The following is a 67,673-nucleotide window of genomic DNA, read 5'->3' on the forward strand; positions in this document are numbered from 1 at the left end:
GGCAAAGCATGTAACAAATTTAGTATTTTTATTTAAAAGTTTAGTACTGTCTTATTTTGCTTCTTCAAGAAAAAGTACAACAGAAAGTACAGTAAAGGTCTGAGAAAAATAGAAGTTTGAGGCAAAGTACAATAATGTGTCCAGATTGTTCAAAAGTTGCCTTGAGACTCTCTCCAGTGAAACTGTGTTCTTCTCTGAATGCCTGTGTCCCTTTCCCTTATTTTTTGTTATTTTGGGAAAACCCTTACCTCGTGAGGTTTATTTCCTAATTTTTTGAGATGTCTCTGGCAAGACATTCTTATTTCACTGACAGGAGTTACAGGCAGAGGAATCCTCAGAAATCTCAGCAGCTCTCTCCCGATTCAGCAGACAGAAGAAGATGAGGAGGCGGTCGCCCGGTTCGCAAGAGGCAGAGATCAGCAGGCAGGGTCCCTGGGACGGGAGGGAAACCCTTTCAGGCTCACAGGAAGGAATTTGCCTTCCCTGAAATGGGGACCTACATTTGCAAATCATCTTCCCATGTACCAGCTAGCGCCTTGGGGAGAAAGAGCAGGGCCTCAGGTGCTTTGGTTTCGACACTCTTTCCCTCTCCTTCTCTCTGTCAGTGAAGTGCTGCCTGTGGTGACATGTACCTGGATTGTCCCTCCCATGAGATGGCAATATATAGTTCTACCTGAAGTTATCCCTTACAATTTCACTTCTACTCTGATGAGTCAGGATTTTACTAACAGGTTCGGTGCCAGGCTGGATATCTTCGGAATTAACATTACTCAGTCTCTGTCTCTATTATCTGCCGCCTCCTTTCAAAGCACCTCTGTAGCATTCCTTGCTATCTATTTTATCTTTTTGTTATCATTCTACATCATCTTCTACATTTTTTTTAAATTTCTTTTTTGTTTTTACTAATGCAAAATTGCTTTGTCATTCCTTTAATATTAGCAGTCTTCTTCCATCCAGCGCTTTAATTTTAGCTAGTCTTGGCCTTCTCAGAAATGCTTCGACATCCTCAGTCAAAGGCAGCTGGGATGTGCAGTCCCTTGCAGGATCAGACCCAGACATGAGAGGAACTTGTATGCTCTCCAGATGTATTAAACTAATTACTTTGACTTCCACATACTCATTGTGGGTTCAAAGGCCAACAACGGGGCATCCTATTCGAGAATTTCAAGGGAGATGGCTGAGCACAGGAGAGCCCAGGAGCAGGTTTCAATTATTTTATTAGACAAAGGGTTAAGAGTCATGCCTAGGAGGAGAGATGAGTGTTTCTTGACGTGGGATTTACAGTGCAGCAAGGAGGACTTGAGGGCTTTTGATCTGGCATCTTTCTCAAGCATTATTTCACTTCTTTTAAAAGGAAAAAGCGCAAAGAAGAATGGATGGAAACATCTAGGCAGGAGATTTTTTTTTAATGAATTCTGACACCAAAAGGAGCTTATGAAACACTTGTGTGGTTACAGTTAGCAAATCCTGGGGCAAACAAAAATTCATGCTAAAATGATAAGGAGTTTTGTTCACTGGGAACAGGTGCCCTGTCCTGATACTTCCAGCAATGGATCAGGAAACAAGTTTCCATGTTTTGGACAGGCTTATGTATTAAGAGTTATGGGCTGGAAAGGCCATTAAGAAAATGACCGTAGTAAAACTGCGAATGAATTACGGAAGAATATCTGAAATATGATTTTAGTTTATAGATGCTTTCAAGCAATAAAATGTGATGAGTTAATTCTCTTATGCTTATTTCTAGGGCTGCAGAGATGAGATTAGAACTTGCAGATTCCTGGCACCTCATCCATGCGGAGTCCACAGACAATTTAACTTTTACAGCAGTTACCGTGCTAAAGCATGGAACATGGTAAGTGTTTTAATATTACTGTTCCAGACTTCTCTTTCCCCACTTTCTACTTTTTGTTTCCCCATATGAACCCCAAATAACTGCTGTGCAGGAAAAAATTACTGCGAAAGAAAAAGCCTATAATGTATGCAGATTCCAAAGTACTGAGCGTGACTGGCTATCTGTTCTGTGACACCCCGTAGGGTGAGCTGAGGACAAAAGCCTATTCCTATTACATCTTTTTATGCAGCTTGGGATGTCAGTAGTCAGTTGAACGAAGTTGTCTGGTTAGCCTTAAAAACAGGCAGTGGAACTGTTTCATGTGAAAACTGGGAGAGAATTGTAAATGCGTGAAAAATAGTATAGCAGCTACTATAACTTCCAGTAGTTTTTATTCAAAGTTGCTTTCAGAACAAAAACTACAAAAGAGTCATTTCAAGAAATACACCTCAACAGAGAAGAGGTACATGAACAAAACATAGAAAAGTGGGCTAGAGTCAAACACCACTTTCATACCTGTAACGAAACATGGCAAATACAATCCAGTGTATTCTCCAAATGCTCCCGATATGAATCAGTATGTCCATGAGTAGGTGTAAATAGAGTACAGTTGAGCTCTATTCCTGCCGCCTACACCGCTGCAGTATTTGAATACTACAGTGTTGTTAGTGGATTTTGTCTCTCTGACGTTATTTCCCCTCCTCCTCATAAAGCAGGGAAATATCCCTTCTCACAGGTACGTGGGCGTTAAGCCTGACGCAGAAAAGGAGGTTGTTTGGTGCACCGGATTGTGTGCACGCCAGGTGCAACCACACTGGTGTGGTCTGCCCATCACCGCAGGACCTACGGGGCTGATTACACGACATGCAGAAGGCCAAACAAAAAGTTAGTCCGAAAACTGAATTTTCTGAATCAGAGCTGTAGAATTCTTGCAGAACTGATGTTCTAAATAATCTAATTGTGTCTAACAGAATTAAGTCCTTTGCTTAGTTCTGTCAAGAGAAATTGCAATAAATATACAGTCCTAAAAGGCAATCCCTTATGGACAATAGGAAAATTAGAGTCTTGAAAAGTCTAGCGAAGTTTATTTTGAGACCTTCCCCTGCAAAGACTTATGTTGACTGTCCCCATGTTCTTTACAGCATTGAACACTAAATTTTCCTCGGGGACTTCCCCTGGTGAGACCTTCATATGATGAACACAGTGAGGACATGATGACTGTTCCTGTACCACAAAACATTAAGCATTACCTTCTTTATACCATTGCTATGCCGTGTAAATTTAGATATATTCATTATTTGGCTGTTCAGTGCAATTTCATGTTCCATAAGCGTCAAAGAGACTCAGAATCCACATAAAAGTTTGATTTTCCTTCTTTTATTTTATATGTTATGCTTGAAAACAAGATGTTCTCGATGGTCAGTCAAAACAAGAAAAATAGAAATGTTTCATTCAAAAAATACTGGATGTCTGGACAATAGCAAGAGTAGCCTCCCTTCCCCCTTTTGTTTGGTTGCCAAAATAAACTTTAGCCAAACTGGTGTAGTTTGGTGAAAGGCATTTAGCTTGTGGGAATTGCATGTTCTGACAGCAAATGGCTCCACCAACACTTGATGCTGCATTTTCCAGCAGGTTGTCTGCGTGCAACACCCACCCCAGGGCCCCTGCAGGGTGATGGCTTTGAGAGCCTTGTAAATACTCTCAGGTCCTTTTTCAAACCAGCTTTTCAAGGCGCACCAGTTGGTGCTGTTCCCTCTTTCTAGGCAGCGTCTAGATGATGAGTGACCCTATCATTGAAAGTCGTGATTGTTATAGCTCTGCCTAAATGAGAAGAGCGGAAGGGGCTGATATGGAAGTGCAGTCCTGAGCCAGACCATGAGGCTGTGGTTCCAGGTCCTCTCTGCAGGGCTGGCACTAAAAGCAGGTGTTGAGGGAAGCCATGCAAGCCTGGCCAGAGTCTGCAGCATCAACATCGTTGGGTTAGGGTGTTAGAGAATATATCTCTGCCCAGAGTTTTCATGTTTCATCTGTACCTGTTATCCTTGAATTTGTCTGAAACCCTTTTTCACCTGTGCTGTACTTGCCTCTGCAACCTGCTGTGGCAGCAAGTACCAGAAATTCACTACGCATTTTGTAAAGAAGCACTTTCTTTAATCTGTTTTAACCCAGTCTCTTACTGGTTTCATCAAACGCTCCTGATTCTCAAGTTGTAGGACTTGGTGACAGCAGTTCTGTCTTTACCCGGGAAAATGCCATACACAGACAGTGGAGCTGGAAGAAGAGGGAGGAGGAAAGAGCATTACGTGCATTTCTTACAGTTCCCTGATCACAGAGCTGTGTAAAAATATGTCTGTTAGTAGATTATATAAACTAGAGCTCTAGCAGAAGCCAGAGTAACACACTCTTGTTAGCTGAGTCCTGCCCCTGAAGCCCTTCCCAGCATTTACAACTCCAGAATAAGGAAACAAAATTAATGGCTTAAATTTGGTCAATCACTGCTTGCAAGAGAGCGTGTGGGCTCTCTGCCTTGTACAGGAAGCTTGTCTGGTACTTAGCCCACATTTCCTTGCTTTAGAATTATTTTGGTGTTTGTAAGCACAAACCCATAGACCGCAGTAATCCCCTTCCTTTCTTGATTTTAATTTTCTCTGCATATTTATCTTGTCTCACCCGTAGCTGTCACTGTGTCAGGTTATGCAGTACAAGGGCTTTTTTTAACTTGTTCTCTATTCACTAGATTATCCCTGTCCTGTGGCAATTTTAGTTGTGTTTTTACTTCACTCTGATTTCCCTGAATAAGATTTGTCTGTTGGCTGTCTGGTGTATGTTTTATTTCAAGAGACATTTGGTGTCTGGTATTTCTCAGCTCTCTGGTTTCACTTAAGGTCCATGAAGGCTTCTAATTCCAGAGACGCTCTTTTTTGTAGTCTCACTTCTTGAAGCGGGGGCCAAGAGACAAAATGGAGAAATAAAATCAAATATGTGCCGGCGAACCACCATCTCCTATTAGTGGCTTTATGAAACTATCTCCTATTAGAGGCTTCATGCAGCTGTCACCAAAGATGTTTCTGAATCAAAACCTTGGAATTAGAATTGTGGTGCCCCAGGAGGGAAGGGAGTTGGTCCAGATCTGAAACCTGCTGCTTGGGTCCCTCTGGCTTCTCTCCCCCCACTTTCCTTTGAGGCACATGTTTCCTTGCAAAATAAAATGTCTCAAAGGATGCAGTGTTGGTGCCCTCTTGTGGGGGGAAAAAAAAAGAGATAGGAGGTGAGGAGAAGAAATGACACATCAGCGGAACAGTGTTTAAAACAGATTAGGATGGATTATTTTGGCAAGGGGTGGAGATGGGGAGTTCACTCGGCGATGCAACAAGATTTAGATCAAGGATTTCTTGGTGGGCACCAGAGGGGTAAGGGCCACATGGGTAACCTCCGAAAGGGGTCTGTATGCCTCTTCTTTTATCTATAGAATCCTTGTTCATGGCATCTTATGCCTGCATCTCTGCGTTCTGGCTTTTCAGGATCCCTTTTGATTATGAAGAACAGAGTCCATAAAATGTAACAAGAAATATGATTCTCTCCACATTTCAGCTCAGTGTATTTCCCATTATTTTTTTTCCAAGCTAAGAGCCCATGTTTTTTTTTGTTGTCAGAGGGTTTGTATGCTGCTATCTTTTTATGAAAGCAGGAACATGGACTGTTGTAGTACATGAAAGCAGCCAGGTTCTTCACCTGAGATGCTGAGCTTTCATGAGCTGACCTGCAGTCAGTCATCTCCTAGCAAGTTGTCTGAGAAGTCTTCAGTTTCTTTCAGCAGTTAATAGTTCTGGTTTTAGCTGTTTGAAGAAAATGTCCGTGGATGGTGGACAATTTCTTGATGCAAGAGTTTGTCTGTGGTAATATAAGGAAAAAGATAGTTGCATCTTTCTAAGGTAACGGGCTATTAGATTCCACTTTCTTTAAGCACAGGAAAGAAGTCTGCGAGCCAGCAGAACCCAGCATTAAAAGATTTAATGGGATAAAGAACAGTCTTATTGCGTCCTTAAGCAGCAAACAAGTCATAAAGCTAAATCAGCCTTGTCCCAGGCTTTATGATTTTAAGATTTCCCTCCAAGTTTTTTTCTGGCTTGAAGGTTTCTTGAAGACTTCCAGACCCTGGCTTAGTTCACTTGCAGGTGATAACTACAGTTCTTTAGGCAGGTCCCAGGCTCCCCATTTCAATTTCACTAAACTGAGGGGCTATCTTTCTAAGCAGAGGCTTGAAATGTACTACAGGCTTTGCTGGATTTCAAGGTTACTTGCCATTATTCACAAGCAATAGCCGTATGGTATGACCAATCACCAGGGTAGTGGCAAGTAACTCAGCATTGTAGTTCTAAAACAGCTGCGAGTGATAGCCAAAACTGTTTAAGGTGCAAGCTAGTGGAAAGGTATGTCTCTCATTCAGGTAAATAGATAATGGTGATTCTTTAACAGAGAGACAGAGAGAAAGCATTCTTCATGCAGGTGGCATCGGAAATGATGTACAATATTTCAGGAACCACTTGTGATTTTTTTTAACCCTGTGGTAAAGGCATAGAGTGTTTAAGAAGGGAACCTCCACCAGGCACTCAAGGACTCCCATTGTGAAATGGAAGGAGAAAGGAAGGAGGAAGCAAACAAACCGTCAAGACTTCCAACCCCATCTTTTGATCTTGGAGGGATTGTTTTCTCCCTCGTCCTCCTTCGTCACTTTCAGTAGCACTAATTCTGCAGTAAGGAGGGACAAAACTGGCCCGCCCTTTGTATCTCTGCTTTTTTTCCATGGGATGAGTTCTGCCACGAACTTTCTTCCAAGGCTGGTCACCTTCCTGGCATCCAGTTTGTTCAAGCCATCTGCATTTCATTATCAATTACATACAGTCCTTCCTTGAAGCATTTCGCTGCAAATGTCAAAGTCTTGTAGCATCCTTATCTACAGAGTGATGCATGTCAAATCTGCCTTATCACAATCTGCCACCAGGGCTTTTACATGTGTAACTTTGATTACAGTTGACAAGAGTGATATATGCAAATCTACCACATAGCAAGCAAAAAACTGTCTTTTTAAAAAAATAATCTGACTTGTGGAAATACCCTCTGTGTATTACAGTGAAACAAAGGCAAGACTGAAACAGCAATAGCTGTTAGCAGTCAAATATTACATGCCAAAATGAAGATTACTAAGTTAGTTAGGTCTGTCTGTGGTCCATCTTGGGCCAACCAAGAAGATATTCCATAATTTCAGGGTTCAGATTATTAGATGGACAAGCCAACAGCCATAGGGGAGGGCAGTAGCAATATTGTGTCACTTGACATGTTACAGGGCAAAACGTGAAAAAGGCAATCAGAGGAACTCAGGAAAGGATCTGGTGAAAATCTGAACCAATAGGTAAAGTTTTGTACAGGACCTCAGAGGCAGTGAGCTTGATTCATCCTGTCACCAAACACCCACTCAGAACCAACACGCCACACAGGACTCGGCCCACAGGAATGCTTTTACCGGCAAAGCAAGAACATGTGTGTAACAAGGCAAAACATATATATTAAAGACAGTGAAACTATCAAGCTAGCTGCTGACTAAAAGCTTCCAAATTTGTAGTCGGCTTAGACTGAAATGTTGAAAGTGGTGTCGGTCTGATGCCACATGTGTGGGAGTGCATCACTGCACACTCTGAGTTTACAGGATATGGAGCAGTAAGCAGTTGGGTACCAGCAAATAGAATTAGGACAGGAGCTCTAATCTATTAGATTATTGGCTTTTTTCCAAGGCTTGTAGACATGAAGTTTCCTTCTGGGTTCAGTTCCCGCAAACTTCCTGTTCCTCTCAGGCAAGTTTCAGAGCCAGCTCCTCATTTATTCCTTTGTAAATTCAAAATATTTCAGTTGGGCCCTGGCACATCTGCAATAATTCAGAAGGGAGCCTGACTGGGAGGATTTACCCACCCAAACAAAGGTTCAGAATTTTAACTCTGAAAGTGATCAACTAGCAAAATAAACTTTCAAAACAAGTGGTGGTGTTTCTCTGTTTCTTGATGTTTTTAAATCAGCCTGAAGGTGTATTTCTGGATGTTATGTTTTAATTAAACACGACTTTTTGTCTTCCAAGCAGAGGCAGGCTAGAGAAATTCTATATTCCACCTGTTTAAAGAAATCAAATTAAATATGTTAGTGTATTAAACCTTCCAAGTCACTTAGGTCTAAGAGGGGAGGTAGAGACTCAGAATGAAGAACATGCAAGGAACCCACAAAAGGCCAAGCAGTAATTTGCTTGAGAGTAATAGTAACGTAGTGTCTACATTTCCAACAGACACGATTTTAATAATAAAAGCAAAGAGAGACTAGGTTTGCATCACGTGCAATGCAATTGCATTCTCAGTCTCTGTGTGTGTGTGTTCCTAGCCCTTCTTAAATATGTAATAAAGTGCATTTCCAAAGACAACTTTCAGTTAAGTGTTCAGATGATACACAATTTGGAGATTAAAATGTGTATTTTTCTTGAAAGTGAGTAACCTGAATTCAACAACACATCTGAGTAGTTTATAAACCAGATTTCCCAGAAAAAATACTTTGAAAGTACTATCTAAACCATCTTCACAATTCAGTTGTATTTGTTAAAGGTATGAACATATATGAGCAAATTTTGGAGTCGCCTATCTGAAATTGATATTTAATCTTGAAAGTCCTGTTACCTAAGAGGAAAAGTGATTACATTTTCAAAAGCAATTTTGGGACACTTTTGCATTGACGTGTTTTAGTATTGTGAAACGTTTCTATGAAAGAGAGAGGTGCTGCTTGTAAAAAAAAATGAGTATATTGAACACCCTGGAAAAGCTTAGGTGTAGCCATGGTATATACCTTTTTCTGAATGACTATTTCCAATACTTTACAGTCTGATTCAAAGTTTTCTCTAAGCACTGAAAACTCCTACTAACATTTACTCTCTGAAAAAGAACAAGTTAATAAGGACAAGGCTCATCTGCTTTTTCTCTTGCTTCCAAATAATACCCATGACAGCAGAGACCCATTTCACTCATTGGTTTATTTTGTGAGAAAGACAGATCATTGTGCCTTGGGAAAACATGATGTAGCCCCTTATTTAAAAACAAGCTTGAAGTGAGAAAGCGAGATGTAAAAGATTTTGTTCCTGCACAGTGAGAGTTCAACGTGCAGAACCTGGGCTTGTACCAACATAAAATTTCAGAGCATGTAGGCCTTTTAATAGAGAACACCACCCGTATGTTGGATTGTACCGTAGTTCAAGAACAGTCCTATTAATTTGGCCAGCGTGATCTCATTTTTAAGGTTAGAAGAATCTGGCATGTAAAGTATTTATTTCTGAGAGGTTATTATGTATTCTTTCTGTATTTGAGAGTTCTTTAATTTTCCCTGCATTGTTGCTGTGGAAGACTATAATCACTTGGCTGATTTTGTCAAGACCTTTAATTGCAAACAGAAAATTATGAAATATGCTATTTTAAAAGTATTCAGGGTTGCAAAATTCAAGTTGATTACTTTGGTCTCAAACAGTAATGCCCATTCTCTATTTAGGAATGGCTCTGTGCCTGGGTTATTTGTGCTCACGTATGGCGTTTCTCGTTGCAGTTAGCCAGGCAATGATTCTTCACGTGAGGACCTCCTGAGCAGCAGGAAAAGGCAGAGCTTTGAGGAAAGTGTCTCTTTTTTAGTATTCTCCATAAGATGCTTGGGAGAAGCTGAGGTGAGAAGTTAGAAATGGTTAGATTTGTAGGATTGCTGAGAGCTGTTGGGATGAAAGCAGGTTCTAGGTAGCTGAAACTAAGGAGTGGGGTAGACAGCTCATGGGCAAGTGGCTTATGAGAGCTTGATTTCCCTCCTGTTCCATAGCACTTGCTTTTCAGGACCAGTCTCTTTGATGACAATCTGCTCTGTCTCACAGTCCCCTTGGAGGTTTCAGGAGAGGGCATTACTTTGCAAGTCTGTGTTTGGAAGCCACAGCAAGTGGAAGGTCTGTGCCATGAGCCTGGCTTCGTTTCGCGGGGCTGAGCACAAAATAATTAAGAAGGTATCGGCTACATCAGGCTGAGCGAAGCCGTTGTGTGCGTGTTCTAAGTTACATAGCAAGTCCTGTTCTGAGTGTCTTGACGGTGATATTTAAGAAGCTGCATCTGCAGTTTTCAAAATAGGATGGGTCTTAAATTGTTAAATCGATAAGTTGACACAAACCAGAGGCTAGAGCCCTGCAGAATAAATGATCTGTACTAAGATGTCCTATTGGGCATTACATTTCAGCACAAAATTCTTCAAGGCCTAGTGGTACTTCTAGAACTGAATTCTGGAACAGTGAAAAATATACAGGTAAATTATCTTCTGTGAGTTACTTGTCACAGTACTTGGCAGCTGTGTATTTGAGTTCTTGCAGACTGCTGTTAGGTAGGAGCATTTCAGGTTGCTGCAAAGTATCATTCTGTCAGGGGGTCACAGTGACCAAATTGCCTATTTCTGCGATATTTCAGGTGTGTTTGTCATGTTGTTACTTCCCACCAGCTGGTAGGAGAACATGCTGTAGGAAAACAGGAATCAAAAGAACAGCTAAGTACTGACCCAAGAGGTATGAGAGAAAGCAGGATAACATGACAAAGGCAAGATGCAAGAGCAGTGAGACAGGATGGGGGATCACAGCAGGGAGGTTCATGCAGGGAATCTGTTAGAAAATCCGGGTGTCATGTTGTGCAAATAGGCCAGCCAGGGAAGTACCTTTGTACCAAATTAGCATGGCGAGGAAGTGATGAAAAAAAACTCCGCAGCCGGTCCTGCTAATAAGTCTTATCTCGGATCTTGAAGGGCTTTAAACAGTTTACTTTCCATGCCTGTAGAAGCCATTTGTGCTAGTAAATCAGAAGTGCGTGCTCCATATCCTGTTACCTTCAGATCTGCCTCAATAGCCACAAGCTGTGTAATGCCAGAAGACATGGCTCTATCTTAAAAAGAAAAAAAACCCTGAAGGTCCTTTTGATCTGAATTGAATCTCATTCAAGTCTATATATTACCCTTATGTCTGTGGCACACAACACACGCTTCGTGGCCTTGTTCCATTGCATTCACACCGATGTCCTGCGGTTTCCTTGTCATTTTTTGCAATCAAGTCACATGAAATATATTATTGTCTACCTTGTTCTGATAATCTCGATACCACATTTTCCTGTTGCACAAACATCTTTTTCAGGGTGATTTGATCTAAAAGTTTAAAGCCGGCAGAAAGGAAACAAAATGTGAGGGTTCTTTTTTTGAAAACAACCGACTTCACCACACTGAGAGCTTGTTCTAACTGGTGCATCCTCAGTTTAAGTATTGGGATCAAAGCGGGGTAAAGGAATGAAGTATGGAATTGGACCGTATCTTCTTACAGCTCCGACACTGTCCAAACATATGGGTTACTTTGATTTTAATTAGAGTAGTAAATTCATGGCCCTTGTACTCCCACTCAAGAAAATTTCTAGTAACTGGCTGTGGTCACCGCACTGTTCTTCACTTCTCTCAGTTAAAAAACGTGACACATTGCCGCAGCTAAAACCCAACATCCATTAGTTGTCCCATGATGGACAGGATGAGTTAAAACAGAAGCAGCTCTATAATGCAAGTCTTTTGGTGAGTTTTGGCTGTTCATTGGAGGCAGCATTGATGTCACTGAAATAGTGCTTCAGTATAAGTGTTTCTTGAGTCACCTGCGCTGAAACTGGCAACGTGTGTGTCAGTAAAGCCTAAATCAACTTTGGTTTTTAGTGATGTGAGCACGTTCCCCCCTCCCCCATTCTAAAACTACATTGAGACTATCGGCTGATAAAATCAGATTGAGCCTTCCTGAGAAGAGAGCCTAGACGAAGACATCTACAGATCTCACTTCATATGAAGCCTTATATATACAGCCATATAAATTCAAGGCAGCATGTCCACCACAGCAGCTTTTCCTCTATTTCAGCTGAGGTTTATGTCTCCTAAACAGCATATGGTAGTTTCCCCTCAGTGACCTAAATGTGCACATGTGAAGGGAGAAACTACCATCAAAAGCAGCAAATAAGAATGGGGAGACATAGGTATGGTTGAACTAAATCTCCTATAGCTGTGAGTAGTAATACATTCTAGGTCCGGACTGCCCTTAAGCAACCAGTTGAAGCCCTTCAGAAAGCAGCACTGAAACCAGCCTGTAATCATTGCGGGTAACACCTGACAGCAGGACTAGAAATCCTTTGCCTCTGCTCTGGGCTCCATTTTCTGCCACTGCCTTAGAGCTACTAAGGTCTTAAACCTTCTTCTACAGTCCTCCCCTAAGGAATGGGAGAAAAGAAGGGAAAAAGGGAAAGAAAATAAGAAGGGAAGAGCCTTCCTTTTACCAAAGGGGGCTATGTGAGTGTGTTAGATATCAGAAGAACCTTGCAAAAGGTTATTAACAGATGTAGGCCGGTGACATTTTCAAAGCAGATGGAGTCATTAGAGTGCAGAGAACAAGGTGCCAAATGAAAGATTACTGGGTAAGAACATTGGCTCTTTTTATCTTCAAGAATTATAAAAAGTCAATGACAAACATGGACACGGTTCACATGGTTGAAACTGCTACAGCTGTAAAAGGAGTAAAGGAAACAGAGAAGAGGGAATGTGAGGTGTGTTAGACCATGTGAGACATTAGTGTTACCTACTGATGATGTGTTGTTGCAATAGCAAACAGTGAGTGAAGTTTGCAGCAAGTAAATGGCAGGTGAAGTAGCTGGGGTGGCATGCTAAATCAGCACCTGGGTGGAAATCTCAAAGCATGTTTGGACAGGGATGCTTTCAGGAGACAATATAAGCGATGAGAGCTTCTGCTCTATTCTATCTAGCGAAGCCCGTGCTGGAGTTCACCCATAAATCATGAGCTCAGGTTTTACAATCCTGTCAGTTACAGCCTTGAATCTCTCACATTCTTGGAAAGAGGATTTAGTGGAAATACACTGTCCCTACAGCTGGAACAACATCCAATAAACTGCTTTTCAGATCTCCTGAGGGAGGTAAAAAATGGGCATAATTTATGCTGCACTGCTATTATTCATCCCTTCAGGAATTATTGTTCCACATGAGCAAAGGTAGGACAGGTAGGCTAAGTTGCCTGAGATACTGCTGAGCAGTGAACAGATGGCTGGAAAATCTCTTAACCGTGCTTAAATGTTTTCCAGGGATGGAAAACTAGCCCTTATTTTAAGTAATTCTACTGAGAGGCTGCTCATGAATTCTTCTTCACCACAGAGATCACAATATTTCTATCTGGTGCAGATACATGGACATCATAGAGCAATGGCATGTCAGGAACTTTCTAGACATGGGTTACGCTCCATACACCTTCAAGGAAAGAACAAACAGTGTTTATTCCTTATGAAAGACAATTTGCATTGAGTTCTTGTGAATTATGCTGACACCAGAGATATAAGGACAAATAAGGCCATGATAACATTCCTTCTTGGTAAGGTAATGGTCAAGCTAAACCCTACATCATCAGAAAGCCTTTGAATTTTGAGTAAGAATAGTTATTGGTTGTGGACAAAGTTATGAAGATCTTTCCGTATGCCAGAAGTATTGCAGGGTATGTCCTTCAGTGGGTTCCTGATTGCTCTGATGAATGTGATGTGTGTAGGGCACATATCTGACAGCTTGTCTCAAAAAAGCTCTACGTTTTTGAGAAAAAGTCTAGAAATCGCCAAGCCTCGTGTAGCGGTAGGACATTTTGAATAATGTGGATCCTGTGCTCTCAGGAAGTGTTTGCGTCTGATGTATATAAGAAAAGGAACTCTACAAGAAAAATAATAATTTAGTTTCTCTTACGCATGTGCTCCTAAACCCTTTAGAAGCGAGGTCGATAGATGTGGCGCCCACCAGTTGTGAGGAAGAAATAGCTGAGAGAAAAGATTAGAAACTTTCCCACAGGTAACAGAGACTTAGGTGAAATGTGGCTCTCAGTCACCGTGGTTTTGAAGTGTGTGTCAAAGTCTGAGCTAGAACTGTTTCAACTCTTACTCACCCAGGTTAGCAGAGGAGGTCCCTTCTGTGTTGCCTATCATCAACTTTTTACTGCTGAGAATGACATTGATTACATGGATTTAGAATACGGTGTGTCTCCCTAGCAGGGATGTTGGAACCAGCATTCACTGATTAAAGTAGGGAATCTGAGGGCAGGAATTTCCTCTGCAAGGGTGCAGAGCGACCGCCACTGTTAATAGGTCCAGGTGGGTAGTTTTTGAGAATGTTATGGGTACAAACCATAGGAGAAGTTGGCTACCCAGGAATATGGACACTGCTCAGCTCACTTGCACTTTATGAAGATACTTCAAGATGAAGACATTTTTAGACATATTTCCCTGAAACTGGATCTGGTGACTTGCTCATCCCGTTCCAAGAGTAGATTAACATTGACAAATCTTACTAAACAGCACTTCAGCCTGTGGTGTAAAATTTTTGCTGAGTCCATCCAGCACTTCGAGACCACCAAGGGCAGTGATCTTTAGACTTAACAGGTACTTGGCAGGCTCACATTCCTCCTGCTCTGAAAGAGATAGCAATAAGTTTCTTTTGTTCGTATCATTTGGCTTAGGCAGTGCCAGCCATTTCTGAACTGTAGAGGAGTAAGACTTGGCTTTAGTGTCTTCATACACACCTGTCTTCAGAGAGTAGCTCTTACTTCAGCCACTGGGGAGTTTTCAATGTGATTCTGGTATTTCCTCCTTTGAGGAGAAGACCTTAACTGGTACAGCTGATGGCTGGGTACCAGGTGCGGTATCATTTTTCAACCTAACTATTGCTTAGTCAAAAAAAAGTAATCAAAGAGACAGAAAAAATTTAGCGTTGGGGTCATTAGCCTCACTCATCTCCCAGCTGTTTCTCCCCTTCCCTGTTTTTTTTAGAACCTTTTGTTACTCGCACTATTTATGTGCTTGCACATCTTTTTCAGAATGCCAGTTGGTGGTTTGTCAAGGTTATTTTAAAGCACTTTTCTAAGACTGCGGCCACTATATTTTCCAAGGAGGAGTAGAACAGTGTTATTCCCCACCAGGTGCAGAGCTGTACAAGAAATTCCGAGAAAGCCACATTTCTCTTCACCCTCATGACATGCACTCCTGCGGCAGGCTCAGCTTGAAGAAGAGGTTGCTACCAGCTATCTTGATTCAGATCCAGTTGACTTTTTTCCAAAGCTAAGCACCTACCAACCTGCAGAAGGAAGCCATACTCTGAAACTAAAAGTCTTGGGGACAGAATCTGTTTTTTGTTGCATCCTGAGTAGTCTCTGAAAAGAAATTTGACAGGCCTGGTTTCATTTGGTTGCAGTCTGCCATTGATCCTGGGTTGTTTCATCAAGAACTGTGCACTTTAGGTTTGTAGAAAATCAGTTTTTCACTGAAGTGAAGGTATTTTGGGCTAAGTACATGGCAGTCAGATTCCTGTGTTGTATGTATTCGTAGAGGCACTTCCATTCTCACCACTTTCACAAGCAGAGTCCATCAAACCACCTACAATAAGTGTGCTTATTTTGTGGCTGGGAAACAATCGATCATCACTAACGGCAATAGTCAAGGCCCCACAGAAATTGATGAAAGAATATCAACAAAGCCATTCTTCAGACAAAGGTTGCCAACTATCATAACATCGCACGGTATTTTCAAGTAATGCTTAGCATTATGCACCCTCTTTTTTATAAAGGAACTCCTGGGTGCTGTGACAATGATGGTAAAAGGATATTTCCATTTTCACTTAGTGCAGGAGATAGATGTAACCCTTTTGGTGATAACCCTCTTGTCAAACCATTTTCTTAGTCTGCTTAAGGGCTTGTAATTCTCCTTTTAGTTTCCCTCAGACTTAGGTTTCTCACAAAAAGCAGCAGTTACCTATTCTTTTCAGGATTCTTCTCCTGAGGACCAAGCTGTACTCGAGAACAAACTCCTCTGAACTGCCCAAATGAAGAGATTTTCCTGAGTAGCACAGCATAAAGCAATCCCCATGACACTTATATATGCCTTTCCTCAACAACTTGTACACATACTTTTTCAGTCTTGCCAACAAAAACTCTAAAGAAGTGGTTTGTCAGGAGCTCATCTGTGAGTTCTCCTGAATTATCACTCAGGGAAGGGTTTTGTTTTCTTTGACACCTCAAATATCACCAAATCTGTGTCACAACTGAGGTAGGAATTTTGCAACTGATGTGACAAGTTGCATCATTCTAGATTAGCATAAGCAGCAATAAACCAGGCTATGAAATACATTTGTATAAGTAATGTATAGAGCAGTGTATGTCTTTGGCATGTTACTGGCACGTTTTGAAGAGACACCTCTTCACCCTTTTCAATGTCATATAGTCACATGATGAAACTAAATATTCTGGGGGAAAGTGATATCAGAAGAATTTACTAGCATCTTTTCACAACACTGAATTTACGGGGGATTTTATTGGCCAAACTTCCTGCAAAGAAAAATTTTCTACAGTTTGGTTGTTGGTTGTTCAGTCGACTTCACCAGTTTGCTGTGCTCCCATTAGCGTACGCCTTCTTTCTGGTTGAACTGATTAACACACTCCCTTTCTTTTCCAAGGGTCGTACACTGGGTGGGAAACCCTGAGGTCTCTTGTTTCTGCCCAAGATGGAGCATTTTCATTGTGAGAAATAGGAAGTTACATTTCTCTTCAGAATGACAAATCTCGTAGATTTTTAGCTATCCTGTAACCTTTGCTCTGATTCCCCAGGAGGGCCATTTCCTCGCTGTTTTCTGATGCCTTCTTTTGTATATGTGCTAGAGAGGGAATGTAAGTTTGTTACCTCCTCTGACAAATGACATGAGGGAGAAAAGGCTTCTCAGAAGGCATGTTTTAACTTTGGCAACTCCAGATTAATTTGAGAAAGTGTCGCATTATGATGATTGATTCTGAGGTATCCAGGAAGGAGGGTATAGGTTGGTAAAATGCTAATAATACATTTCTTTGTTGGGTTTGAGCTTGTAATAAAAGCATGTGCATTGATTGTTTCCCCAAAAAAGAATATTCCTAGGGGCTAGAGGCCACAGTAGTTGAGCTTTCTTTAAAAAAGCCACAGGCACCCTGTCAAATTCTGGCATTCACAAATGGTCCAGCCAGTGTGCTTTAGAGATGCAGAGATAAACAGAAATAATCCGTGCCTTATTCTGGTAACAAGAAAATTGTGTGTTGGTCTCATTAGCACGTATCACTCTGTTTTGCAGGTGACAAAATGTGGGGGGAAAAATCTGTTAAATTCAAAGGCCATGAGTTTCCCTATAGCAACTGCATCGCCATCTAAAAGCGAAGGCCCTTCTTTAACTCTGCCCTTCAATACATGACAATGCTCAGTGTTCTCTTTGTGTGAGTTACACAACAACCCCTCTATCAATGGGGTTGAATATGTTTGTCCATCTGTGACGGCTGCCTGGGGGAAAGTGCTGTGTTTCGGGTCTTTAAAAATATAACTCTGTGCCTACCCATGCAGAGACATACCAAGGCTTTGTGCTGGTAAGGCTCTGAATACTGTTTCCCTATTCTGAAATTCTTCTTCTCCTTTGTAACAGAAGATTTCCTCATCACTGATGTGATCTCTTTCCTGTTGAGGAATCAGGCCCACGTCAAAATACAAACATCCTGCTGGCTGCAATTGAGAACTGTGCTCTGCAGATCACAAGTTTTAACCTTGGGGCTCTGACACCGTTCTGGAAACTCTGCTGCGTCCCAGGCATTGTGCTCTTAGTGCCATAGTATTCCTGCCTTCGTAAAGGACCAACGTAAAGAAGTTTCTTCATAATGGCGAAAAAAACAACCACGTGGCAATATGCTTTAGAGCCTTCAGATCCCATGTCCTAGGGGATTTGTCAATATTCACATGCAAAGAATTTGATCTGTGAAGCAAAGGCCCACAGGCTTTACTTTTATGCACAGGAGATTACCCTCCCCAGCGCAGACCGCTCAAGTCTACATTGTCTTTCCCCTCATGAAACTGAAATAACTGTTAGAATGGTGCACTATGAAAATATAGCTGTCCAACTTTGTGCTCATAAATCTTTTACCAGAGCTGGTAGCCATTGTTCATCCTCAAATTAGTAATTCTTCCCATAAAAAGGTATCTCCCTGTTTCCTCATATACTCAGAATTGTAAATAATATAATTTTCAGACATTTCCAGATCTTTTATTTGGAGAATAAACCAGAAATGATTGTTTATATGTCATCCAGCACAGACTGATTATAATAATGTATGTATGACTATGTGTGTATATACAATAGTCATTATATACTCTGTATATAGTATTTATCTATATATAAGACACTGATTATAATGATTTCTTTATCATGTGTAACCCTGGTACACATGGGTGGCATCAATACTGAAGTTTTCAACCATTATTCAACCCAGTTCTCAGAAGCCAAAACCGCATATGCGTCTAAGCAGTTTTTAGAACAGCGGTACTGTCTACAAGTAGGACATCTCAAAGGCCACCCTGAGCTGTCTACATCCTTCTCACCCAGACAGAACAAGGAGATACCCACAATCATGGCTGTGGTTGTATAATATCTGGTGTTATTCATTTTGCTCACTGAGGACATCTTTCACATGTGAGTAATGTACTGAAGATCTACATATACCAGGATGAGAACACTCTTGGACTACGTGTGAGCACCACACATTAGAAACCAACCAAACAGGAGCTTTATTTCATTGGGAGAAACAATCTCAATATTGACCTGCGCAGGATTTTGAAATTATTTGATGTTACTGTGCATTGACTTTTTACACCAGATTATCCCAATTCCTTATTTTTGATCATTCTTATAATTGTGCACCGTGACATCTCCAGTCAGTGTAAGAGATGGTTGCAAAACACAGAGTATTGACTGTGTTATCCTTAGTCCACTCTATGCCCTGTAATATTCTCATCCACAAAAAGAGAAGGTGTCTAGTGGACCCACACTGCAACATGCAAGGAGCATGTCATGTGGATGCAGCAAGGCTCTTCTCGGTGACAACCAGTGATAGGACAAGGGGTAACGGGTACAAACTAGAACACAAAAGGTTCCACTTAAATTTGAGAAGAAACTTCTTCTCAGTGAGAGTGCCAGAGCCTGGCCCAGGCTGCCCAGGGAGGTTGTGGAGTCTCCTTCTCTGCAGACATTCAAACCCGCCTGGACACCTTCCTGTGGAACCTCAGCTGGGTGTTCCTGCTCCATGGGGGGATTGCACTGGATGAGCTTTCCAGGTCCCTTCCAACCCCTGACATTCTGGGATTCTGTGATTCTGCGAAATAACTAGAGCAGAGTATTGTTATGATGGGGACTGCTCTGTACAACAGTTCTGCGCAGCACCCGTATTGTCTGCGCCTGAAGTGGACTCCAGTTGCCCTTGATACACCCATCACAACTTGTACGTTGTGGTAAAGAGGTTTTGACATGTAGTTGTTTGTAGCCAAAAGGTGGAGGTCAAGATCAAAGCTGGATGTCGGTTCCCTGTCAGCTCACGTGTAATGAGGACACCCTCACTGTGGCTTCGCAGCACACGCAGAGGTGGCAGCTGCGGTGACACCTCCATGGCTGCTGCCACCCAGCCTGGTGAGTACTGCCCATTTCCAGCAGGTGGGGTTCGGAAGATGTGTAGAGCTGGGGAAGGCTTTTGTGATTTCATTCTATTCACACTGTGTGTACCAGAAGGCCTGAAAGGAGGGTCAGGGTCTTGCTGTACCTACGTGGCGTAAAGTTTACTCACTCATCTGAGGAATCTCCAAATTAAAGGCAGAAGACAAATATGAAGGAGCAGGAGGGGAAGAATGAATAAATATAATTTAGCTCCTTCAATTGTTTGTTAGGGGAAAAAAAAGTGAAAATATATATGTTATTTGGCAACATGACAGACTTGTAAGAAAGAGCTCATCAATTCTATGCTCCTCAGAAATACTTCAGCATGTTTGATAGATTAAGTTATTTGATCATCAAAGTCTCAATGTGCTTAGATGAAATGCAACTTTCAAAAAGGGATTTACTTTGCAGGGTTTCAGTTCCTGGAAGCTGCGTGGTTAATCATTCCTTTCAATATTACTAATTTTATCTTGGTAATATTGAAATTAATATTCTCAAAATACAACCAGTCTTGATAAAAGATTCTGACCTTGTTGCTTCTGTGAAGATGAGTCTTGCTGAAGCTGCTGATTTTGGTCCCGGGTTGTCATGAGGAGCTGGCTGGGTCTGTTCAGAAGGCAAACTGCTCACAGCAGCACACGTTTGCTTTGAAAACAAGCAGGGAGAGAGTACCGTCTTCTAGCAGATCTGCTTACTCTGTGCATTTAGGGTTGTATATGCTCAGTTTCATTATGAGAATATTTAATTTATTTCTTGTTGCTGGTAGCCCTGCAGAGCGGTGGCACACTGAGAAATGCTCTTTTGGCTGGCCACGTCAGCTGAACTTCCAAACAAGGGCTTGATTCTCCACACATGAACTCACATTGCTGTTATTTTTATTTACTGCTCTTTACAAGCATCGTTACCTGTGGCACGTATTGCAGCCCTGTGTGAGGATCCGAAGCGCTGCTCTCTGTATGTTCAGTGGACTCTCCTGGAGTTACCAGCAGATGAAGGTGTCAGCAGAACTGTGCCATAGGCTCAGATCTATGGGTACGGAATCAGAGACCAACTGCTTTTCATGCTCTTTGCATTGTTTTTCCACCCTTTTTGATGTAGCAGAGGAAACTATGTGTTAAAAGTCTGTGTTGGGAAAGGAGCTGGTGTCAGAGACTTTGCTGCTGCCACTTAGCCAAGTGCTTACTACAACACCCCCTGGTTCACTTAGGCCCAAAAGAATCTTGATGAGCACGTTGTGTCATTTTATTTTGTCTTGCAAAGAGAAAATAATTTGGTTGAGTAGACAAACACAAGCACCTTACATTTTGTGGCGGAAAATAGCCAGCAAAAGGTTTGAGAATCCCAGTTCCACGTTTCCTCCTCCAAAATCTGGCCTGAAAAGCCTATGCAGAGTTCTCATACTCCATAAATTATGTTCAGTTAAACCACCATCTTTGAAAGTCAATATACTCCCTGTTGCTCTCATGAGCTGGTGCTAACATCATTTCCACTTTTCTCAGTGTTTCGGACATTTTTCAGAAGAACCCTAGGGCAGCAAATGAGCCTTCCTTCTCAGCAGGGGACAGGGAGCACCTCCTTGCAAGTCTTCGCACGATCCAGGCATTAAATCCTGCCCTTAATTCTGAGAGATAGCAACAAACTCTGTAAGCTGCAGTGAAACTCGTTCCTGCAATGCGTTGGGACAGAGGGTGAAATATCGCTGGTGATGGATTTGCCAACAGTGTACTAAAAACTGGGAGGACTGATGCGAGATTTAATGTGTGGAAGATGTTCAGTATTTCAAAGTTGTTAATGTTTGCAGTTTTTAAAAATGATTATGCTTGATGTGTGCAGCAGCTAAATCTTTCTTGTTGATAATCAGAGCTGATTTATCTCTTTTTAAAAATTGATCTCAAGCCATACAAGATCTTATGACTCCCAGGAGGAATTAAATAGCTCAGACATACTCATTTAGATGAAGTTCACCCCCTGACCTCTTCTTCATATCTCCAGTTCATACTTGTCCAGTTCATTTTGCCAGAAAAGCTGTTTAATCCTTCCCATTCCTCCCTCTTCTCCAACCAACCCCCCGCCCCAAACTGAACTCATAATCGTAGAACATAAATACAAACCTCAAAATTTCATCTCTCAAGGAAATGGGAATTTTTTATGACAGTGGGTAGACTGCTATAGCTGTGATGGGCTGGACAACTCGAGGGACTTGGGTATATCGAGTGTTTCATTGCAGTTAAAGTCAAACCAAAGGCAAACACTTGGATCCATCTCACCAGTAAACTTTGTATGGGCAGAAGTCCCCACTAACTGATTGAATTTACTTTTAACTGACCTGTACTTTTCCTGTTTTGATTATTGCTGTGTTCTTCCACATGGCAACTTACAGGTTCACATGCATGAAAGACTCTCCACATGGTAAAACACTTTATGAACAGCTGTGTACATCTTCAGTACGGATCCTCATTAATTTGTTTGCTTTACTCCAGTTTGAGAGCCTCTTTTCCCCTGGCTTTAAATAAACTTCGTAAAAGTTTGCAAGAAGTATGATAGAATTTAAAACTACTTGAACTTCGAAGTTAACAAAATACCTGTAGTAAAGGAAAATGTCCCACCATTTTTCATAGTGTCGTTTCATTCCCAGTGTTACATATTAGGTATGAAATTGCAATCTTAAATCTAATCATTAAACCCCAAGACCATCCAGATTTCGGTTCATAATTCAGTCTGGGAAGATAAGCTTGCAAAATACAAATTGCGGTTTGGATTTCAAACCATCTCAAGATATGCAGGTGTTCAAATTATTGTATTCTTGTCATTTATCCTTCCTTTAATTTTGCAGTAGCGATAGTTGTCATCCTTAACATCTTTCACCTGTTCACATTAGATCATACCACCTGTTTACCAAGATTAAGTTTGCTCAAGTTGTCAATTTTCATTTCAAGTCTTAACCTGCAAGGAGATTGTGAGCAGTTCTTTGTTGTACGTGTCTATTTGGTTTACTGACTTTGTGCACTCCATACTGGTGAGGACTGGGAAGATATAAAGGGCATTACTGGGTGTAAATACATGTGGGGCAACTTGTAGCAATGCTAAATCGGGTAGGAAGAAAGCATCTCGCTGATACTGAATCTTATGCTACCTGTTGTACAACAGAAACTGGTTTTACATGGACACTATTGTTGAGGATTCAGCCCCTGGAAGAGCTCGAGCCAGAATTGTTTTCCAGTCATATTCCCCATAAAGCAATTAGAAGACAAAGAGAGGGACAGGCTGTGGAACCCCTGTCATGGACTGTCAGAAATTGTAAGATTTCTGTTACAACCCTAAACAATTATGTAGCAGAGAAAACATAGGTTGTGTCTTGTAGTTCATTTTACCCTCAAACCTCTGATTTCCTGGGTGTTATTTGGATGTTACTCATGCTTCTGCTCGCTCTCAAAGTGGATTTTGCAGAAGACTTGACTGAAATGTTCTTCCCCCACACTTCCACCCCTAAAATGGTCTTTTCCCCAAACTGGGAGTTTCCAAATAGAGTCTTTACTTTTTGAAATGCTGACTTGTTAGAATATCAGGCTTTTTATTTATTCTTACTTACTTCTTTTTCATTTTATTTTAATCCTTTATTGTCACACAGTCAATGTACTGAGTTCATGTTACTTTTTTGCTTTTTTCCTCATTCTGCCATCCTTTATCTTCTTCCAGCTCTTTTTGATTTGGAGGTATTGAAGAATGGCAAAAAGAAACTGAAAAAATATCCCAAAATAATCCTGAATATTATTTGTATATTGCATAAGGGATTAAAAGAAAGGAAGAAGAGATGGCACAATAAGAAAGAATAGTTTCTAAGGAAAAGAAAAAGAAATAAAGGAAACTAACAGATCCAAAGAGAGTCATCACCTCACTGCATAGAAACAGATTCAGAATTTTGGTTTTAACTTTTTAAACTTTTTTTTCTTTTTTTTTTACTTAGTCATTTTCCTATTCCCCACGAAGACGCTGCACAGGTATAAACTGCCCTGTACTCTCTCCTCATTGCTCTGTGGATTTTACAGAGCTGGTTTCTCTGACCCTACATGTATGCATGCATGAACTTTGCTATGGACACGGGGCATAATGAAAAAATGTTTTATTAAGAATAAAAATCTTTTCCCAAAAAAGAAAGCAGTGATGGAACTTGAGACTTCCAAGAGCATTGTTACAATGAGTAGAAATCATTTCTCTCTCCAGAGTAGAACGTGTGTATTTTGAACTATCTTGTACAGACTTTCATTATCTGTCCTTTATCCACCACCATCTCAAGGCAAAGTTCAAGTTTTTCCTTCTTTCAGAAACTCTTTATTCCTTGGATTTCCTTCTCAGTCTGGTGAAAGGTTCCAGGGAATAGGATTCTGCACTCTTACGTGGGATCCTTAAGCATTTTCTCACAGGCAGTAGAGGGTAGCTATCCTCACCGATAATTTTCAAAAGTAATGATTTTCAAAGGCAATTATTTCACCAATACTTTTAAAAATGGTAAAAGCAGTGTATTTGTGGATGTACAAAGGAGGGTTTTGGTTGCTGGGGGGTCAAGTAATTTGGCAAAAGTTACATGGCAGAACAACAAGAAAGAATGTAATGTTCCTCAACACGCCCAGGAGCTGGCTATTTAAGCAGGGTACCCACTGTGAAACTGACAGTCCCCTCTTCATTCGGTGCTTTACTCATTTCCCCTTTGCTTAATGTCATTTTTAACAATTTGCACCTTCTCTCTGCAATACTCTTATGAGTTAAGGTGTTTGCTGAGGAAAACCCTGTTCTTGACACACCAGCTTCTGTCCCCTTTGTGCCTGACAGTCCCCGCTTGCCCTCTCAGATTTGAAACCAGCCTTGTGTTTGCCAGACAAGCAGGCTGTGTATCTTTCACAATAGTGTCCTCTGATGGGTATTTGGTTTTTCAATAGATTACAGAGAGCCTCAGAATCAATGCACCACTCTGCTTCCAGCAGCCAAATGGTGTCTGGCAACATACCCAGCCTGGAGTCCCACTTGGTCATTTATGGTCAGAGCTTTGCTGGATTTCACAAGGATTGATCATTTTCATCTATATTGAAGGCTCAGAGTAATTTGAGGCAGGTCAAGTAACCCCTGAACCCACTGGGGAAGTGGTAAAGGTTTCATGTCAAACCGCAAGAGGAAGAAAATCGCAATGCCGAGTCCGTGAATGCACTGGCCTTATGGACCACGTTGTATTTGTGCTGCAAGACACGTTAATAGGATGTTTGAACAAAAACAAGAAACGTGATGCGATCCTGTGACACTCTCCCGGTGTGGAGCTAGGAAGTCTGACAGTGAGTCGAGGGCTAAACTTGCCTTAACAAAAGGGCATGTGCAATACATCAACAGTGCTTCATGGCTGTGCCACAGGGATTGCCATTGGAGGTAGTCATTTCTGTTTGTCACCAGTGGAAAGTTTAGCATAAAGGAGACTGTGGAAAATAAAAGTTCCCTCTGTAGCTGCACTACAGGAATCTACTCTCAAGCAAACTCAATACATTTTCTTCAACTAAAAGCTGATGTCTTTAACACATAGTACAAGTCAGTCAGGGGGTTGGGCAGCGTGCCACTGAACACACAAGGGTAGAGCAAAAGGCAGCTCACAACAGGACGGCGGTGGGTGTCTCAGGACCGAGCACAGGCCCGTCACGAGAGCTCAGGGAGGCTGGGAAAGGTGAGGAGATGCCCATTTCCCATTGTCCAGATTCAAGTAGCTGGAAACCTCTGCTGCTAGAATTTCCATGCCACAAGCAACGTACACCTGGAATAGGAATGGAGAATTAGTTACATGCAACCCACCTGCATCTGAATCAGTCCAAATTCTGCTTCCATTCTGTATCCCAAACTGCTTCTGGCTACTATGCAAGGGCTTAAGTAGTTAGGAAGTTCCTCATCCTCTAAAGTTTATTTGCCAGTAACAGTCAGTAAATCTAACAAATCACTTCCCCAGAGAGATTCTGGGTAGCACGCATCATCTGAAGAATCTGAATGGAATAGTTTCACATCTTGTCCTCAAGCATAAGATTATTACTTTGCACTGACATGAAGCAGTTGCATTTCTAGGAGCCATCCCACCATTCCAATTCAGAAACTTCATGGAGATTTTGCTTTTCATTTCATCTTCCTGACACGCGGCAGCATGAACTACAAGAACAAGCTATTGTAACAATCTCACCCACCCTAGAATCTATTGGAGACACAGCAAGCAGCCCTGTGCCTCCCACAGATACAAGGAGAGGTACAACCAGGCTTAATACAACCTCAGATTCTTGTTTTCTTGGCTTCATTCACTGCCGCCATGGGCATGTATTCACTGTTGTACTCATGGGATTTGGATTCACACTGGCGATTCTGCAAACAGAGAAAATGCCATGAATGTAATTTGTGGTCGCTACCTCTGCCACTCCTGCACGTGTTCTTTAAGTAGGGCAGTTACTCTGACTGTTTGCAGTGGGAATATTAAAGTCAGAATAGGCAGGCACTCCTGTAGAGAACTTGGAATAAAACAAACTGAAAATGAAAAACACACATTGTCCAAAAGAATAACTAATGTCCATGGCCTTTTTTTTCCCCTGAGCCAACGAGTTCTTTGTTTAAGTGGTTTTGCTCCAGCACAGAGTTGGAATTGCTCCACTGATGATTTGTTTCCCCCTCTTGAAGAAAACAATCAGGTGAATTGCTTACCAAAGTAATTTTGCTGACCTGTGCAGCATTTCTCCTCTTTTCTTTGATTCCCAGCCCTTAAATCAATAAACAATTCTGTCTTAGAAAAATTAAATCTGAGCTGCTGTCATAAATGACTGAATTCCAGTGGTAAATTAACAACTCCATCTCTTTGTCAAAAACCGCATCCCATGCTGAGTGAGTATGTACGTGTCCCACCCTCTAAATCTCATTAAATCAAGTTCCCCATCCAGGACCCTCGAAAGGAAGGTTGTGTAGAATCTCACAGACTTGCTCACCTTGTTCCTTAAGCAACAGGCTACGACGCAGCAAATACAGGAAATCATGGCAAGCGTGATCAGGCCAATAATGACCCATGACATGTGCCCCAGTGAAATGCAGTCTGCCTTATCTGGACATGGGGGAAAAGAGGTCGTTACTGATCATTTGCATTTCTCCCCCTCCCAGGGATAACTTTTCATATTCTTTCCCCTCTTCACTTCATATTAATAAAAAAGAAAAGTGAGCCCTGGAGAAGGGTTTTGTTAAGGTGAAAAGCCACCTTGGAAAAGTGTATTCAGCAGTAGAGAGAACATTGTCATTTCCCAGAAGGAGAAGTGAAACTCTTGGTACAGAGGGTGAAAAGTGAAGCCTGAAAATAAACAAAGCCAGGCTTGAGAGCGTGATGGTATTTCAGACCTAAGCAAAGCTTAAACTTACATTCAGTGAGTACTGCGGGTGATTTAAAGGACAGTCTGGTCAAAAGAAGGGTGGACTTCGACAGTCATTTTTGGATAGCAAGGCAAGCTGAGGGATACAGAATCACCCTTGCCCAGATCTGGGAGAAAACATAGGGCATGAAACATTTGGCAATAGCTCTGAGCATCTGGCTATCCGCATAAATGGAAATGGACAACATTGGGAAACACTGCAGACAAAAAAATATGTCACAGCTTGATTCTGAGAAGCTGGTTTATGTTCTGAGAGGGCTGAGAGATAATTTGACCCAACCACATAATTTTAGCCTTAGCGTTTCAGCTTCTGTCTTTGCTTAGTCCTGGTGTTGAGAGATAGGAAGAAGTAGCAAGGGAAGGACAACAGGTAGTACCGTGTTGCAGCTGAACTATATGGAGAACCAAGAAGGGGTATGAGCAAAACCACTACTAACTCTTTCAGCTTAAATACCAAAGAGCCACCAAGTGAAAGGCAATTCAAAATTAAAGCCTGTGCAGCAAATCTTCTCAAGTTAGTCCAAGCCCTTCTCAGTAAAAGCCCAAAAATTCTCAGCAGTTGTCTTCTGTTCTGCTTTAAGAAGGCTCTAAAGCTGAAGGCCTGCTTCAGAGAGGTGAGCATTGCCTTCTTCACATCAGTGTGGCGTCAGAGTTCCATTTACCACTATTGGCACAGAGTTTTGACAGCTGATTTTTGTTTTAAATATGCAGGGATCACACTGAGCGGTCTGACAACACAGCTCCACTGTTACCAGCCCCATGCTAAGTAGTTTTAAGCCGTCTTGGAAATATTTGTGCAAACTCTAGCCACATTTTTCTCTGCAGCATAGCTATGTGCAATGTCCACTTATCAGTAAACTGAAGACAGGGAAAAGAGAAGGAAACTTACCTTGGATGTACAAATAGGTTTCTTTCAGCCGGCAATCTCTATAAGGAGGGGGTAAGAACATCTCCAGGCAGTAGGTATAAAGGTCGATATGCTTTCTTTCCAGATTTTGAAGAATGAAAGTGGTGCTGCTAGTTGTATGCTCAGTCTGGCAGTAGGTGACGTTAGTCTTGTGGATAGTGTTCTCCTTGCTTAAATGGAGTGCACAGATCTCCTTCTTTTCATGCCCTTTGAAGAGGGTCATGCTGAACTCGCTCACATTTTGAGGATTGGGGAATGTGAACTTGAAATTTCCATTTTCAAATTCCACCATCACCTGGGAGTCAGAGACATGAGGCTGCTCTGAAGACATGAAAACAATAAGTACAGTCACTCACATAGCAATGAAAAGAATCCCTAAAATATTAAGAAACTCACGTAAACAAAGCAAGTGAACCATGTACATATAATCCCTGCCTCAGATTGATTGTCCTATTAATAGATAAAACAATGTGTGACAAAATGATGATAATTATCTCCATGGTGCATAATCTGCATCCTAATGATGTTGCTGAAAACTTAAAATGCGATGTGAACCCAAAATTCCTACGTAAGAGCCTTAACAACGAGACATATCTTTCCCTTCTAGAGCAGATACCGGTTTGAGGCATGATATAAAGTTTAAATCAAATTAGATGGCTATAGCACCTTTATCACTGACATAACAGGAGAAGTAGAGACAAATGTCACTTTGTGCGTGTACCCACACACAATGCAAAAATCACATTTGACCTTCCCAAAAACTGTCTGAAAAACTCAGATGTTCTGCAGCTCTCATTTTGCAAATTTCTTGGAGAAGAAAAAGTAAACTGACCAAGGGCCTCCTGCTGCCTCACAGTTTGACTTTGTCAAGTTCGACTTTGCCACGTCAGCAGCCAACAGCATGGTCAGCTCCCTCAGGCAAAAATGTGTTAACGTGTATTGTAAAAATGCGACCACTTTTTTTCTTCAAGGGCAGTATTTTCTGCCCTAGGATGACATTTAAAGCCATGAACAAAATTATGCAAATGTGTCTTACCTGTATTTTTGCATGGTCTTGGCGAGCAGCTGTCAACTCCTGAAAAATAGAATATTGTTTCCTGTTTAAAATTCAAGCAGAGAGATGCAGGAACAGGGGCTGAGCTACGCAATGGTAAGATGCCAGAGTATTTTCGGATTTGTATCATTAGCCTATCTGACCCTCTCTGTGCTACACTATAAAATCATATGATGTGATAAAAGCACAAAATATAAAAATCAAAATAGAAAGAAAATGCGTTGAGCAGGAATTAATAGTGATAGCACACGTAGCATTTATAAAACCTTGAAAACCTCTGCAAAGTAATAAATGTATTTCATATAATAAAGGAGCATACTTTTGAGTTCTCATGAATCCCAAGCCAGCGTTATGCTTTGTTTCCAGACCAAAGCACTCACTGTGATCTGCGTTCACTCTGTTCAACACTGCACCAAAACATCCTAGAGCACATCTAGGATTAATATCTGGAAGATGCTCCCAAACATTCAGCAAGAGAAGATTCAAGCAATGCATACAGTTTTGTTCCTTTTTCAGTAGCGACTTTTTATCTTCATGACTGTCAAACTTCACCCAGTCCATTGTGCGTAGGCAGCCTCCATTACAGGAGACAGGCACATTTTTAATAATTGTTCTGGATTTGTTTTTTAAGCTGCTGCCTCCACCACCACCCACTATGGCAGTAATGAGAGTGAAATTTCCCGGCTGTACCTGTATCTGTACCTGTATCTGTTTTTCCTATTTTCCTATTTTCTGGTAGCCTGAGTAGTTTCTTCAGTGGCTGCTTAGACTGAAATATACTCTACATCAATATTTTATGATACTAAGGAAATACAGGTCAAATACTTATAGACTTTGATGCGCCATCCTATTCTTACTGTTCCATGGCAGTCTACATCCACACACAGTAGATCCCAAACAATGCCAGGTATTGCACAGATTTCACAGTATAAATGATCTTTTTCCCAGGGCAGCTGTTATCTGTGACATTCAGCCTACATATGCACAAAACAGAGGATTATTCTCATCTAGGTACCTTTGTATGCTCTCAACTTTCTGGACAGAGGCGATTTTTGAGTGTCCATGCTTTTTCCTTCTTTGAATTCTTGCTCCCCCGGTTACCACCACTGGGGAGGGCATTGCAGTGAACAATACTTTTTTAAAATACTTTTAGTGTGACACATAAGCTAATGGGCTCTGGAAGACACTTTGCAATGCTCAGTTGGAAAGCAAAAGAAACCGTTATCTCTCTTTGATTGATTTACCCTCTTCCTGGTTATCACATTCTTCCTGGTTTACTGTGCACAGTCAACACCCTTATCTAATTCTGTGACAGTTCTAATATCTGTACTCCTCTCAGGACTATTACTTAAGTGTGTGATAACAGACAAGGTATTTGGCATCTTGTATCATTGGTGTGAAGATAAGGCACAATTCACCAACCCACAGTGAAATGGAGCTCCAGATTCGCTGAAGGTGCAGATACAGAAAGTACAAGCCCTCACAATGGTATATAGGATAAAAAGCTGAAAGCAAAGGTCAAGTAAAGAAACAGTTCTTGATGACTTGCATGTCGCGTGGTGAAAGAAAAGAACTGCTATGAGAACAGCCTTTGAAATAGAGGTCTTTTAAAATGCTCTGTAGATTGATGGCCCATAGTTGGGTCGCATAAACCTTTAAAATTAGGCCCAACAGCAGACAAATTGGGAAGGGAAGGGAAGGGAAGGGAAGGGAAGGGAAGGGAAGGGAAGGGAAGGGAAGGGAAGGGAAGGGAAGGGAAGGGAAGGGAAGGGAAGGGAAGGGAAGGGAAGGGAAGGGAAGGGAAGGGAAGGGAAGGGAAGGGAAGGGAAGGGAAAAAACGGGTGTACTGATATAGCAGAAGCTGAGGAACATGGCGAATATGTAAGCTGACCTGGTCCTTTTGAGAAGTACTGTCACCTGAGAGCAGAGGCAGATGTGGACTCTGGCAGGGCAGCTACAGAGCCAAGGGGTCCCACATAGTGCCGGGCTACTCTGAGCACTTAAACAGCAGCTTCATTTCTTTCTTTGTCTCTGAGAATAGTTCAGCTTTGCTGTTAGCTAATGAAATTGCCCTTTCATACTGGATGATTCAAAATGTTTGGTAGAGAATGTGGTTTTAATCCTAGTTTTTAATGGAAAAGGGTAGAGATGTCACTAAGCATGCAGTTTATGTGACCTTGTGGCAAGCTGAAAGATCATTTTGAATCCTCTCGGCCCAGAAGCCTTAACTGCCTATTTTCAAGAAAGACTCAGTAATGTATTTCTCTGAATGAGCATTTTGGTAAATGTGATGCAATTAGTACTCCTCTGAAACAAGTGGCCATACAGAAGACTATGCTCAGCATAGCATAAAGGGAACACATTTTAAAATGAGATTAACACTGCTTGAGATTAAAACACAGAATTGCCTATGTGGATGACCACAATGGGTGACATCTGACATGAATTTCCAACTCACTAGCTATTCTGCATCAGCTCCTGATGTGAATGTGTGCACTGCGTACTAAAGGTGGCTTATTCCCCCTTCCTGTGCCTGCCTGCGGTTCTCCTGGGCCCATTTGTATCGGTTCATTCCAAGGGTAATCCTGTGGATCTGGAACACTCTGTGGTTAACGGCCAGACACATTTGGGATTTCATTTGCCAAGCTACAGCCAGACTAAATGTCCATTTAGTGGGATGGGAGATAGGAAACTGGGTTTAAACATCCAGTGGTATTCAGAGATTCACTCTCTAAACTTCCCTGATACTACCTCCAAAAATATGTGAATAAAAGACTACATCATGGTATTGTTGGAAATGAACAGAAGACTTTCATTGGTTCAGTAGTAAAAATGTTTAGATTTGGCCTTAAGGTTCCTTTTTGGTATTTTTTATAAAAGAGCTAATTCAATTGCTCGTGAAGGTTTTAAGACAGGAGGAAACAAATCTTTGATTTGTTTCATAGCCATGTCACACTGTGGACTTGTGAGATTGTTCCTGGCTCGCCTCATGCGAAGCGGAGTGTCAAGAAAATATTGTGGTTCAGACATGAATCCAAGAGATGAACATGTATAAGAAAGTATCATCTTGCTATGTTAAACTATGAAAATGTGTGTGTACCTTCCCATATATATGTGTGTTTACAGTCATGCACATTTCCACCTCCATTTCACCTTTACTGCAGTGGGAAAGCACTTTGGCAGAGGTTTGGGGATTTCCACAGTGTGCTTGGAAACTGAAGGCCAATGGAAGGTGGGTTATTTTCATTTTAATAGAATTGCGATTTTGAGCTTTCTAGTTGCTCCTTGGCAGACACAATGCTATTTGCAAACATCACCAACACATTACACATTTTGGCCCTAACAGAAGTTTAAAAACCACTTTTGATTCATTTTAAAACTTGGGGCTTAGGGTAGAGGGATAGAATACTCTTGTTCAGTTTTCTTGCTGCTAGTCTTATCTGCCCCAGCTCTCAGAAAACTAATTAGCTGATAAAAAGAATGAGCATAATTTCACTGGCATGTGTTTACTTCTGAAGATGAGCAAGGAGAGTGCAGACCCTGCCTTTAAAACAAACACATTTGTTTTGTTAATACTTTGACCTTTCAAGGCATTCTGAGTGATGACACTGTCAATGCAGTGTCATTAGTCATACACCTCAAACGAACATGTTCCTATCTTTTAAGAACTAAGGATTAAGAGAGGAAAGTAGTGCTTCTGGGTAAAGAAAGTAATGGGCATAATTGCTCTAGGAAGCTGTCTATAATCTGAATTATTTCTATGATATAACATAGGTTGTGAAGTGCAGAAGCTCATCTAAAATATACCACCAACACAGCAGCCATTGTTGATAATATTTCAGACACCCTTCTAAGAAATGACCATGATTTCCTCCGGTATTGACAGTCGGAGACCTGTGGCTGAACAGTGCGAACACTTTGCAAACACTGGCGTGCAAAGGCTCCTGTGCCATGTTTCATAGCAAGGGCCTCAAGTGCTATGGGGTTCTACAGCTCTGTACCCCAAAATCCCATTGCCTGTGTTCCTCTACAGGCACTGCAGAGGCACCATGCTCTCTTTATTGCAACTGGGTTATCAAATCATGATACAGATATACATATGGATATCAGCTTCTGTGATCTATTTACATTGAAAAAACTATCCATAGATCACAAGTAGGCTAAAAAAAATCCAAACTCAGAAATTACTCTGCTTTTACTCCCTGAAATTTGCCATAGGCTTTGGCAGCACACTCTGGAGTGCTAGCTTGTTCTTTAAATGAGAGTAACATGCCAATGGGTCTTACATCAAGCTAATCTTTTACAGCCCTTTTGTTTTTAGCAAGAATGGTAATAATTAGTACTTCTAATGCTGAAAGCACTGTGAGGTAAAAAACCTAAGAAATTCTTTCTCCTGCCATCTCCTCTCCCCAGGGCACTGTTCAAATTCTATCCTGCATATCTCAAGGAAGGGAGAAAGAAGGGAGAAATGCCAGTATCATATAGAACAATTAAAATTGCAGCCTATTTCTTACCACAAGGAATGGCCTTTTAGATGGCTCCAGCCACATGTGAAAACATGCTGGGCAAGTATATCTACTAAATTGACTAGCTGAGAAATATTTAACAGAATTCATAGGATTTTTTTCTTGGTAGATTTAAGAATAATTTTTCAAGGAGAAAAAGAGCAGCCTGTGTCCCTTTAGAGATACTGATCACAATCCTCCTTCCCTGTGATTTCACCCATCTTTTCAATCTATCTGAAACCTCAGTGTACTCTTGCTGTATTAGTTAACCTTCAGAAGGGTAACTGCATTGCCTAAAGAGCTGGAAACTGTTCTTTATTTAAATGAAAGCTTAAATTCTGGATGAAACCTCAGGAGTAGTTAAATTCTACAGAGGGACTTGAAACCCATCCTGTATCACCAGAATTTCAGAAGCAAATGTATTCAATAGCTCTTGGCATGACCTTCAAAGAACATGTTGAGATGGTGCTTAGTAACTGTGCACACTAAATCTCAAGTTTTGCTTCTATGATGCATCATACCAAATCCTTGGACAGTAAATGTATGGAAAAAAGGATTCTTAATCAGATATTATCTGTATTTCCATGCTGGCCTGGCAATATGTAGGTTTCAGAGAGGCTACAGGTAAATGTGAGCTCTGGTATTTTACTTTGCGTAGATGTGATAAAACGCTGAATCTTGTAAAACGCTACATCCGTGTTTATGGCTGGGGTGAGATCAGCGCTGTCACCGCGCGCCATCTCAAACACAGCATTAGGAATGCTCCGCTTTCTTTTTAAGTCAGTTTGCATTTCAAGCCTGCACCAAAACCATCTTCCATACCATATACACTTTTCATAGTCTAAAAATTCCCTTCCCAAACAAGATCAGGTTAATATCAATAACTTGGCTTCTCTTTATTAAGCCATTCACCGTCATGCTGCCAAAGACCTTATGCCCAGCAAGAGAAGCTGCCTGGAACACTACAGCTAGAGGGTAACACTGAACAAGGTGAGCTAAGGAATATAAAAAATGAAAACTTGTACATTTTCGTTTCAGAGCAAATGCCCTGCGCTGGCAGGAATTCTCTTCCCATCAACTTTAATGATATTAAAGTTGAGAGCGGTCTTTCTGCAGCTGTTTCCCTTAATTACCTCTATTCCTCCAACCCCTTGCTGTTATGCCTCATTTGCTGCCTCCCGCCATTGCGTGGATTATATTCCATAGAGACATCTACTGCAGGGAGAATAATCCAAAATGCTACTCACCGTACAGGGCTTCAAACTGAAAGCAGAGGACACAGAAAGCTACAGCAACCGACTTCATGCTTGCCTGACACTGACACCAGTCTTCTGTCTGCTGTGAGGATGGGGAAGAATTCATGGGTAGAAAAGGAAGTGGTTTGTGGGCAATGGGGGAAATTATGTGATGATAATCAGAAGGATTTTGTAATTTAACCCCTGACTACGTTGTAGCTATGTCAGCATTAGTTGTCGCCCACACCTGCCGAGTTTACTACGGTTTTTTTTTCCCATCTTGCAGTTTGCTGTCACAGACGGGAAGATGAACAATTTTCTGACATTATGTTCGATGTTCGCTTTGGCAAAGCCTGTTTCTTGTTAAATCTATCACAATAGAGGCTACAATCACCTACAGTACACTTCCTGCAGATGGCCCATGGTCAGCAACTTGTTTTTTAACTTAACTTATAATACACGCATATTAGCAACAGGTGACTCGGTTTGTCCCCACCGGTTTCAGCTGGCCTTGTGGAACTGATGGTCTTGCTTTACACAGAAACCGCTCGTCAGTAGGGTAGGAGCCTCTCGTGAGTCCTGGTCCTGGAATTCATTGGAAGAACATATCCAAATTGCAGAAGGATCCCCTCACACTGACCTCAGACCTCCACCCTGGAGGTCAGGCTTGTTCTGCATGGACATGAGAAACTTGACGCAGCTCTGTGAGAGGAGGAGAACTGACCCAGGGCCCTGTGGCCTTAGGTTGAAAGTTTCTCTCCTTCCCTCTCCCTGCTTTTGTGCAGCACACTCTATTCTGACCTGCTGTCCATCTGTGCTCTGGGAATGGCTTAGAACCCTTTGGGATGACATGTTCTACAATCATTTAGAAGTGGCTATTTATTTATGCCTATAATACTAATTTTAGCAGAGATAACAAGCTGGAAAAGCAGCTTCTAGATCATGTTTAATATATTAGATGCAGTTATTAATAGCATTCCTGACTGCACAAAATGAAGACACAAAGGACTAACAGTGGTGCCTGACAGACACTCTGGGATTGAGTCCATGTAATGGTGATGCAGTGGTACCAAATAATTTCTGAATAACAGGACTGGGTTACAGATTGACTCCTACTTTACACTGTGTGAAAAAATCTTCATGTCTTGCTTTACTCTTCCTTAAAAAGTGATTAATTTCTTTCACTACTACTGCTAAAGATTTGTTCACATGGACATTGGCAGGGAATTTTACTCTCTTCAAATATTTGCAAACCCCTGCAAATCTTTGCCTTTTGTTAAATTAAAATCAAACCTAAGCCTGTGCCAAGTCAGGATTTGATCGAAATTTTCAGCTCAGGTCTCCGGAGCCAAACTTAACCAACTCTATACTAGAGAAAGTTTCTGCAGTAGCCTTTTAATTCTGAAGCTCAGGAGTACTATATGGAGATTCAAGCAATGATAAAGCTTAAAAAGATACATCTGAGTCCTGAGCTTTGCCTCTGAAGTTATGACCCACATTGGGACAACCGACTGTGCTGACAACACACCACAGACTGGGCGCCTACCAAACCCACCGCGGGCTGGGAGGGCCAATAGAGATGAAGGAGAAGGTACTTCTTTGAGCAAAGTTTTTGCTATTTTATGAGAAAACAAGCTTTAAAACAAATCGGTATTGCTAGGGTTCAAAAATGTGTTGTTGTTCTTAAAAACTATTTTGCCAGGAAAGTAATTTTGATAGACAAAAGGGGTTTTATTTAATGAATATAGTAATTTTGGAGCAACTTACTCCTTCCCTCCCCTCTCTGTAACCTTATCAGTTACACCAATGCAGAGATGATTAATACACATCTATTTCCCTTCTGGGGTAAGAATAGCTACCAGTGTAGCTTGGTTGGCATAGATCTCGCTACAACAATTGCTGCAAGTCTGACTGTCCAGTAAAGTTTGTATTTGTCCTCTCTTTCTCCTGTCATTGTAGCCTCAAGTCTGGAATTACTCCTTCTCTGCTTTCTGGTAGTTGGGATTGCTCGAACATGCTGCTCCCTTTGTTTCAAAAGGGTTCAGCCCAGGGTACACTTTGGGGTACATTGGGCAGCACTCCAAAGTCTGATCCAGACAGTGATTTCTTGCAGTGGTCGAGTGCGTTTGATAATGAACCAGCAGAGCCTGAACACTCACAGTGCACACTCCCAAGCTAGGAGACGTAAAGCCTGGCTCAGGGCTGAGCGTGAGGGCTGCTGCTCTTAGTCCCACACCAACAGAGACTCCTCTGTTGCCTTTCAATCTGTCTGCCTTTGCCTCCCTCCTCTGTCAGAGCTCACCTACTTCACAAAGACATTGTGACTGCAATCTGGAAATGTTTCTTGCGAAGACTACAGTTGGTTACAGTTAACCACCTGGGACAAGCAGTGTGTTTCCACAACACGCTTCCTATAACTGCAACTATTTTTGTTCACAAACATGTGTTTCCTTTTTCCACCCTCACTCATTTCTCCTTTCTTTGTCTTGATTTTTCACTCTCTCATCCACATACAGCTCTCAGAGCTGACTTCTTTCCTTCTCTGAACTGACTGTCCCGCAGTCCCTGTCTACTTTTCTCCTCAAGCAGAAGTTGCCCTTCAGCAAGCGCAGTAGCTTCTTTCTGGAATGTGGGTTCTTCTTTCCCCAAGCCTCTTTCTTTCTTCCTGTCTTACCTGCAACACTACCCTTTAGCGATAAACTCCCTTTTCTCCTATTGTCTCAGTCCTGACTTGCCATCACTGCCTATTAACAACCTGGAAAATCCTTATGGGCATTTTAATGCCTTCAAAAATGCACCCAGGGATACACTCAGTTCCAAAGAGAAATGGGCTTGCTGTTACCCTGGTCCATACACCAGTGTTCTCTACCACACAATCTTCAATGCTGCTCCCTTCTAACTCCAACCAACTCAAAACCACTCCTTGTTCTGCTTCCCGAAGAAGTCTGATTCACAGTAAAGATTTTCCCTGTGGTGTGCAATATATAATTTTATTTGCTCTATTTAATCACATAATTCTTACTATACTTACAGTTATCACCGTAAACAATGTCTGTGTTAGCAAAATGCTACTGCATTGTCTCCCTTTTTCACCATGAAACAAAGGTGGTGTTTACATTGAGGTACCTTGTTCTGTCTCACCAGCAGTTTTCCACTTCTGCTTGTGGATGATGAGCAGTTGCCCACAGCAATATAAAATATTCTCTCAATAAAATGCTTTGTGATTCTTTCTGCAGAGACTGCTACAGTCTATCCACACAAATTATATTCTGTTGACTCCTGCTGCTTCTCATTCTTTGCTTCAATATCTGGCCTATATTCTCATGACTCCGGGTCGTTCCCTCAGGGCTGGAGCAGAAAGTCTCCACACTCATGCGTTTTCATTTCCTGTCCTCCTAATTGTGAAGGGAAACAATGACTTTCACTATGCTATTTTTAAGGTTCTGTGATGGCTTTAAATCCCACTTCCCATCTGCATCACTCCCCATTAGGTGTGTAAACAAGCTACATTCAGGGTGTACAGATTTCAGCCTGAAATGCAGCTCATGTGCTCCCTCACTTGTTCTGATGCCTTCTTGCTGATCTGTTGGTCTGATCTCTCACACCGGCCTGTGGGACGTGCTGTGGGGCTCAGTGGCAGGGCAAACACCTCCCTGCAGAGCAAATCCAATGAGATGATCTCCTTTGGGGTGTATGTGTGGGGCTTCGCTTCTTGATACAAGCTCAAGTACCCCTTTAATCACTCTTTTTTTTCCTTTTTTTTTTGGATGATGCTTGAAAATAATTCATTGTCATTGACTTTCCTAAAAGAAGAAAATAACCCATGTATGTTAAAGTGTTTAGCCCAGATCTAACACATGCAACGGCATTGACCTAAACATTCAGTCAACAGGCGCTAAGCAGTAAATTCAATTAGTCTAAAAAGGTTGCCCAGAGAGGGAGTGGATGCCCCGTCCCTGTAAACATTCAAGGCCAGGCTGGATGAAGCTCTGAGCAACCTGATCTAGTTGAAGATGTCCCTGCTTATCGCAGGGGGATTGAACTAGATGACCTTTGAAGGTCCCTTCCAACCCAAACTACCCTGTGGTTCTGTGATTCTAAACACCACTTCAGATCCTTTAATGTTTTGGACCTCAAGACACTGAGCCATCTGGGCAAAAGGCTGTTATTGTCTTGCCACTTGTAGAGCAGTGTATGACAGACACATGCTGATAAAACAGATGACCATGAAAGTTATTCTGCTTTTGGATTTGAATTTAGTTGACTTTTGGGTGTCACAGTGGTGAATTAAACACATTCTGTAAAATTTTCACACCCCAAGTATTTCAAAGCTCGTAGTAGGGTAGAGACTCTTGTTATGTGGTTATCTGGTCAGCGGCCTTGGGGGAGTTAGGACTGAAAGAGTCACATACTGTGGTGGTACTTTGGGTTTGTGGTGTGATTTTTATCTCAGCATTGTTGTGATTACTTTTTAGAGGTAAACTGTTGCTGCCACAGTAGAACAAAGGGGAGCTTTCTGCAACAGAAATAGCCCCGAAAGCTGTGATGAATCCTTGCAGATAAGAGGTAAATCAAATGTCATGTTGAAAATTGCAAGGACAGGTGAAGCAGCACAACCCTGGCTTGGACTTCCAGAAACACCTAAGTGGCTTAGGACACACATGCCACCGTCTTCAGCTGGCTTGAAGCACTTTTGGAACCCCTGTCTCTGAAGTGTTTTCAGGCCAGGCTTTGCTGTTGCTATTAGTGGTTATCTGGGGCTGGGCTTATACAGCTCAGGCCTTGTGGATTTGGAGGGCTACAGTGAAATCCCAGCTTTGTCAAACACGTAGCTAAGCCTCCTTTATTTTATGTCTGTCATTCAGAATCTCACAGGTTACTGCCTTGCGAACAGGCTGCTCTGTAGCTGTGGGCCAAAGCTGCCGAAGGCAGAACTCCCACCTGAGCAGGGATCACCCGCTCCATCATGTGCAAGGCTCGGTCCAGCCACGCTGCTCTTGGGGGTGCCAGAATAAAGACAACCAAAGCTGGGCATGCCGCACTGCTGGGCTCCTGTGGCAAGGGACTGGGAAAGGGTTTGTTTCCGTGTTGGCAGGGGATGAATCACAGGATCCCAGACTGTCAGGGATTGGAAGGGACCTCAAAAGCTCACCCAGTGCAATCCCCCCACCGGAGCAGGAACACCCAGCTGAGGTTCCACAGGAAGGTGTCCAGGCGGGTTTGAATGTCTGCAGAGAAGGAGACTCCACAACCTCCCTGAGCAGCCTGGGCCAGGCTCTGGCACTCTCACCAGGAAGAAGTTTCTTCTCATATTTAAGTGGAACCTCCTGTGTTCCAGTGTGAACCCATTACCCCTTGTCCTACCATTGGTTGTCACCAAGAAGAGCCTGGCTCCATCCTCCTGACACTCCCCCTTTATATATCTGTAAACATTAATAAGGTTACCCCTCAGTCTCCTCTTCTTCAGCTCCAGAGCCCCAGCTCCCTCAGCCTTTCCTCACATGGGAGATGCTCCACTCCCTTCAGCATCTTTGTGGCTTTAATGCTTCCAAGATGCTTCCAAGAGCTGCCTCTGGGCTGGGCTGACCGGGGTGCTGGGAAATGGGGGCAGTGGGGCACAGGGCAAATGGACCAGTGGTTCCTGGGCAAGGAACCCACTGGTGAGCGATCACACCTGCTCCGTGTGCACCTCTGAAGGGCCAGGGCAGGGCAGAACTACCAATTCCCTCCTGCTGTGGCCAGGGCGCTGCCATGGCCGGATCCCTAGGAGCCGCCACTCGCCAGACTTTAAAGAAGAGCGTGTTACAACAGGACAAAGGTAATGGTTTTAAACTGAAGGAGGGGAGATTCAGGCTAGAGATGCAGAAGAACCACTGCTTGTAAAAGTCTGTCCTCCTGCTTCATATAGGCCCCTTTTAAGTACTGAAATATCCTCCTCCTTTCCCCACTTTCCCTCTGCAGGGCTCCCTGTGCCAGGTTTGCATCGCACAAGAAGGTGGTGGTGGCCGGGCAGGTGAGGGGATGCGTGCCCACGGAGGGCAGGAGGAGGGAGAGACCGTGGGATGCAAACACAGCTGGGAGGGGAATCAGGGACTCAGCCTGCAAGGCTGCTTGGAGCTGGGGGAAGGTTTGAAAATGTCTTTACACATTGGACTCGTTTTCATTTCCAAAATTCAGTGTTTCTGCCAGCACTTTTTTTTAGCTTGGGGTTCCATTTAACACTTTTGGAGATGGGGCAGTGTATTGATTTAGCAGCCCTTATGTGAAGGAGAGAAAGCTGCAGCTTCTCTGCCGCTATTTTTTTTTGGGGGGGGGGGGGAGAGGGCGGGAAGCGGCGGGCTCGTGTCGCCGCGAGGCGGCCGCACGGTGGCGCTGCTGCCCCGCGCGCCGTTCCCGCCGAGCGCTCCCCGTGCGCGGTCCTAGCGCCGCCGCCCAGCCCGAGCTGAGGCGGGAAACGGCAATCGCAGTGAGCCCAGGTGTGCGGGGCGCTCCTCACAGGCTCCTCCCGGGCTGGCCGCGCAGTTGTTATTTTGGGGAACTACTGTTCAGCGCTAGACGGCGGTTTCCTTCACCGTGACCTCAGCCCGGTGCGGCTCACAGCACAGCCCTCCCGGTGTCACCGGCCCGTACGGAGCTCTGACTGTGCTCTGTGGTTTCCTACAGTCCTGCGTGAGTCTCCCCGCATACACGTGGCTTTGTGTTTAAAGATTTTTTTTTTTTTCTTGGGAGGTTTGGTGTTCTGTGAGGTATGTGAGCATTGTTCAGGTGTGGTTGCTGATTTGGTGAGAAAAAACAAGCTACAAAAACAATCAATCCTACCAGCAGGCCTGGAGAGACGGAGAGATAAGGGAGTTTGAATAGAGTCACTTCTTTCCTGGGTCACTATTTTGTTCTGTTTGTCAGTAGCCCCCACTCAGGGAAGTGGGTGAGGGTTTGTCCCAAGTAGCAAGGGACAGGACAAGAGGAAATGGCCTCAAGTTGTGCCAGGGGAGGTTTAGATTGGATATTAGGAACAAATTCCTCATGGAAATGGCTGTGGGGCATTGGAACAGGCTGCCCAGGGCAGTGGTGGAGTCACCATCCCTGGAGGGGTTTAAAAGGTGTTTAGATGAGGTTCTTATGGACATGGTTTAGTGCTAAAGTTGGTTAGGTTATGGTTGGACTTGATGATCCTGAGAGTCTTTTCCAACCAAAATGATTCTATGATTGTTAGCTCCAGCCAAAGCCCAGGTTGGCTGATTAGTAATACTGCAATTATTCACATCCAGAGCAGAAAGGTTTCAGGTTGGAAGGTCCCCCTTACTACATAATGAGAAACAGTTTACTGAGTCTTGTTATATTGCTGAACCTGTTGAAAGCAAAACTATTAGTTGTTAATACGTACTCATGATTGGCATGGCTTGTGTAGCCATACAGGATCTGGAAACATCTATCATGCAAAACATGTTAAATGAAGTATGTGGTACTGGCCTGCATGTGTTAAATTAGGGAAAAGGACAAAATTCTCTCATAATAGCACACATCTCATCACATTCTCAAGAGAATGAGGAAGGGGATCACACTAATACCTTATTGTGGCACTGAAAGAAAATCTAGGATACAAAAGACTTTCAGGGGAAAATGAGTTCTGTCCCAGCAACCCTGAGTTCTGAATCCTGGAGATAGGATGGGAATTGTCTACAAACCCTTCTGATGCGTTTGCTATTTGTCCTAGACTACTTTTAATCCAGTGAAGTGTAGTTTAAAAGCCTTTGGTGTTCTTCGGGAGCTCACTGTAAGGAAGGGGTCTAGGGACCCGTCTGGCAGCCACCTTGGATGGTGTCACAACACAAAAAAGAATTTGCAGTAAAAATTAGAATGACAATGAGCAAAAAATAGAAATCAGATATCTATAGTCTCTAGAGAACATAAGTGATTGAAATGACTACTCTGAAACATCACTTTAACCACACTGATCATGTTACAGATCACCATAGCATATTCTGGTGAATTGGCCTTTGTCATGTAAAGACTTCAGATTTCCTCACTGAAGTACTCAGCCTCCATGTACCTCTATGCTCCCGGGAAACAGGCAGAGCTACTAAATAAGAATAAGTTGCACCATTTCTTAATTGCTGAGCCTGGCCCTTCAAGATATGACATTCTTCCTCATTTTGAGGGCCCTCCACAGCCACACATTACCATGCCAAATTAACTTGGTTATCAGGGACTCCACCCTGAGAGTGTAATCAGAAGAAACTGTAGGGCATGCAAGTTACAAAAGTTAACACAGCACTCACAGCAAAAGCAGTGAGCTCGGCAGCTGCCCAGCTCCCATTCTGATTAGCTGCCCTTCTGTGTCTCCAGTGTACACTTCAATACAGTTCAGGGTGAGCATATTCAAACTATCTCTTAACCGGATCACAGAGCAAGCCTGAATGCAGAAAGTATCTAGTTACATTCAGGCAAGCTCTGCAGTAGCTAATATACCCTTGTTCTCAGAATAAAACCTCAGTAAGCTCTGCTCAGGCTGAGCTGTTCCCAGCTACTATTAAGTTGGCCCAGGCAGATGTGCACACATTGTATAGGAATGTGCTGCTCCCTGCTTGTCCATGACTAGCTGCTGGCAAACTTTAAAGAACTGGCTTTTCACGCTTGTTCTCTTTGATCTTAGCTCTGTGGTTGCTGGTCATTAAAAGTGGATGTTTGCTCGGGGCAGGGGGAGCTTTTGTTGTCCTGGCCCAAGTGCTACTTCAGTTTTGGGAAGCTGAGGAAATAGAGGTGCCCATGTTATTTGGATCAATACTGCAGAATCCTGGACTTTCTTTGTCCTCTTAGTCAGCTGAGTAACAAATATATCAACCCCACAAAAGTCCTCAGCCTGCAAATTTTTGTAGGTTATGATAGTCTTTCAGGATAGCATTACCATATGTTTTTCCTATCGTTACATTCCTGACTAAGCACCCACTGTTGGATACTTATCTGGGAGGCAATGTGCTTGACCTATGATTTTTTTGTTCTCATCTGGGACAGCCAGCCCTTATGTTTGCACTCATGAATTGTTTAGATGACTGTCAGAAAAGGTGAAAGTTGGTGTTTCTCTGTTCTCACTGTTGACAATGCTTCTAAACATTACAGTTAAATTAATGTCTGGGGCTGATCATAAAATCGTTCCCAAGCCTCACTTCAGAACTCCTCAGGAATCCCCTTCTGGCTGGAGCTGCCTTGGTTTGCTGCCAGGCCAGGAATGGAGCTGTCTCATCAGATCGCCCTGGAAAATATGGTGTGTTAAGTCTCAGTTTTCTCTCCATAGATCTGTTTATAGATCAGCTGCTCCTTCTGTTGTTCCAGGTGACCACTGAAAAGTCACACACATCTGTCCACTCTCTCTTTAAATCAAAGTCTGCCTGATGATAGGGGGTACCTGTTGTGGCCCAGGTATTTTTAGGCACTCTTTGTTTTGTTGGTGTTCAGAGTATGATGGAGAGAGTACAAATATATTACTTCTTGTGCTAGAGGTCTTACTGCACATGCAGTCGACAGTATAGGATTCTTTAGTTACCAAGTCATTGATCCAGGTTATATTGACTGAGGTGTTTAGCTCTGGAGGCTGTTGTTTTTTTTTCCTTCCGTGCTAGGTAAGAAAAAAAAAGCTGTAAAAAAAAGAAAATAGTAAGCCAGTCAAGCCACTTGACTTCTCATTGGGTTGCCATGGTTACACTATATTTTCTAGTGACATCAGTGACAGCCCCGTAATGCTTGCGTGATGGACTGTTTTGGTGCCTCTTTTACTCAAAGAAAAAAGTTGGAGGGGGAAAAATTAATTTGGCCATTTGCATCTTTCCTTCTAGTTACATTTTCACAAGTAGGTGATTAGTGTTAGTGGTTTGCAGAGTAGCAAGTGGTGATTTTTTTATTAGCTTTCTATAACAGAGTACATACGATTCTATTAATAGTTAGTATGGAAACATAACTCTTTTTCCACTACGAAAAGAAAGACTTCATTGTTTCCAGGCTTTGAAAACTACCTCAGATATCACCTTTTGTCTCTCTAGGTTTTTCTGCTGTTTTCAGGACTATCTGAGCTTTTTCAGATTTCTTCAGTTTCTTCTGTAATATGGAACAGCTGATGATCCTTGTTTACCTGGACTCAAAGTCCATAGAGTTTCAAAAGATGACAGGATAAATCCATGGAAGAGCAGGTTGTTAAATACAAAGACACCACCCTTGGAAGTTCCTGATCTGCTGGTGAGGGAGAGCTGGGACAGTATTTTAGGAAGGTTTCATAGCACACTTTGGTTCATTTTATAGTGTTCCCTGACATCTGCTCTTGGCCGCTGTTGGAAAGTGGACAGTGGTCAGAGTGCATCATTTGTCTGACCTGATGCAGGCTCAGTTATATTCTTAGGTTCTCACTGTTGCTGTGATAGCAAATTGTAATTTGGTTTGATATGCAACATCAAAGCTTAAGCAGCACAATATCCTACATATTGTTTGAAGGTCATAGTATTCTAACGCCTTTCAGGTGGGCTCATTGGTTTATAGGAAAAAGGTGCTACTTTGGGGTGATTGCCTAGGTCAACAGCTGCAGATTTTCTGACTCACCTGATGTTTCCATTGCAGGAAGTTCACACAGGTAACACAGTCTCCTGCAATACTCGGTGGTGGGAGCAGCTGGATGTGCTCAGTGCAGACAAAGGGCGCAAGCAGCCTTGAGAAAGTTGTCACAAAACTCTGTGAGCAACTTGCAGACTGTGTGCTTAAGGTGAGTAATGTCTTGTCTCTTAACAGGTTAACTGGTTAATTATGCGCTCAAGTTAAGCAAGGGCTGTTCTTGATTTCATGGAGGTTGGGAATGTGTATTAGTGTGTATAAATACCTGATGGGGGTTGTGCAGAGGACAGAGCCAGACTTTTCCTAGTGGTGCCTGGTGACAGGAAAGGAAGCAATATCAGAAATTACATTTAAATATAAGAAAACTTTTTTATTGAGGGTAGTCAAGCACTGGCACAGCAGCTGACCCAGCTTCGAGCAATGGGGTTGGACTAGATGATTCTGTAAGTGCCTTTCCACCACAACCATCCTTGATTCTCTGCGCCTTTGTTCCAGGCAATCTGAACTGTGCCATTCTCACATTCTCTGTGATGTGTCTGTGCAAGTTTTAGGTCTCATCCTGACTCACCCTTCCCAGCAGAACCACCAAAAGGGAAGGGCTTTCTTCTTCACAACCTTGGAATTCAGAGGTGGAAATCACCATCTATACAGCTGCCACAGTGTCTTTTAGCATCATTTCTACCCTTTTTTCTGCCTGCTATGTCTGATCTTGAATCACACCTGCAAACACTGTAAAGCAGGTACTGTTTTATTAGTACCCATTTACACTGTGCTTTTCTTGATTATTGCAAATACTAGTGTTACCACATATAAAATAAAGAGTTACTGCTGGTGTATTGTACTATCACAGAGTGTCCTGTGGTATCCCCACAGCCAGTGAGTTAACAGTGACTGATTTTGTGTCTGTGGAAGGAAGAAATAGAAACTCATAATGAAAAAAAAAAATGCTAGAGATTTGTTTTGCAACAGCAGCTATCTGTGAACTCACCAAGAAATGTGACTGTAGAGCAGCCTGTAAGGCCAGACTGCTCACAAGAGCATAGAAATTTTAAATGAATATGGGGAAAAGGAAGGAAGTTGCTGTATAATATGTGCCTAGTGCAGAGTGCTTTGGTGACAATGAACACATAAGTACAGCCTGTGTTGCTGTTGGGAATCCGTGTCCCAGGGTAAGTTACCTGCAGCAGGACTCAGAGCCAAGGGCACAGCCTGCTGCATGGTTTGCTGGTTTCAGAAAGACGACCTATGATATCTCATACTTAAATACGTACAAGCAGTAGAAATAAGATGCATGACTGCAGTATGTGTGTGACTTGGGAAGCGAAAAGAAAATCTAAACACACTATTACCAGTATAGATAAAGCTGCAGCTGGAAATGGATTCAAAAAGCTAATCCTTGGTAGGTAGTAGCACCTAGATGGGTGATATGAGTTACATATGAGTTTTTCAAATCAGAGATCTTTCTTGCATAAGAAAGAACTATGCTTATTGGTTTTGAACCTTATGCAGTTTATTCTGTCAAAAAAATCTACTAAGTAAAGGATGTTTAAGTGTCTCAAAATTGTTGACAACAATGATTGCTTGTTCTGTTGCAGGACATAGATTTACAGTACTCATTACTCAATCTGCTCCTGATCTGTGCTGCAACAGGACAGTGGTGTTAACAGCAATCCCTCTAGCGATCTCAAAGAACTTTAATACAACAAGCAAATAAATCATTCTGATGCTTGTTATTAGACTTGCAAAGTTTCAAGATAAGTGCTGAGGGCACAGCCTGCGCACAAGTTTTGTTCCTGTCTCTGGCACTGAACAGAAAGTCTAACTTGGACCCAAGGAAAATTTTGTCAAAAATGTTTTAATTGCTGCGTGTTTGCATGCACACCCGCACATATGGACTGAGTTTTTTAAGAAAATTATCATTCTATGTATGAACTTTCTGGCCAATTCTAATTACATGAAGGTGACTAATAGGACCGATTCGCCCACCACTGGAAAGTGGGAGCTGTGTAGTCATGCGTACCCAAGGGAACAAATTAGGGCAGGAACCAAAGAGAACTCTGCATGACTTGTAAAATGTCTTGATTTGAGATTTTGCTGGGGTATTCTCTTTAAACGCTTTATGATTACAAAAATGCCATGGTATCTCTAGTGATCACATATCAACAGAGCATCAGTTTCGTGTTGAAGAAACTGAAAACAGCATTTCAGCAAAACATGGAAATATTTTCTAGCAACTAGACCGAAACTAGCAACACTTCATTTTTCAGATAATTTATAGATTTTATTTCAGAACAGAGTCAAGACAATGTATTTCTGAAGGAGTGGCAAGTTTTTTTTCAGGAGTTTTTATTATAATAAAGTATAGGTTTAGGTAGCATGGAAGATCTTCAGGTATGCTCAATATAGAGCTATGGATATTTCATATGTATATTTCAATATTACTATAATTGTATATGTTTAGTAGATTTAGATCCTAATTCTACCTTCCCACACCACCTGCTTCATATAAAACAAGTTATTTCCAGCTTCTCCTCTTCCACTTCTGTTGCAGGCACAGCTTTCTGCAACACTTAAACACTTCACTGAATATTACCCTATTGTTGCTATTGTATGACGAGTAAGATTTTGTGATTTATTCGTGAGTTTAAAGCCACATGAACAAGCTTTCAGTGCGAGTCTGAGTAGTTAGCTACAATGTCAATGCTTTTAATCCATATACTGGCCTCCAGAATCATTAAATCCATAGAGTAAAGAAAGGATTAAGTTAAAAGGAAGTTGGAAGGATTCTGTTGAGTCCAACCGGCAGTATCTAAAGTTCTGTTTGTCATAATAATCAATTTAACTTGGAATCATATAAGGGCAACTACTTAGAGCATAAAAGGAATTATAATCAGAAAAAAAACTAGGTAGACTACTTGTTGAAAAATAGTTGTTCCTTCATTAGCCACTCAAATGTCCTAATTAACATAGAATGCTTTATTTTAAGGTGAGAAAGGAAGATCAACACAATAGTTTCTGCTACATTTGGCCTCATCTGGATTTTGTGATTTTAAAGCTTCATTATCTTTTTCTTTACTGATGAGAATAACTAGTTCTATATTCACTGTTTGACAAACTAGGAAGTTGACTAAAAAATAATGTTGTGTTTTGCAAACAGTTTTTTTTAATTGTAAATTTAATATAGTTGAAGTATATTTTAAAGTGAAACACTATTTCAAAGAAGTCAAGGTATTACATTTGAAATACCAACATATTTCTTTTTTTCAGAATTTTTCTATACACACAAATTTGCAAAAACAGATATAGACGAAGTGTTTAATGTGAGCAGCTTATCAATGAAGGAGGGATTCAATACAAATACTTGATCAGTCTAGAGCAGACCTAACTCCTGAATGTTTCTTGTTCTGCATGTTAGAAAGTAACACCAAAAATATCCGTGTTGCCACATCAAAACTGACTTTTTGGGGGAGCTGGTCCTATGGAGCATCCAGCACTGAAAAACAAAAGAGGAGTAAAGCATCGTGACTACGCTGCTTCCAGGAACCAGAAGGCAAATGCTTAAGGTGTCTTTCCAACTGAGGCGTCTGAAACCTGAGAATGAAACAATTTTGTCCGCTCCCATGGAAGAACCACAACTTCATTGTGGTCAGTGGTAGCAGAGCAACTGCTGTATTTATTAAGAGTATACGGAAGGCTGCTCGCTCTTAATCACAAAATGCAAAGTAAAAACATGAGAAACAATAATGGAAGTTAATCTGAAAATTACAGTATAAATGATGACGTTAATGTGAAGAATTTTTACACCGGATATATGCCTGTGGCTTACATATGGGAGGGGGAGTAACATGAGTTTGGAACCTGTTGGTAAAATCGTTATAATGGCATTATACTATTGCAGAGAGACAAAGAGATAAAAGAGCTTAAAAGATGTTTCATCTTAATGAGAGAGTACTATAAAAAGTAGACAAATAGTCATAAAATATGATATAATGAATTAGTTTGGCATTATAAAAGAAAGGAAAATATTATTAATTTGTGAAGCAGACAGTCATCTTTGCTACAGAATTAAAAGTGAGAGAGCTCTTCTAAGTGCTACCCACGCGATGTAACACCTCACCAAAGCTCAACTATGAAACCAGCTTGTTCTGCTGATTACTGCTGTTCTAGCCATCTTTCCTGCATGTAAAACATTAAGTCAGCCAGTTATGAAGCTATCAAATGTTTCCAGAGTGTCACTTACCAGAAGGATTTTAGAACTTACAGAGAAATGAACTGTTTTGCTTTCTGATCTTGATTAAGTGCTGCTAACATACTACATTTTGTGACAGTTTCAAATGCGGATTATTTTTGGTTCTTGTTTCAACCCCCAAGTATTTCTACAATTTTTGTCCACCTCATTGCATCTAAATTTTTAATCTGTAGGATGCAGATCAGTTAGAGAAGGTTTTGCGTTTCCATAGTACTGCCTGACGCTGTTCCTAGTGCAGGCAAAGAGAAGGCCTGTTTCTAATCACCTGTTTGTTATATTTGTTCGGGTTTGAATGAAGTAAAAAGATGACAATAGCAAGAACTAGAGACTGAGTCTACCAGGTAAAACTCGGAAAATGTACAAGAAGAAAAGAAGTCTTATCAGAGTTTCTAGGGAACTTCAAACACCTCAGCTTTCCCCCTGTACTAGCACATGAAGAGAGGTCTCTTCAGCCTGGCTGAAGGCAAACAGAAAACAGGTTCCAATGAGAATTTTCACAAGGAGTAAGGAGGGTGAGATATTTCCTGTAGCTGATGATGGTGCAAGTGCCCAGCGCTCGGTCCTGTGCAAATCAGTATATACCAATGCCCTCACGCTCTGGAGGGAGACTTTCTAGTTTGCGCAGAACTATGCAGCACTTCTGCTGGCCCCGTTCATCACTAGTTCAAGTAAGCTACAAATCCTCAAGCAGAAGCTCTACAAGCAGATCTAAGGTGTGGGAAGTTAACAAGAACCCATTTCATGCAGAGCAGGGCTCATTTATTGCCTGTGTGTGCTGAACTCTAGGAGTCTTTGGGGTCTGGCTACTCAGTTTCTAGTTTGAAAGAAACATGGAGTATTTGCTCAGTGTAGATATTGTTATGTAAACCCAGCAATCCTATATTTTTCATGTAAATGACAGTCCTTTCTTTCAGAGCTCTCGGCCCAAACATTGTGTGTTTCCCGTAGAAAACCCACATCCTGGGCACAGATCCTGGCTGGGAAGAACCAAGTATCCTGCTGCTTGCTCCAGCTTTCAGCACAAGCTGCTGCATCACAGGGCAGGGCATGAACATTAATAAATCCCCCTGTGACACAGCGTGGGCCAGCCAGATATTGCCGCATGTATGAAGCTCTCCCAGTTGTATCATATATCCTATTACAGGAGGTGGTCTTCCTAAGGTCCTACCTGTTGGAATCATGAAATTATGCGAGAAATCCCACTTTCCTTAAAAACAAGGTCTTGCTTTTAGTTGAAAAAAAACCCAACTTATCCAGATACAGTCCAATGATGAAAGAAATGTATCTCAGAATGGATTTTATTAGTCAAGGTCCCAGCTGGCAGGTGGTCTGATATGTGGTTTCTCAGGATGGTGACATGGTTTTCCTTTACTCCTTCAGGACAGCTGTGGGCAACCACAGCTGTGCAGTTACAGTCTATAATACAAAAGATTACTCTAATGACTACCCTATGTGTAGAGTTTGTAATGAAAACAAGAGCCATTGATACATTATTTTTCATTTTCAACAGTCAATATTTCACTAATTACTTAACTGGCTGTCTTATATCTAATAAGTAAGATTTGCTTTCTTATTTTCAGTTGTACTGGCAAATGAAGAAGTACTTCGTAGCATGCTTGCAAGAAAATTGCATGCCTATAAATATTGTGCTATAACAGAATTCGCCCAGATACTTTAATTCTAATTTTGACTGCGTATTTTTGTTTTCAATTTGTAATATCCGTATGTTGAAAAATAGCTCTGCCATACCGCTTCTGCTGCAGGAAACTCGCCTGTTGCTGCTCCTGTGAACAAAAGTAACTTGCAAAGTTTGGGACGTCATTTGTATCATGTGAATGTTTGAACAGAAGTGTTGTTGCATAGAAGCATCCCACCCCAGCGCAGCAAATGCAGCAGATCAAGCTGTATGTTTTAAAGTACGGCTTTTTCAAAACAACAGCCAGAAGAGAATGCAGAAGAAAAACCGTCAGTGAGGAAATGGAGAACTTTTTGTTGAACTGTAACTTCATAACCACTAAAAGAACGTTCATTAAGATATAAAACCATGACTGTGGTTAAGACAGCTGGCTATGGAAATAGAAAGAAATCTTCTTTTTAAAAGTTAAAAAAGGAAAGAACAGTGAAATGGCATAGTTAATAATTTTCTGCTTCCTGGAAGCATCTGCCATGTTACATCAGCAGGAATTATTAATGAATCCAAATTAATTTTGTCTCTTACATTAACTCTTCCTTTCTCCATCCCTTTAAACAACAAAAATTTTTAAACTAACTAAAGGGACAATTTTTATAACTTCCCATAGTTACTAAGATCTTTTATCAGTAACTGTTATTTGCTCAAACATACCACAGTTCCTCACCATTCCTCTTTGATACACAGTATCAAAGTACCCTTAAATAAGATTGTTCTTTTATCAGTCACAAAAAGCATTCACACAAAACGATAACAAAGTCATGTAAGTGCTGAATGTCTGGGTGTAGAAGTACAGGAATAATTATGCAGGGTATGATGCAGTGTATTTCTCATTGTTTCTTCATTCTCTACAGCTCAAAAATTTTCTGAATTTCAACCCTTCCACACATCTCCCAGCCATAAGCCTGCATTCAGAATGCACATTTCCCTGCCCGGGACTGTAGAGGCCCCCCAGCGTAGCTGTGATAGAACTCAGCTCCAAGTACCATTTATGTGGTCAAGCAAGCGTGCACTTTACAAATGTCAAGAATAAACTGTTTTCAGTAATCCGTAAAACCATCTGCTATACACCAGCATTCTCTGGTTTGGATTTCATGATATAACTATTGGCTACATCATCTGATTCCTATTTATGCCTCTCCTAGGGGCAGAGCTCTTTAGTCATGGTTCAGGCAGTTCCCATCACAGGGAAAAGTTATGTATTTTCTGGTTTATTTCTCAGGGCTTGCTCCCTTAGCAAGCTATAGCTTTTGTCTAGTGAAAGGAAGAAACCAGTCCCATCTATCCCCTCCAATGCACTTTGCCTCCAAATCTCGCCTCAGCCCCTCACATGTGTACTCTGCTCTTTGGAGCTGCAAAGCTTGAAGGAACTCAGGAATTGTATCGAACCACTTAGGAGTTACCTGGCCAGTGCAGGTGTTGGTTATTGAAAAACATGAAATTACACCCAGGGGAATCTTGAGCGAAGGTCAAGAGATTAGGGAGGATAGGAACAGGTCAACAGGACCGTTATTGCATAGCCTAGGGGTCTTTGACCTCAAGGCCTGACTGAGTAGTGAGTTCAGATCTGCATATTCCTCCAAAGCATGAGGAATTTTAATATTTCACAGGAAGAAATCTGTAATGCTGAAATAACGGACTACTCATTACCTACTCATAGAGTAGCCAGGTGGGAGACTCTTGTCACGTGTTTTCTGTATCAGCTAGGAGTCTGATAATTGAAAATGGCAAGGAGAAAAGTAGTTCAGATTAAAAAGCTGATGAAAATTAAAATAGAATATTAGGGAGCGGTGTACGCATGTGCCATTGTCTTTGGTGCAGACAAGTACAGCTGTGAGTGCCTGTTCAGATGCAGCCAGAAACGCACAATCTCTGTTTCTCCAACAGGCTGACATGTCTCCTGGCTGGTGAAGGGCACATCTAAAGAGACTCATCCTGAACCTCACCAAGCAGTATGGTCTCATTATTCATCTGTCCAGGTAAGATATTCAGTTATGTTTTTAAACTCTCTGTTCTAATGAGCTGAGCTCTGAGACCAAATCCTTTCACATTTGCTTTTCACATTCTTCCTAGAAAGAGTCAGGTTTTCCTCTTTATTGCATTTTCTGGGATGTACACTGACCCAGACTTTGCAGTTTTCATGTTGGTACTTCTATGATCTGACTGAAAACTAAATATGACTTGCATATGTCAAATCTTTTTGAGTGCTGATTGTGGCAAGACGCTCTCCAAGTATCAGGGAAAAGCAAAGAGCTCAAGGTCCTGGAGAGCAGCACAGGACATCAGGGCAATGGAAATTCCCTGAGGTCAGGCCTCTGCACTCTTCAGAGCTAGCTGCTCTATGGACCATATGGAGATAGGTATAAATATTATCTCTGCGGGCACTTAAGCTCCACTCATCTCTGTAGTGCCAGATATAAATTACGAGAGTATTGTTGTCAATAAAATCTGAACTGAAATCCCACTTTGGTCTTAACTGCTACATCTGCTGATTTGAGTGCACCGATCACCCTGCCAGAAGATTCAAAAGGGGAGCCTGGCCTAGAACAGAAGTTAATAACACTTAGCTCAGGGAAGGCTGCTACAGTGGTAAGGAAAGCCAGAGAAAATTAAGCAGTGCAGAAATAAGAGGTTGGAAGAGGTAGCCACTGAGGGTGAAGAGAAGTTCAGAACAGCCAGAGAATTTCGGCAGAGTAATTTCCAATAGGATAATGAATAAACATCATACCAGGAATTGAAGTGCAGGAGCAAACGCAAAATATTGCTCTTGCCATATGTGAGATGATCATTTCTTCTGTGCTCTCCCATAATCTTCACCATTCAGGTAATTTAGCAGCCTGTAGCATATTTAGGGCAGAATTCTTCACTGGTCATTACAGGCTTAATGTCTCAATGAAACACAAGTGAACTGAGCAGAAGGCTTGACCACGGTCAACTTAGCTGCCAGAAAAGAAGGTGAATATGAATATACACACGTTCTGTGCTGATGCAGATTCACAGCCATCTACGGCCAGAGGTCATGAGGTTTTTGACACAGGTCCAAAGCATCTCTTCACCCAGGAGGGATAAACTTAGAAAATCATTTACTTGAGCTGCTTTTAGATTGCTTAAAACTAAGTTCTTGGTTCCAGTGTATAGGAATTGTCAAGGAAAAGATTAAGAACGAACAGTTGATTCCTGATTAGGAGTCAGACACAGGGTTCAGGGGATACCTGAGCTAATACTGGCTGTGGTGGAAAAAAATTGCCCTGGATAATTATTCTTGCTTTGCCAGGGTAAATTTATTGGAACACTTTACAGCTTGTGCCAGTGGGATGTGTGGGTTAAATCTGTTGTTATCAATCATGGAACACATTTCTCTGAGCAGGCTGCACTTGAATAAGCAGATGCTCAGCCATTTTGCAGTGATGTCAGATGTGTAATCTTTGACCATTTTTTATCCCCAAAACAGCAGGTTAGTGGAAAATTGGGGGAAAAAGCCCAGCTGATACCTGAATACTAAAACACCTTAGAAAAACGATATGTCATGAGATGCTACTTTTACTTAATGCACCACAACTGTGGGTCAACACGGAGAGAGCAGTTAGCACACACTGGCAAATTGAGAATGTGAATGTTTGTTTGTACAGTTGGAGGTGGTGCCAGATGAAGGGGCAAGAGGGGAAAAACGACCAAAAGAGCAATGAAATCGGGTGTCCTGGGGGCTGCTGCCGCTGCAGGAACACAGCGTAGAGGGCTAGGGGGCTTGGGTTCACAATTATGGAGCCAGGAAGATGGATTCACAGCTGTGAGACAGAGCCATGTGCTGCTGAGTTTTTGGGTTGCGAGGTGAAATTTTGGTAGCAAAGAGTCAAAGAAGTAGGTTGTAGCTGAGGATGCTGAAATTGTTTGAAGCTCCAGCAGCTTTGTGTGTCAACTGGCATTTAGTGAGTGAGAGTGTCGAAGAGGTGCAAAGAAAACAGGATTTGAAACTAGGACTAGTTTTTGTATAAACATGTGCGGGAGATGCTGTCGGAGTCGTTACAGCTACCTTCTGCATGTGAGTAACTGCGCTGGTAGTGAAAAGGTGATTGGTAGTGTCTCTGAACCACATCACAGCAGCTCTAACTAGATGAGTAGAAGAGCTGGCAGATTTTGATGGTGGTCCCCTGAGGAGGAGTGCTGAGAAAGTCGGTGCAGGCAAGAGCACATAGGCTTCCTCAGAAGGGCAAAAAACAGGGTCAGAGGGGAAAGGTTCATCTTGTCATCGCTGCTTTCTAACATGTAGCCACTTCCTGTTCCTTCTGAGAAAGGTGAATAAGAAATGAACTTGAATTTGGGCAAAGCTTCAAGGTTTTTATTGAACGGTACATAACTAATAAACAAGATTATACACTATTGGTATTTTCATGGAAAATAGACTCAGTTAAACACAGCAACATACTTCTGCCTTTTGGATAGATGCTAATTTAGCATTTGTAAAACGCAAGGCCCCAGCAGAGCTGGAACATCCTCCCAGCTGAGAGCAGGCTCTTAGAGCAGCAGTGTCACCAGCGCCAGCCTACGGTGATGCCTCTGGGGAAGCGCGGAGCACCAGTGCTGTAAATGGGACCAATAAACAGCAATGCAAGGAAACAAGTCAACATTCCATTGGACATTAGTGTGCTCTTCTGCCTCTGCCCCCCACGAGCGATAGGATTAGCCTTGCAATGACACACAAGCCTCTGTCGTAATAGTGTTTGGATTTCCGTTGATCAGTAAACATGGTGAAATTTGTCAGTAAGATGCTCAGCTGCAACAGCAATAGCTCTTAATGCTATACATATATATATACTATATATTGGTACAATACAACTCAAAGAATCAATGGCCTAATGTAGCCATTTTTATGTGACAGGGTTGACCTTGAAATATTAATGCATAAATCATTTATTCTTCTCCAAACTATAGAATTTACAAAGAATATTCTCTGTCCTTCCCATATACCTTTGTAATAAGACAACTAATTTTATTTCTTTAACTTAAGTGAATTAGCAGAGTCTCAGTCTCAGCTGGGAAATGTTTCCCTCTTTCCTGTTTCAGTTAACAGTGATGTGGAATGGAATCACTTTTTTCTCTAGCTTTTCAGAAGGCATTTTCACATAGACCCCAGTGGTGAGACATCGTCTTCTTTTTATCTATAAAACATGGGAAGACAGTAAAAGAAACAAGTTGTTGCAGAATAATAATTGACCAGCACATTTTAGAGAAAACTGGTGGATGTTCTGCCTTTACTGAGTAAAAGGTATTCTAGACACCTTTCCCTGTCACCCCTCTTTGTAGAAAATCTGTTGAGGCCATTTGAGGGAGATTCTGGAGGTACAGGGGCCATTTAGCAAAAACCAGAGTCACACTATTCGTGTAGCCCTGTGAAGGTGCTCCTGCTGCTGAGTTCAGAGTTGGTTCAAAGCTGCAAGTGTTCACATTGGACAGTTTCATTTAACTTCTGGGGAAAAGGGTGGATTGAAAAATATGGGACAGGGATACTGTTTGGTTTTAAGCTTTGGCATTGAGTTTATTTCTAGCGAACTCTGAGTACTCCAGACCCCCATGGGAAGAGGCAACTAGTCTTACATTTCACATGCCTTTGTCTTTGCCCAGACATTTCTAGCTGTGAAGTTAAAAACGCTCTAAGACATCAGAAGGGGAAGCCTCTTTAAATTTGCTTTGCACACAGAGATGAATGGTGAGAAAAGGAAAAATCAAACCCTGGGATTTTGTATCAATCAGTTGTGAAATAGGAGTACACATGGAGACTGTTGCCTTTGATCCCAGAAGCATCCAGGACTCCAACCTGTTCTTAGCATCCAAACCTAAGCCAAGGCTCAGTCCAGCTAATGTAAGCTGCTTTCTGGTACTCTGACAACACAATGAGCCATAAACAAATCTAAATGGCAGCTCCAGTAAGTTCCCTTGTTTTGCATTATTGTAGCAGCATTGCAGGAGTAAAAAGGAGCATCCCAGTGCATTTGTTCCCAGAGTTCTTCCCTGTTTTCATTTCTTTCTCCTTGTCCTCATCACACAAAAGGGTGTTATTAGCAGGATGGGGCTGAGTTGATGGGACTTACCGCTTTGCCCACGAGAATGGCTGAGATGATGATACTGTAAAGAAAAAGTCCTGAGGCAGCAGCTCCTAATACCCAGAGATATATGGCAGTGTCTGGACATGGTTCTGGATCTAAAACATATGATATCACACAAGTCATGTCACACATGAGCCTCATAATGAAGCCCCTGAAGCCAATAATTCAGCCTCCACACTGCCTTGCTCTGTTCTATCCCAGGATACTACCAGGACTGAGCTCTGAGTCCCTGCCTGCTCAACTTCCAGTTGAAATAGGTTTTATCAGTAGAAGAATAGACACCTTACTCTCTGCTGGTTCTGCACTTAGGTATTCAACTGCCTAGATGTGCGTGTACGCTATAAGGTATTGCTTATGCTGTCAAACATCCCATACATTGCTAAATACATTGCGTGGCTGTGACTATGTGTGCTTTAGGTGTGTGCAGGGACACCTGAAAAGAATAGGAGCTAATCACGGTTCTCAGAGTTTGAATCAGTGTTCAGCCCCACTTCTTGCAAACGGGACTTTGATGAGACATCCTAGCAACTCCGTTAACCTGGGAATATCACAGTATCATAAAGCTGCTTGGCTTACCAATGACATAGAGATGCGTCCCATTTCCCTTGTTCATAAAATAGGGTGGAGGGTACATCCTCTCCATCTTGCAGACGTAAAGACCAGTATCATTAACTTGCAGGCCGGTGAGGGTGAGGGTCACTTTGTTTTGGCTGGGGCTGACGTGGCACTGAATGACCTCCTCCACACTGAACATTTTAAACTCCGTTGTGTAGGTTGTAGCACAGATTTCAGTGAACTGATCGCCCGTCTGTTTGAGCAGAGTCACTCGAATTTCCTTTGCATTCCCAATGTGCTTGTATTTACACACCAAGCTGGCCACTCCTTGCCTGTTGGCCAGCACCATGGCTGGCTGAGTCACTTCCATTACTGTAAGGAGGTAAAGAGCACAACACTAAGACAACTGTCAAGAAATGATCTGCAGTCATTTGCTTAAAACCTGCACAACAGAGAGTCATACCACCTCCTATTATCCATGGGTAATTCCTAGAAATGCAGCTAAATCCTTCCAAAATAAAGAACTCCAAGACAATCCATGCAGGCACTGCATTCATATACAGGGTGTTTCAAAGAGATGGACCCTGCTTTGAAATTGGGTCCATCTTTTTGAAACATCCTGTACTTAAAAAAGCTCAAAAAGTGCTTTGATTACTATATGTGATATTATAAATCTCAACAATTACTTGTTACTTAAATAGTAGGTAATTTGTGCCACCTGCTGAAGCAATGACCTGCATGCTTCAGCTTCCCTCAGCACAATTTTTTTAATACACAAAAGAAAGAAAAAAAATAGACTTCTTATGGTAAAGCTGAAATTTGGAATTTAAAATTAGCCATTTAAACAACACTTTCTGTCTGGTAGAAATAAGCATGTTGACATTTAGAAACAAAGCAGTTGACATCCTGTATGGAACAGAACCATTAGGGTGATGATAAAACTGACTGGAAAAGCCGTTTGCATATTTCTGTTTCTGATCTTTTTGTTCCTCGTTTTTAACAAGCTATTCCCAAGCCACGGTACAGCAACAGTAAACACCCCAAGCCAAAGTATAGCAACACACAGCAAAGTCTGATAAACATACTGAAAAAAAAAATTACAAAACTTAAACTGTAACATGTACATCCCCACTGGCTGCTTTTTACAGCTTCTCCACTCCATCTTGCTACACGATGGGAAGGCACCAACTTTTGCTTTAATAAGCTGTGAAGATTCAGTATTATTTGTTGAATTTGATTTTATATCAGTTGACTTTGGGGCAGGGCTTATCTTCTTCAGTTGTGCAGTGCAGGAGTTTGGGGTGAAGAGGAGCAGAATTCTTCATTCAAACCTCTATATCCACATTATCAGCTGCCAACAACTTCACCCACAGGGCCTGGTTTGTCAAAACCTTTCTTCCTTGTTGAGCTGCTCTAAATCCTGCTCGGCCCCTCTGCAGATACTTCTGCTCTAAAGTCTGAGTCTGGTTTGCCAGATAACCTCGTGGTGCCCCAGAACCATCTTCCCCGCATGGAGGGGTCCCATGTCGTCTCCCCCTCCCTGTTGTACCCAGTCCCTCTCCTGCAAAAAGGTGAAACCGAGAAAATGAAGACACCCCCAGCTACCGCGTCTCCTTCATCTACCCACCTTCGGCCACGGTGCTGGCTGTGCAGAGAAAGCCCACGGTGACCAATATCGAGAGCATTCCTGCGCTGGGACAGATGCTGAGGGGTCTGAAGGTGGTGATGCCTTCAGACTTAAGGACAAGCTGGAACTCTCAGGACTGGAAAAAAGGCGACACCTTTCAGGATACTGAATCTTCGAAATGTTTGAACCCACACAGAGTCAGTGTGTGTATATATAGCTTTGATCCCAGATGCTGTACCTGAAAGTAACATGCAGCTTTGTTTTGGTTTTACGAGAAAGGAAGTAGTGGGTTTGATAAGTACGTGCACAGTTAACCTCAAACAGCATGAACAAAAACAACTATTCAGCAGATGGAAAATATCTATTCAATTTGAAACTGTCATACATTCTGCTTTAAGGATTTAGGGGGGGAGGTAATCATCCAATAGAGCAGTTCAGGCCCTTTGGTGCTGCCAGCTTGCACAATCATAGCACTTAATATTTTAGCAATCACCAGGTATTTCCTACTAGGACAACACACAGAGAACTATACCAGGTATTGTTCTACCAGGTATTTCCTAGTAGGCACTAGGAAATACCAGGTATTTCCTACCAGAGCAACACACAGAGAACTATACTTCTGGCTAATGTGGCACAGTGAATCAGTGCAAGCTAGCTTTTTCATGGAGGACTTCCCTCCACCCCCAATTTCTTTACTTGCTTTAATGTTGGTGCTTTTGATATTTAAAAATTGCTGCCCCCTTCAAAATACTGATTACACTTGCAATGACTTCATCTTTTCATATCAGCAATGTGACTTGAATCATAACCCAGCTTCTTTAGGCTGTCCTGTTTCTAAGAAAAAATGATCTGTCTAGGTTTATAGTTAATGACTTCCACATCTATACAGTACTTTCCCTACCTATGGACTTTACTGCCTAAGTACCTTGAGATCAACATATGAAAAACACTGCAGGAGCTTTGATTATTTCTTAGAGAACCTGCATTGTTTCAAATCTCAGTGAAACAATTTTCACCCATTGGCCTTTTAAAAGTCATGTAAGGTCTGAAAATAATTTTTCTTTTTTATGTGATAGACTGTCATATCCATGAATCATTGCCTAAAGAATTTCACAAAGATGAAGTTACATTTCAGTTACACTGAATATCATCATTCTTCTTTTCCCACACTTTGAGAAGTTCTTTTAGAAAGTGTTTCATCATTTATATATGTAGATCTAGTAGATTGCAAAGACCTACTTTTAGACTATGACCTAGAAAAACTAACAGCATTAGTTCCTGAACAGTAGCCTGCCTAAGCCCAAGATACAGGATAAATATTTGATCTTGAAATCACATAAATACCTAATAATATAAATAAATTCACTGCTTCCATAGTTACGTGATGCAACAATTGTTTATAATGACAGACTCATAGTTAGTTTGATTTTGACCAGCATTCAAAACAAAACTGACAATAAATAAAAATATGGCTATGGGAAAACGAAAAACTGCACCCTAATAATGAGTCAGGCCCATATTGCATTACCGGTTAGACAAGCTTAAATCAATTTTAATGTTAAATAGATGCTATCACAACATTGTGTACCAGAGCATCAGTGAGATTTATGGCATGAAATTACCAGGTTATGCCTGACATTTTCATATCTAGACTAGTAACCAAATAACCAGTCCTATGTATCTTTTGGGCTTGGGTTTTGCATGCAGTTAAATGAATGATGCATTTGAGCCTCACCAACCATAATGTCATCTCCTGATAATCAGTTGAGACTGCAAAGTGAGGGTGTGATTGACCACTAAGCACTCGCGAAGGATTGCCACGTGAGACTTGGTGCTCATTGCCCCACATATCCACGGTATTTTCTGAGGGTGCCTTTTCAGATCAACCACTTTTTACTTTTTACCTTTGTTTCTCCTTAAAAGCTTCATGTTACAATGACTGCTCTTCTAAGTAAGGCACAACGTGTCTCCCTGTGGAGTCCCTTGAAGTAATCACTGTCTTGGCTGCCTGAGGTGAGCCCAGAGTATCCCCCTTCCAATGGACAGAGACCATCTTGCTATGGTGCCCTCTGTTCTTGCTAATCAGGCTTTAGATCTTGAGTTAACGTATGTAGATAGCAGATGGATGATGCAGTAAAATAGAGATCTAGTTCTGAATAAGATCTCTCCTTCACTGCTCCCATCCTTCCCGGCTCAGTTATGGCATGGAACAAGGTCTTGGTAACTGAATGAGTTCCCCTGCAAAATAAGATCCACAAGAACCGCTGAGGATGCCTGTTCTCTCTGCTGTGCCTGTCTTCTAACTGTTCTTCAGCTGAAGGGTCTGTGGACTTCTGCTGGTCCAACTTCCCTGCATATCATCACCATGCCTTGTGGGCTCCAGCCATAGGACTTATCCTATGTAGTCACTGTAGTCTCGTCTCTGCAGTCTGGTATCTTCCTGCCTTGGCTTCCTCATCTTGAGAAGTGTTTTCTTCCACATTTTCCCCATAACTGGAAGCTGATACATGGCCTAGGACCAGGGCGAAAGAAGAGGTAAAAGAAGAGCCCTCCCTTTGACTTTGCGACTCAGAAGGTCTTTCAGAAAGGATGTTCCTCAGGCTGTCTCCAACAGCCTGTGCTTTGCACTTGCCGTGTCCAACACCTCAGTGTAAAGCAAATCTTTCCTTTATTGCACATACTTATATTACAGTACTCTTTGTTCTTAGGGGTGATATTAATCCCCAGGTTTACAGGATACTCTCCATATGTTGCCATAGCGAAGTGTCAGAGCAGGAGGGGACTGAGGGCCTTGCAGAACCTAAAACTGAGCAATGAGCTTAGGAGTGGTTCAGGTCTCGTGGCCTCTTTGAACTTGTCTCGGAAAGGGACATGCGATTTACACTGAACACTGGCCTACACTACTGGGATTAGTCAGATTGATAGTAAGTTAAATAACTAAGTTTCTCCTATAAGTTTATTTCTCATTTTGGGTTAGTCACTCACGTTTTAGTGATTTGAATTGCTTTTCCTCATTGAATGCTTGTTAGGGAAAACATTCCTGCTGACACCTTGTCAGAATCCCTATTGTAAAATGTTGTTATTATTCACAAGATTATTTTCATACCTTAAAACCTGTCCCATGCTGCCCATGTTTTTTTCTTCTGTGACAGGAACTTCCCTCGTGAATTGCTTGAGGTGTAATGGGGAGAAGAGAAGCTTATCATTTGCATAAGTATCTGGTTTCAGGATATTTTGTTAAACTCAGAACATGAGATAATGTCTTATTATGTTAAGCAGTTCACGTTTTTACCGTGTTAGTTTGCCACAAACCTATTGGGGTTTTGAAATGCACTGTCATTTGAAAAAAAAATCCGGACCTCTCAGTGGTATGGCTGAAGAAAAAATCCTTTCTACAAAACAATAGGTAAAGAGGAAAGGAAATAACACAGTGACTGGAAAAATACAGTTTCATTACCATTAAAGGACTAAAACCTGATTAGTGTAGGTAAAGGCCTAGATATGACCAAGTTTGGTGGATCAGTGAAGGAACCACAATTCACATCACAAAACCACTGATTTTTAAGTCTCTCAGAAATGTGGCCTGTCAGCTTCTAACCTGGATTTCCAGATGCTGCTCTCTAGTCCTAAACCTGTGCCCTCAGTCCAGCCCCAGCAGAGCAAGGACAGCCCTACCTGAGAAGTTCTCCTTTCACTGCTTCTCAGGGCACATGGGATCGCTCTTCTTGTGCACTTCTGCTGGTCAGAACATTGTCCAGAAGGATCTGAGCCCATGCAGCTTATGCTCAAAATGTAAGATCTGAGATTGTATGGAAAAAGATGCAGGCAGAAGTAAGAGGAAATAAAGAGACAGGATGGAGAAGCACCACAGGCAAAAGGTCTTAACACACTAATGTAATTAATCTCCTCCAGTTTCCTGTAAGGGGTTGTGGCCGGGGAGAGATTTTAGGAGGAATTTGAACACAGACCCTGAAGTATCTTGGCAGATGTTTAAGGACTTACCTTACCAAAGCAGAGCACCGCAAATCCCTTGTTACTAGGCCAGTCATTTGGGAGAGAACACAGAATAAAGCAGACACCTTCATCCCAGAGTGAACACCAAAAGCTAGTGTGTTTTCAGGAATAAGCAAAAAATGAACCAAAGGAACCCCCCCAAGTCTAAAGATAAAGCAGTTTGGTGTATCCTGTGACAAGCTGCAGCTGTGGAGCCATGGAGAAATACTGGAGAAAAGTTTTACTTCTGCCTCCCTTTATTTCTTAAAGCATTACAAAAAGGGAATAACAGCAAAATGCAGCCGTATTTCTGATAGTCTCTGGCTCTGACAGTACAGCGGTTCCCATTTAATGGGGGCCACAAAAATAAATCATGAAGTTTTGCAGAAGATGTGAGCGCTACCATTCTCCTAAGAAATGAGATGCCTAAGCAATATTTTTAAAGGGTACAAATGAGGAGCGTAATTCACATGTGGTATGTAGTTCAAGAACCTGCTTCCAGTTTTCACAGGGCTAATTAAGTCCTTGATTTTTTTTATAAAATTGTTTTATAGCATTTCAAACTACAGGATCAAAGCAGGACTCCTGGAAAACCTAGAATTAAACCTTTATATTTAACGTTTATAAAGGAAAGAACTGAAAGAAGTTTACGTAAAGGAGTTAGTGCTCCAACTCAGTGGACATACAGAGAATCCAAATCCTTGGAAGACAGGAGATCTGACAGGGAAAGGTATTTTCCTTAGCTCACAGTGTGAAGTTCTGTTCAGCTCCAGGGGGTAGCACAGAGCACATTATAAAGTTCCGTTTTGATTTGATGACAAGTGGGTAATGAAGATCAGCTTTATTTACCAGTCAAAGTCTGGAGGCCATTTCTGAAGAGCGAATGAGAGCTGATAGTTAGAATGGGATGGACTGGAAAATGAAATGAAATCAAATTAAATGAAGGAAAGAAAGTACCATAGCAGAAGGGGGAAGCCAGCGGGCAGACACAAAAAGGGTGACAAGTTGTTCAAACTGGCAGATTCACAGCAGCATTTTGAACATATAGCAATTAGCTGAAGTTTCTCGAGGCCAGAGGAGTGAATGTTTCAGCAGTTGAGGTCAATAGGAATCATGGGCTAAGGCTTCTAAAGGTATTTTGTTAGATCCAGCTGCATCCCCGTTCAGCTTTTCAGTGCTTTCAGATGTGACTGTTTGGCTGTGAATGAAGCATAATCCCAGAGAAAACCTGCCTGAAAGCCATTTAAGAATGAAAACGCGTTTTAGTAAAGACCAGATAGTACACCACCTGAGTCCACGTCAGTAATGCTCTTTAAATTTTGGCTGACAGAGCAAGGTGGTATGGAAACACAGAACAGAGGGCTGGGGACCATTTCAGAATCCCTCCTTGCTATAACCTCACCTTACTTTTCTGGCTTTACTATAGTTTGTCTTTTCAAATTTTATCAGAGAATCTATTCCTGGGAATTATGTCTAAGATCTGTCAGGTCAATGCCCTGATGTATGGGACTGGTGTGCTTGAAATGTTTGCCTCCACTCTATCGGCCACCACATGTTACTGAAAGCTTACAGTGATGTGTGCAAGGCTTGTGAGTTTGCATTAGAACATGTGTTAAATCATAGGCTCGAGACTATGGAAAACACAGGTAAAGAATTTCAGGCAGAGGATAGCAGAATAAATCCCAGACTTTGCAAGAAGCTTCTTGCTTTTGAAGTGTAGCAGTTGCAAACAACCAACCAACCAAAATCTATCACCCCATAACCCAGATCTCTCTGCAACTGGGATGCTATTGCCAAGCACTGGGTTTGTGACTGGCAGCGCATGAGTCAGCAAACTAAAAGCAGTTCCTATACCTTCCAAAAATGTATCAGCTGCAGGATTTCTCGTTCAGCCCACTCTTCACCACAGAATCTGATCTCATGTAAGAAACCTTACCCTTGCATTACTGATAACTCAAACACACGTTGTCTTCCCTACTTGACAAAGTACTGAAAACCACATTTCTAGGACTTAGCAATTCCCCTTTCCCAAAGTCCCTACCAGGGCTAAGTATGAAACCAAAACCCTGACATGTCAGAGAGGCCAGATGTGCAAGGAGAGGCTGAGTCTTTCATTAACCAAAGTGATAGTTTGAAAAAGCTGACAAGCCGCTACCTCTCTGTTCAGAAGCTCTTTCTTACTATACCTCTTTGGTGACAGATATTACCGCTCCCTACAAGCTTTATCATTCTGTCCTGGTTTTGTTCAGCAAACAGTGACACATTCTCCTATTCTTAGACAGTCACATCTATAGAAACTCTTAGAATATTAACTTGCGCGTCTCAGTGTGGCCAGCTTGCTCTCCTGGATGAGTTGAGCACTGATTAATTCCAGCTATAAAGCCTCTGGTTGCAGTGAGCATCCAACTAGTGTGCTTCCTCACAGCTCCAGCTGCCTCCTCCCACTATCATCACCTGAAAATTCAGCTAGGAAATCCTACATTTTAAAATTCAGATCCAGCATCCAAAAGAATTCTTAATGTTTTGGCCAGAGAAGCTGGAAGGAAGGACAGGTAGCCTGGGAGGAAAACAAATTGTCCAAGCAGCCAGGGATCAGGTTGGAAAAGCTAAAGCCCTGATAGAATTCAATCTGGCCAGGGACATCAAGGGCAACAAGAAAAACTTTTCTAAGTACATCAGTGGTATAAGGAAGAGTAGAGAAAACGTGGGCCCTCTCTGGAAGGTCATGCACATGGGTTGGGGCAATCTCAAGCACAAATACGGACTGGGTGGAAAATGGATTGAGAGCAGCCCTGAGGAGAAGGACTTGGGGGTGTTTGTTGATGAGAAGCTCAACATGAGGCGGCAATGTGTGCTCACAGCCCAGAAAGTTGGGGTTCTTCAGCCTGGAGAAGAGAAGGCTCCAGGGAGACCTTAAAGCAGCCTTCCAGTACCTAAAGGAGACCTACAAGAGAGCTGGAGAGGGTCAGGACAAGGGGTAATGGCTTTAAATGGAAAGAGGGGAGATTTGGATAAGATATAAGGAAGAAATTCTTCCCTGTGGGGGTGGTGAGGCCCTGGAACAGACTGCCCAGAGAAGCTGTGGATGCTCCATCCCTGAAGTGTTTGAGGCCAGGTCAGATGGGGCATTGGGCAACCTGGTTGGGTGGAAGGTGTCCCTGCCCATGACAGAGGTTTTGGAACTGATTTCTCTTTGAGGTCACTTCCATCCAAACCATAGTGGGCAGTTTGGGTGGCTTGTGTGCTAGGGATGAAGAGGAGAATCAAGGAGGGTTGCAAATGTGTTTCTAGAGGTGAAAGAGATTATAAAACAGGGCTGCAGAATCGATAAAAGGGGATAAAAAGGAGGATGGTCTTGTGAGTAACACACCAGTCGGGGAATTTTTCTTTCACATAGCAGGGAGATTGTATCTGGTGCATACAAAGAAAATAAATGTGTTGGATGGGGTCCAATGAGAATCAAGCCCTATGCAAAAAGGGAGGAAATGTTTTGAATTTTATAATTTTGATGAAATGTTAAGGGAAAGGGGAAATTTTTGAGGCAATGCATGTACATCTTTTCCTAAAGCTTTTTTCAAGCCCCCACCAACAACATTTTTCATTTTTAAATCATCAGCTCTTTTGCGAAAAAAAACCCAAAGGTTTCTTACACACTGGCAAAATGTAATTTTGTATTTTTTCTGCCTAGAACCAGCACTGGGTGAAATGAGAAAAATGTGAAGGGAACCCTTTGCAGCAAGTGCAGCTGCAGCTAAGCAGAGCTTTCTTGAGAAAGTTTCACTTCCTAAAGTTTCTTGCTATGTTTGCTCGTTTAAATGGCCATTGTATCAACCCACTTTTTATGGTTTTCAAACGTCAGCAGCCAACTTGAGTCTTGTAAAAGCGCAAAGCAGGCGACCTGGTTCTCATTACTCTAAGGACCTAGCTGCATCAACAAATTTTGCTGCCACGGCTTTTTAAGTGGCATTGCTGCAATATTACCTGCCTGATATATCAGCTCGTGTTGGGTTATGGCCAGAGGTCAAGATTCAATGAAAATCCATGGTGTCTCTGTGTAAAGGTGTCTGCTGGAGGAGTGAGATGGGACTCGGTGTCCCTTCATTCCCCTTCCTCCCTTGTTTCAATAGCAGTGGAAATACAGCCCTTCACTGACTTGAATTGAATGAATTGAATGCTGTAAGAGTGCTTTTGGTGTTACTTTTTTAATACTATGTCCTGAAACAGAATAATTTCATTAGCAAGCTGTTTAATAGTAGGCTGCATATTAGGTCCTAA

The 67,673-nt window shown here is 42.0% G+C and overlaps 2 protein-coding genes across 2 annotated transcripts; both read right to left on the reverse strand.

The window, feature by feature from the left end:
* Positions 1-23,536: 23,536 nt before the first annotated feature.
* On the reverse strand, positions 23,537-34,717 carry ICOS (inducible T cell costimulator). Its single transcript, XM_065841174.1, has 6 exons — positions 34,603-34,717; positions 28,833-28,871; positions 27,779-28,117; positions 26,458-26,570; positions 25,756-25,846; positions 23,537-25,256 (listed from the first exon to the last, which is right to left on the reverse strand). Exons 1-5 carry the CDS (start codon positions 34,715-34,717, stop codon positions 25,757-25,759), a joined length of 696 nt encoding a protein of 231 aa, XP_065697246.1. The 3' UTR covers positions 23,537-25,256; position 25,756.
* A 20,840-nt stretch (positions 34,718-55,557) lies between these two features.
* On the reverse strand, positions 55,558-59,548 carry CTLA4 (cytotoxic T-lymphocyte associated protein 4). Its single transcript, XM_065841358.2, has 4 exons — positions 59,406-59,548; positions 57,800-58,150; positions 57,209-57,318; positions 55,558-56,278 (listed from the first exon to the last, which is right to left on the reverse strand). Exons 1-4 carry the CDS (start codon positions 59,461-59,463, stop codon positions 56,180-56,182), a joined length of 618 nt encoding a protein of 205 aa, XP_065697430.1. The 5' UTR covers positions 59,464-59,548; the 3' UTR covers positions 55,558-56,179.
* Between the last annotated feature and the right edge of the window lie 8,125 nt (positions 59,549-67,673).

This window comes from Patagioenas fasciata, chromosome 7, assembly GCF_037038585.1.
Source record: "Patagioenas fasciata isolate bPatFas1 chromosome 7, bPatFas1.hap1, whole genome shotgun sequence".
Taxonomy (NCBI): Eukaryota; Metazoa; Chordata; class Aves; order Columbiformes; family Columbidae; genus Patagioenas; species Patagioenas fasciata.

Excerpts from the sequence above, each read along its gene's own strand:
- ICOS (XM_065841174.1), bottom strand. The coding sequence starts at position 34,717 with ATGAATTCTTCCCCATCCTCACAGCAGACAGAAGACTGGTGTCAGTGT. Across the intron at positions 28,872-34,602 it reads TCAGTTTGAAGCCCTGTACG|GAGTTGACAGCTGCTCGCCA; the intron begins GTGAGTAGCATT and ends TCTATTTTTCAG. Across the intron at positions 26,571-27,778 it reads AACCTATTTGTACATCCAAG|ATAAGGCAGACTGCATTTCA; the intron begins GTAAGTTTCCTT and ends CCCCATGTCCAG.
- CTLA4 (XM_065841358.2), bottom strand. The coding sequence starts at position 59,463 with ATGCTCTCGATATTGGTCACCGTGGGCTTTCTCTGCACAGCCAGCACC. Across the intron at positions 58,151-59,405 it reads AGCCAGCACCGTGGCCGAAG|TAATGGAAGTGACTCAGCCA; the intron begins GTGGGTAGATGA and ends ACCTCCTTACAG. Across the intron at positions 57,319-57,799 it reads GACGCATCTCTATGTCATTG|ATCCAGAACCATGTCCAGAC; the intron begins GTAAGCCAAGCA and ends CATATGTTTTAG.